This window comes from Saccostrea echinata, unplaced genomic scaffold (assembly GCF_033153115.1).
Source record: "Saccostrea echinata isolate AGI-Se365-2 ecotype Australia unplaced genomic scaffold, CSIRO_AGI_Sech_v1 ptg000054l, whole genome shotgun sequence".
NCBI classification, from domain to species: Eukaryota; Metazoa; Mollusca; class Bivalvia; order Ostreida; family Ostreidae; genus Saccostrea; species Saccostrea echinata.
Window position 1 is genome coordinate 51,679,467 of NW_026889803.1, and position 72,089 is coordinate 51,751,555.

Below are 72,089 nucleotides of genomic sequence, written 5' to 3' on the forward strand. Positions count from 1 at the left end.
GATTTTAACATTGTTTCCCTATATAAAGCAAAATATCGTCTAAAAATGTATAAACAGATTATTTTCCATTACCAGAAATTGCATTGATAACGGCTTCTGTCTAACGTTTAATGTAAAACATTTTTTTTTTCAGAATTTTGAAATGTTAGGCAATTCGTTATTGGGGTTTCTAACATTCTTTTGTTCAGTCCACCTCATCAATACATTTATGACAACAAAGTGAATAAAACTAAATGCTGATGGATTGTAAAGAACACACAGAGCAGATTTCGATTTACGAACTTTTCCATCCTTAAATAATCTACAGTTTCTGTTTCTAGACACATATGCTGCTAAATTGCACGAGTTTTTTTTTAAATTCTTACAACTTATCCTCGACAAGTTCAATAATGAAGCGATATTTGAATTTGGCTATTTTGTTATGCTGCGTATGCAGTGTTTTTAATATTCATACCAAAGACATCGGTAAACTTGGAAACGCCGTGATCCCTTCATCTGATGCAATTCAAAAGAACAGCACTGGATTGGAAACAATGGAGTTTTTAACAGCAGAAAGGGAATCGAATTCCATGGACACAAATATGGATGATTGGAGTCAAAATGGTTCTTATCTATATGGTATTATTCGGAATCGCACAGCAGAGGCTTGTTCGATCCAGATTCTTAAAACTTTTCCTTTTACGGCTCACTTCGAAAACATATCAGGCGTTATGATTCGATGTTTCATTGATAAAAACAATATTTGGCGTTTTGAAGATTTCATTGGACTTGTCAATGAAGTTAATAAATTTGCAAATCTAGACTTTGGACTGGAGATCAAGTGCATAAAGGACGCAGTAATTGATTTGGCCTTGCCGCCAAGATGTAGAAATTTAAAGACTTTATCCATTCAGTCATGTGTTATCGTAAACTCGACAAAAAACATGTTTAACCCGGAAATCGATCGTATTCCGGACACGATAGAATATTTTAGAATGGTTGATATTATTGTACGTCACAGCTCTGTAGACATTAAAAATGAATTAAAGAAGTATACACGGAACACGACACGTGCTTATTTCTGTGGTCTGGAAAGTGTCCACACATACATCAATCAAAACAGAAGGTTTGACTTTGATGACAATGAGGATCTTGAAATATATTTCAAATATATAAATAAGAATTTTCAAAAGAATCGGAGCTCAGTACTTACGAAAACGTTTACTTGTCAGTATAGAAAATTAAAAGTGTACGACGTAAGCCATACCATGAATTTAGATGCATTCTTTTTTGAAAAGTTCGTACAACAAGAGTTTCCTGTCTTAGAGGTATTGAACTTTTCAGCATGTAATTTGACAACCTTTCCTAAAGAATTTCTGCGATGGAGATTTTATTTGACTGAAGTTAGAACATTGGATTTAAGTTCAAACCTCATTTTCGAATTACCACAGATTGTAGATTATGGGAATAAAAAATCTCAGAAAGGTCAAAAACTTGGTCTTATAGATCTCAGGTTTAATAAAATCTGTTTTATCTCTCCCCAGATCCTTGAAATATATGAGCGATCAATGAGCAAAGAGTTCTCATTTTCGATAGATATCCGTCATAACCCTTTTTCGTGTGATTGTGGAGCTAAAGGGTTCGCGCATAAATTGCAACAAATTGCACGCTCGAACTTATCGCAATGGCTAGAAAATTTCATTGGATTCAAAGACCTTCAATGTTCCTCTCCATTATATCTACTTAACAGAAATATCTACTCCTTAACAAGTCTGGAGATGGGATGTGAAGTTTTTATACCCGTTCATCATATAGAGGCTGTTGTTATTCCTTGTGTTACGGTGACTATGATATTTATTTTGATTCTAATAATTATTAAATATCGGACCGAAATACTCATCATTGCTTTTACTAGATTCCAAATAACTTTCCCATGTCAGCTTAACGAGGATGTCAGTAACAAGAAGTATGATGCCTTCGTGGCCTATAGTGAATTGGATACGGACTGGGTCATGCAAACCTTAGTCAAACAACTGGAAAATGAGAACACTTCTATTGGAATAACCTTTAGCCTTTGTCTTCACCATCGAGACTTCGGAGTGGGAGTCCCAATTGCTACAAATATTATTAATAGTGTGGAGAGCAGTAGGCACACAATACTCGTAATCTCCGACCACTTCCTGAGCAGTGAATGGTGTTTAATGGAGTTTAGAACAGCATTTCATCAGACTCTACTCGAAAGAAAAAAGCACTTGATCCTTATTCTATTAGGAGACATTACTTGGTCGGAAATAGATAACGATCTGAACAAATGCATGAAAATTCTAACGTACTTGAAGACAGATGACGTGTTATTTTGGGATAAACTTATTTATGCCTTGTCCAATAAAAGCGTATTATCACGTCAAAAAGAAAATAAAAACAAAAATAAAAATGCTAACCATCCTGTATAATATCATTACGAATTATAGCTGATATAAGAAGTTCCCCATTTCCATACATGTATCATATTGTAAACAACTGTAACAGCGGCAAACATTATTACTTTGCAGTCAAACAATGGGGTGTTTTATACTCTTTCCAATACCATACACACATAGGATGCCAGTAAAAAGAACAAATATTGTGAAAACCGTCTTAATGAGACAAACTGCCCACCCGGTGTGCTGCCTTGCGAAATTATAGCAGAATGGAAAATATTAACGTTCTCTGTTTGAACATTACATCTTCTATGATACTTCGGCTGTCTGAGTCCAACTCTTAAAGCAGCATCTGAATTTTTACTTAGAAATGATATAGAGATATGACAGCTGTAAATTGGAATTTTAGTTTTCGCAAGATTTGGATTATGATTTTTTTTTTCAATTTCAAATTGTTCTTTGATTTCTACAAACAGCATCGATTTTTTTCTTTTCTGCATTAAACTTGCTCAACAATTTAGAATGTATTAATTGTTTAATAAAAATGTATCTGTATATATCTTTTCCATGGTTAAACAGCTCAAGAGAGTAAATTGCATTATTGTATTCTTATCCCCTCTAATGCATATTTAGGGTTCAATATTGTCAATGTACTCTAGTGCTATGTTTAGGACATTCAAATGTTATTTGAATAAATTAATTAAATAAATCTCGTTCGCACGACTTATTATCTCAATCACAAGTTTTATTATCTCGTTTGCTCAACTTATCTTGATCGAAAAACATAGTATTGTATCATGTGATTCATTTTTTCTGATCTTTTTTTAATGCAGATTCTAAAATCAACTACCAATACCCATACTTTTGTTAATTAGTTTAGTGCACTATCGTTAAAAGAAGTACAGAAAAACTATCTAGACGTGTGAACGACATGATACGTCGTGTGAACATAAAAAGAAATATATTTTTGCTTATTCTAATATACCACAATGACATTGTACTTTCATTTATTTTTATAAATTTATTTAACTGTTATTTTGAATAGATATTAAATTTGACGAGTTTCTTTTCAGAACATTCACATTTTATTTTTAAATATTAATAATTAGTCAAACAAACTTGAATGCAACTTATATATTAGTACACAACACCTCTGAAATTAGATTCAACTTATGAAACCGATTCCTATGTCTTATTTAGCTTCATGCCATAACTCAAAAAGCACGGGAGAGTTTCTCAGACGATATGTAGCTTTTTTACACTGTCGTTACCCAGGAACAGTCCTGCTTCAAACACAAAAAACATCTGAGGACAAATAAAAAAAAGATCAAGCCTTACTCAACACATGCAACAACTTATAAATTAAAAGATATGTGAACGACACTCTGGCTAAAACGGTGCTAATTCCAAAATAAATCTCTAAGAGGACATATTTTATAACATGCTTTATTGTATTTAAGCTGTTTTTCGTGCAAAAATTGATAATTAAAAAAAGAACGACAAAGTTAATTATCAATTATGAATATAAAAAAATTAAGAAAATTGCATAATTTATCATATGTTTTGCATTGCGCCATTGTCAAGTATAAAAACAATATATTTATTTTCAAAATGTTCATTTAATTAGTTCACAAAATCATTTCACGTTAAAAAGTTTTTGCTCTATATATGGATGATACTTTATTTTCCAGTACATAGTATAGCTCCCTTTCTTACATTCCACATATGTTTCAAGCTGTTGGTATTGTTTGAGAGTGGGTCGAACCCCAAATGATTTCAGCAGCTTTTGATCAAGACTATTTTCCAGCATTTAAATTGTACAACTATTATTACGTTTTGGAAGAAAAACCTCTCTTGTGTTCTTTGAGTTATGACAGGGTGCTATTACAAATAGCATTAAATTTTACGAAAAATACAAATCGTTTTGTAAGAAATACTTAACAAGCATACGCTTTACTAAGAGCTTTCAGTATCTTCCTCTCAAAACAAGATATTTTCTCGATCTAGTTTCTACACTTCTGTGACTAGGAAATATGTGGAGTTAACGAACAGTATTCAAGCTCAAAAGTCCATTCAAACAATTCAAACCGGGAGCAGAGCAAACACGAACCTCTAAAAAAAATCAGAGGTGGGATCAGGTGCCATGGAGGAGTAAGCATCCCCTGTGTACTCATTTTCATGACCGGGCAAACGGAAAAATCCGTAGAAAATTCAGTGTTTAAATAGTGATTTAACAATTAGTAGGAAAAACGTCAGTCAGCATTCGTCTTAATGATAGATTGTATTTGCTGGCAAAGTCATTGTATCGACAATAGAAGTTGCCAAATGATGACTTTAAAAAGACTGTTGATATTCTTCTTTCGTCAACATGTTGGTTAATAGCTTGCAACTTTTTCAAAAATTAAGCGTAAGCATGCGTATTGAATCAACTGGGAGACATAAACTCCATATGCAGGTGATAAGGGAATATTGCTACATAAGTAAGGGAAGTTGACGAGTCAAAAGTTGAAATCATCACGCTTATCATCAAGTTTTGTTATTAAGTTTCCATTAACGTCTTTTCCTACTAAAATATACAAATATGAAGCAGATGTTTCAGACTCTGTGGTGTCTTCTATTTCAAGTTCACTGGGATATATTGAATCGACATATGAATGGAAGTAACTTATATATTGTTAATTGATAATACGTCGTCGATATATCTAAATATCGAGTTGAAGGCCACAGCAAGTGTTTTCTTCTTATGTAGAAGTTTCTGAATACATTCTGCTTCATATGAATACAAAATACGTCTGCTTATATCGAGGCGCAATTTGAACCCATGGGAATTCCAACAGTTTTTGGAAGACCTGATCTCCGAAAACGGCATAGATATTGTCAATCAGATTGTAATACAACTTCAGAGTAGTCGTGCGTACAATCTGAATGTTTTTAACAAAAGAATTTTGCGAATGGCCTATGACAAGGTAAGTATATTTACGAGTTCCATTTTTATTGAAAAAGTAGTTGTCTATGATGTCAAAAAGCCTGGACTTTAATTTATCGTTGGGAATAGTTGTAAAAGATGTTACTGATTTTGGTAATTTTTTGTTATTTCAAATTTTCTTTAATATGTTCCTTGGAGTGTTTAGGAATCCACATTTAATTTAAACCACTTCTCCAATATACTGTTGTACAATACTCTTGAAGTTTCTCCTTCACTGCTGTAAATAATTTAGTGAGGAGTAAAGAAATAGGCTTCGTAGAACATTTACTGTAACCCGCTATGTATCTTTGTTTGTAAGAATTCTTGTAAGGCGTGTTGAAAAGTCGTAAGCTTTGATGTTACTGATTTTGGTAAAATTCTGTGATTTCAAATTTTCTAAAAGTTCCTTCGAGTTTTAGGCATAAACATCTTATTTACACCATTTCTCGAAAATACTGTTGTACTGTACTCCTGAACAATCTTCTTTCTATCTGTAAATAATTTTGTGAGGAGTAAAGAAAGAGGTTTAAATTTGGTAGAACATTTACTGGAACCTGCTAAGTATCTTTATTTGTAAGGATTTTAATGAAGTTTAGGAATCCCAGTACAGGTACCGGTGTGGTAATTCAAATTCATTTTGACTAAAAATATTTAAAACTGACATATGATTTTGAAGAACTTCCTTCATAGAAAGCTAAAGGGAGCTATGGGTCTAAGTTGATTTAAACTTTAAAACATTCTGATACAAGTAAATGCGATATCAGGTCACAGCATACCAACCACCAAAAACAAGATTTGTGAAAGACATGTATGGTACTTACTTGAAAAAAAAAAGTTCTGTGAAAACTTAATTCAAACCATACTTAGTCGCACTTAAGGTATAGGACCCATGATAGCCTCCGATTCAATGAAATTGAATGCATAACATGTATATATGTATCGACTGTATGCTTAGTATATTTAGACATAATTTTCATGTTTTAGTAGGTGTATGTAACAGCTGAACGTGCCCTTATTTATGACCTTGTCCTGTCCTTGAAGAGTAATCCCCCTTTGCTTTTAATCAATAAAAATCAATTTTAAAAAATTTCTTTGGTTAAAAAAAAAAGTTTTCAATCTTTTTACTAAGAAGGTAAAATATCAATTATGAACGTAAAAATTATTATGAAATTGCAAAATTTATCAAATTTTCTGTTTGCGTCTCTTTTAGAGGCAAAACATTTTTCCAAGATGAATACATGTAAACTATATAGTTTGTTCTCAAAGCATATTAGGTTTAAAGTTTTTCGAGCTGTATACATGACTATTGACTGTTTTTGGAAAACAAAACCAAAGGGGAAAAAAAAGATGAAAAAAGTTAATAAGGTGTAAATGCTTTAAAAAGTAAGTATACAACTGGTGAATGTACGAGTATTTGATACAGTGTATATTTTCTTAACATTGATAGATACTTTTGACATACAAAAAAATCTCTTAAGAAATGAAAATGACTGCGCGTTAAATAGCTTCACAGTTTGCTTTTCAAGCCTGACTATGTTTTCAGTTTTGTATCTCAAAAGGCCTTATTATTGTATTAGCAAAGCATCTGTTACTTAGTCAAGTGATTCACTTCTTGCAAAAACCGGATATAATTTGTAAAATTGTTCATAATGTTAAAAGAGAAGTCCTTCAAGTCTCCATGATTCACTTGTGTTTCATCCATTTCCTGTCAAAGATGTTCTCTGCGAATGGGTCTTCCGAATCCGAGTCACAACTGGTGCCATCTGGTGGGGCTCGATATGGAACTGGATCTGTAGGCTGAGGTTCAAAAAAGTCCGCAACAGTCGCTAAATGTCGTAACTATAAAGGAATAGAAATGTCCGATTTAATTTGGTGCTGCATCATATATGAATATAGCCCTTTCATAAGGTCGATCCATAGATATATAGATATATATAGAAAAGCATATCGACCGAGGACGAAGTGGGAGGTTGATATGCTTTTCTATGAAGTCGATATATCTATGGATTGACCGAATTAAAGGGCTTCATTTGTTATATTATTTTTCAAAGAGATTGACAAAACAAAATCTGAAAATAATGGGAACAAGTTTTCTCTCTTGTCTTTTTCAACACTTGGGGACTAGAGATAAAATAAATTAAGCTGTTTAATGTAATTGTCTTTCCTTTATATTGAATAGTGTAATTTAGGGAATTAACTAATTTAAAAGGCTGCATTTGTTTTATTATGGTTTGTATCAATTTAAAAAAAAGCATATCTAATATGTTTTAATATAAAGTAGATCCTTATTCAAGGCATTGTTACGTCTTACCATTTATTACAGAACATCACAGTTATAATTAGGAGTTGAAGTATTTTTTTTTTTCAGAAACATCAAGTCATACACTGTATTACCTATTGTGAAATCAGCACTATTGTTGGTTTATAGAAGATTATTTCCATTTTTAGAAACATCAAGTCTTTATGCATTTCAGAATCTTTTAATAGTAACACAAGTCTATATGCTGTTATATACTTGATCATGTAATCACGATTGAGTCAATCAGAGAGTTTGGAATAAAAAGAAATATATATATATTTTTCACGGTCTGATTTTGCTGTAACTGATAATCCTTGCATAATTCTTGTGCAGATACAGTTTAAAAAATATAGTTCTTGTACAGATAACAAACATTATGAATATTTTTTCATAAGCTAAAGACGAGAAGAATTTTGTTTTCTTTCTAAATATCCACCCAGCGTTTTTGGTAATTTTTTTCTCTACAGGCTAATGCGACTGTGTGTATGTATAGTGAGTGTGGCTATATTAAGTATTACCCTTGCATCTCCTTTTAGAATGAAGGACACAAATTTTTGTAGTTCTTCTTCTCGCTCTTCCGCCAGTTTCCTATCGTATCGGCGAAATATTCTGTAGCCTAGAAAGACATATGTATATATATACAGGCTTGATCCAAATTTTGGACAGTATTAATTCTTTTGATCGTCCACAAAAATTCGCAATTTAAAACAAAAACACTTTAAACATCCACAGAATTAAACAAAAACTATGAACTGTAAAAAAAAAAAAAAAAAAGATTAGAAGTAAAATTCAGTTACTTTATGCCATGTGAGCTCTGATAACACATTTTCACATCGATGTCAAATATTATATTTTAGTCTTGTGTCCTATCTCCTCCAGCTAAGATATTTTGTGAAGCAAACATCCTTATTCAATTTTAATTTGTTTCTTTTTCATCTATATGATCCAATTATATGCATGTGCAATCGGCGTTAACAGAGAACATATGCAGAATAAATGTTTGTTTGTTTTTTTTAAATAATTATAATAGAAGAAAATGTTTGAATCAAGAGTTTGTGACAATTTTTAGAAAAGGGGAAAAAGAAAAGTGCCCGAGTACTGTCCGCCAGCAGCCAGTAAAGTATTAGATAGAAAAGTAATCATCAAAGCTTGAATGAACTACACAGTGATAAATAGTATGAAAGAAGAGCTTAATCTCACGAGATATGTCAAAAGATTGCCATAATTCTTATGTTAATTACCTAGCACTGATTTAGTGAATGAACATTTTAATCTTTATCAATGTGTTCGAACCAGAGCGTTGTAATTATCCTCTTCCTTGTACTCACTTAATCACAGAAGAAATCTGAATTGGAGGGCATGTTGGCATAACAATTCATTTATATTTTTTTTTTTTGAAACTGATACAATCAGAATACGTGTATTCATTACTTCATATAATAATTTACCATCTAAATTCTTCATCAGAATGGTTTTGTTTCATGTTTTGGATGCATTTCGTAAGAACTTTTTCATAAGAGTTATCAAAAGGACTTCAGCAAAAATTCTGAGATTCTTTAGGATTGGCAAGTTATGATTCATATTAGATAGAGTTTCAGATTTATTGCTGGACAGTAATTCCATCGATTATATCCATATCGATTTCAAATTAAAAGTATTTTTACTATTTGATTAACATAAAATGAAACTGATGAAACAAAAATTTCCAATTTGATTTGCATGTATAGTGATGAATTATTCCATTACAATGAGAGAAGAATTTGAAGCCAAATAATATTTTTTTCATTGCTAAGTCAAACTATATTCGAAATAATGGAAGAAAGAAAAAAGAAAATTATCCTTTTTTCAAAACATATATACTTTTTAACAACGGAAATGGGCGAACATAGCGTGCAGAAAGCCTATAGCTTCAGAAATATAAAAATCATGTTCAGTTTGTGAATTTGATATTTAGAGTAAAGTTCTCATTATTGAAATTTATGAAATTGTAATAAACAAAACTTTTCTGAGGAAAATTTTCTCAACAAAATTTATTCTTTTATTAAAAAAATTAATGTGGTATTCGTGAGGTTCGAACCCTAAGCAATAAAAATCCTGAGTATCATTTTCTTTCGAGACTAGCACGCTAAGCACTAGCCTACACAAGTCCTGACGACTAGTGGCATTTAAATCATGTTTGTGATATGACCCTTGACTTAATGGTATTTCTCGAAAAGATGCGAATTTTATGTCATAAAAGTATATTTTTAAGGTATATCGGGTCATGAATTGCTATATATTTTTGGTAACCAAAAAATGTGAATTTTTATGCAAACTTTGAGGATTAACTTTCAAAAAGGTGGAGCGACGACCCACTCATATCGAAAAATAGTGTTATAGTATGAGAAAATGACTCTTTTTGCCCGCTTTAGTGTGTGTCTAATATTTCACAGGCAATTGATTTCAATCTTTGAGGGATTTTTGCAAATTGCAGAGATTTTACATAAAGTATATTTCAATGTTAGACGAAATATCAAGGAAAATTTTGATATAATTGAAATTTAATTTTTCATCACCATGTTTGTCACACTATAGGCTTATCGCTCGTCATGTTCACCCATCTCCTTTCTTTTTTATTGAAATTTTCGATTCTATATTTATTCATGTGAACATCCACCAAATGCATTACTGAATATATATGGCATATTGACATATTATATATCAATTATATAAATAGATAGGTGTTATCAAGTTAGACAGATAATGTGTGTATTACCTTGTAAGGCAGGTATGGTGACCTCATATTTCACATGCTTGACTGCATTCACCAAATTCGATCGAAAATTCAAAAAATCTCTGTAGGTCCTTTTCACACTTGAAGTTCGATTGTCCGACCATGTGACGTCAATTACAAAAATATACTCCTTTCCAGAAGGACCCGAGATTTCCACAAACCCAGACACAACAACTGACGTCACAAAGAGATTGTTACACGTGGTAAAATCTTCCTCCATACTGACATACTCCTTAAATTAGTTCCTAAAGCCTTCGATGATATGAACAGGTGACAGCAAGATCATTTTTGATCTATTTAGGCGATATTAAAAAAAAAGAAACTACTTCCTCGACACACCTGAAATCTGCACTGGCGTTCTAGATTGGTGATATTTACATTATCTACACATGAATAAACATTTGAAAACATGCGAGACAATAAGTACAAAGTTGAATTATCTTGTGATGTTATTACAACCAACTGTCAGCAGTTACTATGGCCATGTCCGTGTGTAAAATCGCATATTGTCAATGAGGCACAACGCTGCCATGTTTGGACTTTGATTTAACCATCATATTCTTGTAGAACGATTGATGAACATCTCTCGGATAAGAAGGTGAAAGAGTTTGAAAACTTGTATGACTTATCAAGCAGATAATAAGCCTAACTCTTTCTTTAACAGTAGTTACAAAACAGACTGAATTGAAATGTGACAGATCAATTCAACATTTTCACAATATAAGCCCAATTTTCATAAAAACTTCTTCTGAGGCCAATTTTAGCCCAATTTCCATGATTTTTTCACTGAATCATGTAAAATTGTGCAATTTTTCTTGTCTTAAAATGTTAAACAAAATGATATTCCAATCATTGAGAATAATTTATGAAATCATTAATACAAAAATTTCTAACCTCAAATTACTGATTTGTAAAAAAATTTGAGTCTTAAAATTTTTATGTCGCATTTGATTTGTGCGCAATACCTACAGATAAAATTATTTTGAAATGATGTGCACAAAGTGCAAAGAATTTTAGACTTTATGGTGTTTTAGTCATAAAAAATGAGCAACAAATATCACTGTAATAATATTTTTGAAAAATGCATTTTTCAATGAAATATATAGTGGAAAAATAAAATTATGACTCACTTATGACCAGGAACTGTACCTTAAAAGTACACTAAAATGTTTCTTTTTCACTAAATATGCGACAACTTATAATTAGCCACTCCTTGCGGGTATTATTACTGTAGCCAGGAAACACTAGTATGAATTTGATAATTTTTAGTAGAGGTCTAGCTGCTCATCGTAATCAAGCAAATAGTGCTCATGTTAGATGGTCATGATAGAAGAAATTTTTCAAGACTTGTAATATATTTTCAGTATATGACCATCTAAAGCCAATACTTGAAACTTTGATCCTGTGGAAATAAATTTCACAGTTGTTGTAGCAAGTTAGGTAGGAGACCATTATAACCATGCAAACATTTTACCTACTTAGATGACCATCAGTCAAAGATTCTTAAAGATTTGATGTATTTTCAATATACATTGTAGTAGAGCTAACTTTGGCTTATTTTAACGATTTGTAGTAGCCCGCTAAAATTTAAATACAGTAGCTAAATTTTCACCCTTAAGCTTGCGAATATAATTACTCAATCTGAATGGGAAAAAAATATCAGTCTGTTGTTAAACATACATGTATCTTTTATCATTTCTTTTATTCAAACTCTTGCGTAAATCGACTAAAGGTACAGAAGACGCATCTGGAAAATGGACATCCTCTCTTTTGCACGTTTTGGAACCCCGTGTCCGCCAAAGGTATTGGACATATCTCTTTGAGTAAGCCAAAAAGCCAAATTTTTACACCTCTTAAGAAATCCGCTATACGACGAATAATTCTTTTTTTGTCTCTGATGTAGCATTAATACGATCTGCAATGAACCATAGAGCAAGGAAACATGAACAAGAATATCAACAGTCTCTTTAAAAGTCATCATTTCGCAAGTTCTATGGTCGATACGATGATTTTGTCAGCAAATACAATCTATCATTAAGTCAAATGCTGACTGACATTTTTCATGCTAATTGTTCAGCCATTATTTACACACTGAATTGTCTACGGATTTTTCCCGTTTTCCCCGATCATGACAAGGAGCACACGGTGGGTGTGACCGATCGGCAGGGGATGCTCACTTTTCCATGGCACCTAATCCCATCTCTGATGTTTTAGAGGTCTGTGTTTGCTCTGTTCCTGATTTGTATTGTTTAAATGGACTTTTGAGCTTAAATACTCTTCATTATCTCCATATTTCATTTCACAATCAAGTTAAGGGCTTGTTGATCATTTCAATTGGTAGATGTACATGACATTGTATTGTGAAATTGTAAATTGTACAGGGCATTGTATTGTGAAATTGCGAATTGTACATGTGTTTTCATTTTATGACAAGTTTCTCCTGAAACCAGATGTCATGAACTTCATAGTTACTATAAATGCTCATAACAAGAGGTCTCTGATGAGACTGTAGCTCTACTGTTTTTTTACTTAACAAAAGTAGTACCAAGTTATATTGAAATCGGACTGAAACTGTAGGAGGACTAGCATTTTGAAAGAATTTCCCAAAAAATTTTATTTTTAGTAACCATGGCAACAGTTCAACGTCAAAACCAATTCACAGAATTATGTATCTTAATGTAGTCTACTTGTGTCCAAATTATTCAGAAATCGGACTGAAACTGTAGGAGGAGTAGCATTATAAAAGAATTTCTATTTACAGTAACCATGGCAACACTGTTCATTGAAATCAAAATTCAATAAATAGAATTATGTATCTTAATGTAGTCTACTTGTGTACCAAGTTATATTGAAATTGAACTAAAATTGTAGGAGGAGTAGCATTTTAAAAAAAATTCACAGAAATTTCTGTTTTTAGTAATCATGGCAACACTGTTCACTGAAATAAAAAAATGAAAAATAGAATTATATATTATAGTGTAGTCTACTTGTGTACCATGTTATATTGAAATTGGACTGAAAATGTAGGAAGAGTGGCACTTTGAAAGAATTTCACAGAAATTTCTATTTTTACTAACCATGGCAGCACTTTTCCTCCAAATCAAAAGCCGAAATAGAATTATGCAACTTAGTGTAGTTTACTTGTGTACCAAGTTATGTTAAAATGGGACAAACTGTAGAAGAAGTAGTGTTTTGAAAGATCTATTTTTAGTAACCATGACAACACTTTTCATTGAAATCAAAAACCTGATATACAGAATTATATAGTCTACTTGTGTGCCAAGCTATATTGAAATCGAACAAAAAACTGGGGGAGGAGTAGCATTTTGAAAAATTGTTTACAGACAACAGACAGTAAGACAGATGGACACCTTACTATTGCAAAAGCTCTTCTGGTCTCTGACCAGAAGAGCTAAAAGTCACACAAACAGTTTGCCTGCTAGATCCCCAGGAGTAAAAATAAGACATACGTAGATTGAATGATCAATGGACCCATCTCTCAGGTCCAATGGTAGCTGGCATTATGTTAAATAAAAATTATTCATAAATGATCATACACATCAAAAATGGTGAAAAACTGCTGCTGCATTTAAAAAAAGCAATTTTTTTTTAAATATGGACAACTCACAATGCAAGGTGATAAATTGCAGATAAGTAATTGGGGAGAGGAAGATGTTTCTACACGGTAAGTTGTTTGATGTCATGTTTGGTTTAAAATGGTCAGAAAAAATGCGATAAAATTACAGAATACAAGTTGAAAAAAAAAACATTGATGACAAACTGAATGTCTTGCTTCTAAATCTTAAACAATATGAACTTCAGTATCTCGAATATCTATATTTCAAACACCACGGATATGATGAAATGAGTTGGGAGTCCCAATCACTTTTTATTTATGTAATTTTGTCACAATATCTAGAACTTTCAGATATTTCAAAGCATTTTGTCATTCTTGGTCCCACTGAGTTCAAGATAATGAGGTTTGACTGTAATTTGATCATTAATCTACATAGCAGAAATGTCGCCATTGTCATAGCACTGTAGTTAAAAGGTTACAGCATATATTTCTTGAATTATTTGTTTAATCATACATGTCCCTAAAATAACAGATTCATGTTTCTATAAATGTTTCAATAAAATAGCAAAATTAATAATTGTCAATAAATAATATGACAAAAACTGAATAATTAAAATAACATTTAACTCTCTTCGACAATGGGACATGTATGTATACATGTATTTTGGCCAGCATTCCTTTGACTTCTCCTACCTGCAAAATGCAGTATTTCTCTATGTGTCAATTATTTTCTAAATTGCAACAATTCTACTTCAATCACTATACTTTTTTTGTTTAGAATCTCTCTTTCTTTTAAATGCATATACATGAAGCACAGCAATCACAAACTATGGATAGGGTATCAAAATTGGTAATATCAAGGGACAAGATTGTAAATGCTCAGAGAATAGAGCTAATGCACAGCAGCTAAGTCTTGAATTTCCTCAGGTGATTTGTCTGTTAGCTTTGGTTGTTGTGACACTGTGGTAGCACTGAGTTTCATCTTTGAAATCTTGATCTTATAATTATTGTCAAAGCGTGGATCTTTAATCAGTCCAAACATTTGTTCAAATATACCAAGGCACTGGTTTTCTCTATGGATAGTTCCACATACAAGCACCACTACTAATCCATGTGGATTAGTATCCACCATTATACCACCATGTTCACAATTAGGATTAAACAGTAAATTCTCTCCCTTTACAAATCCCAAGAATCGGTCAGACACAGCCTGGTGGCCAGAACACTTTTCCCTGTTCTCCACAGCCCCAAGCTTGAGAAGGAAAAGCTCTGCATCATCAAGGAAATGCTGGGGACCAAAATCCTGAACAGGTACCCCTCTACTAGGGTTATGAGAGTTCAATGCGTCAAAGAACCAGCGGGCAAATGTTTCTCCCAGAGTCTGAAGTTCATGATTAGACTGAGCTGGTGGACCAGCACTGCTGGAGCTGTTGACGTTCACCATATTATACTGGTTGTGTACGACATAATTAATTGTAGGGCTGTATGTGGTGTTTGCATGTGATTCAATCTTCACTGCATTGAGAACTTGACTAGTACCGGGTTGAACACTGGAAGACTGGGTTGGTAGAAGGGAAGATTGTGGAGCATATGTCTGAACCTGTAAAAATTTAATTCAAGGAAAGAATAAGAAATGTCTTTTTTATAATTCATACTTAACACTATATCATATATAACATCATATTACAAAATGAACATTGATACAACTATACTGGTTAAGTATGTAAAAATATGATGAGGCTGTTCAATTCATTCAATCCCAAGCATATAAAGGATGATGTGACATAACTGCTATCTGGGGCCCCTTTTTCTACGACGAATTATATTTAATCTACAACGATTTTGATAGTTTTCATACAGGAGTGAATAAATACAACGCCTTTTAAATAGTTTCAATAGTTCCTACAAATTTTAATTATAAGGATTACTGCATTATCTACGTTTTTTTTTACCCTATGACAGCAAAATTTGGCCTGGTTTGTGACAATACGTTCTTTTATGAAAAGAGAATAGGTGGGTCTTAGTACAATAGACGGGTATGCATGTTTGAGGAATCTACCTTATATGGCTATTGTTATTTCACACATGGTCGCTTACCGAGAACAATTGTCCAATCCGATGACAGAACAACAAAACATGCTGGTTTACTACATGTTTACATTTTATCATGGGCACGTGGTTTAGGTCAATTTACACAATATCTCTACTACATTTCAAACTTTGAATGGTCAACCAAGGCTATTTATCATGTTTATACATAATAATACGCATGGAACCACAGTGTTTACCGTTTAGGAGTCAAGAAATGCACATGAAACTTCTATTCACTGATTCTCGGGAATACGTGCAGACCTAGCGAATTGCCCACCGAACGCTTTACAAAACTTTTAACTATAGTATGTATATTTATAAATCAATTGTTTGTAAATGTGTCTAATCTGTGACTCAAATGCATAAAAATGTTTATCGGAAAGCAGGTTAAAAAAACAATCTTTTTTCCAAGCATAAAATGTCCTTCATCATTTTTGTGGTACTCACTAGTTATGCAACTCATTTAGCTGATTGGTCAGTTAGAAAGTATCGCCAGTGCCGTGATTAGCATATGAATTTATTCTTATGTCAGAAAAAATAGTTTCGTCGATCTGTTGATAATGGGAAAGGCCAGCTAGATTTTACATTTTTTTTAAAACAACATGCGAGCACAGTTAGGTACATTTTTCTCCTTTCACGTTTAGGTAGATTTCAATAAAAGACAGTGACCAGCCAAAGGAGAAAAATGTACCTACTTGCGCTCTTATATTTTAAGGGCTTCAAAGAGTGGGGCAGGGCCAAAGTTCAATGGGAATTGGATGTAAACATGATACCCCTACTCAAAATATCTTCCAAATTATGTTTCTATTTTCGGTAAAAGTTGTATTTTATGAGGGTATACATATCAGTGATTAAGTGCATGCAAAAATTAGAGTAAAATTTAGATATTTAATTTTTTGTCAATTTACCGGGGGCCATATGTCACATCATCCTTTATTTACATGTAGATAATTTTTCATAATGTAGAATTACACCAGATCTTTTCTATGTCATTCCTTTAAAATAAGGGATGAAATGGGTTTTCTTGGTTAAATGTTTGTAAATTTTGGCACAAATACTGTATACAGGGTTATTTTCACCCTGTATTATTTTTGCCCTTTCACACTTTCAGTTTCTTGCACCCTGTTTCAAATTTGTTCAGGCAGAGTTTTTAGTTAAAAAAAATATGCTGTTTACTTTGAATTCAATCCGTTTTAAATTTGCCCATTTGTAACAAGGGTGAAAGGGGCGAAATAAAATGGGGGTGAAAATTTTCCTGTATACAGTATACACTACATTAACAGAGTTACCCCTTTATTGTGACATGTACAGTCATACCTCTTTATCTCAAACTCAACAGGACAAAGAAAAAACTTTGAGCTATCTGATCAATATTCAGGATAAAACACATATATAGGAAAAGTGGTTGAGACTTCCAAATGACTGTGACAAATCCATGGGGTATATGAGATATTGATGTTTGAGATACTGAAGTTCAACTGTATAATATTGCAATTTTAAATCATTATCATTCCTGCTCTACTTGCTATGTGTGTTTTTATACATGGACGATGTAATTATACTCTTTATGATTGGCATCTATTGCCTAGCATAAGCTCTTGTAATATAGTTTTAAAACAACTACAATACAGTTATTCATTTGAAAGATTTTTTTCATAAAACATACTATATAACATCTGTAATTTGTCCCACTCTCTACTTTTTCAAGAGTAGTAAGCATAAAGAACACTGGAATCCCATACAGACATACCTGTAAATCTTTTCTCCACAGCTTCAGTACCTCAGCAATAAGTTCTGGTTTTCTTATATTGACTGAAGGGTTGATATTGTTTGTCACCAAATGCTTAAAGAGCACATCTCTGGTGATTTTTTGTCTATTTAGAAGCTCCTCTGCAGACGTGGAGAAAGATATAATAGCTTTGACAGCCTCTACAAAAAAAGGTGAAGAATTAACATACACGTAAAGGGGTTTTCCTGGTTTGTCTTGGGGTCTGGTAACTATAAATTCAAGTCTTATTCATAGAAGTCTGAAGAGAACATAGAACAACATACAATACTGGGGCCCGTTTCACAAAAGAACTTATGACTATAAGAGCAAGATATAATTTTGCGAATAAATATCTTCTCTACAATAATTTGAAAAATGATATTACTATTTTATAAAAGAATTCTGAAAAATATATTTATGCAAACAATTTTTAATAAAATGATAGATCTGAAACAATTTTACAGTCATCTAAAGTTTTGGTCTTAGTCGTAAGTTCTTTTGTAAGATGGGACCCTGGATACTTCTTGGATTTTACATAGTACTCTACCAAAGAAAAGAAAAAGTATATTATTTTTTATATGCTTCCTATGAATAGTACGAAAATAAAAAGAATTACCTCAACTATCCATGATCCATATCTAAATGTATTTATTTTACAAACACATTCTATGATGTACAGTTCTATAAAATATATGTTTGTTGCAAGTAATATTACATGTACTTGCCTGCCTTCCTGAGAATATATATATATAAAGGAATATTTTTTATGTTTAGTGAGATAATGTTAGAATATTACATAATTTTTTTGGTCCATCCAAATAAAAATTTTGACCGGTTACTAAAGGAAAATTTGTTGTCGAGATTTCCATGGTAAACAGTCCCAAAATATATTTGTATTTAACATACATGGACGTACATGTAGGTCATATATTGCAAAAGAAATTTATAATTAATATTTCTGTGAAAAAATATCTAAATTCTGAAACTCCTATTGAATTATGTTTTATCTGCAATGCCAAACCTTTTTTTTTTTTTTTTTTTTATCAAAAGTTACCAGAAGTAAATTAATAAATTTGTACCATAGGACTGGTGGTAAATTAAGATTTACTTTGATGTTGCTGTGGTGTATTTACCAGAAGAATCATGCTTACAGTTTTTTAAAGTCACACCCACTTTTTGGCATAAAGCCATACTTTGTAAAGATCATGACTAATTAACAAATGATGTTAATTTCCAGACGTTGGCTGATGTTTTAAGTCAACATTTTCATTTTCAAGAACACTAACATTTGCCTGACTCTGTCGATATTCGCATTTTCTGTATTTTTACTCTGCATATCCTTAATCAGTTCACATGTTCTCTTCTGCTTTCCTGTCCCCAAACAGTAATTTCACTCAAAAGATCCTGGTTTTTACTTCCAGTATTGCTGTAACTTTCATTAAAATATGAGAAATTTGACCGTTATCATTTCATGGTTTCTAGACATCGAAAGCTGTATTGAAAATTTCAATGACAATGTATTCAATTGACATCCTCCCCCCCCCCCCCCCCCCTAAAAAAAAAAAAAATTTAAAAATTAAAGAAACCTATCTCAGTGGATGAACTTTTTTTCTGAGTTGAATTGACGGCCTCAAAAAAATAGTCTATGATGGCTTAACCTGCTGACAAAAAGTCACGCCCTCTATGATTCAACATTCTGAAAACATATCTTCACATATGTACCCATCAATTACACACTGACTGATTATTCAGATTATTTGATATCATCAATATGCAGTAGTAGGGCAGCATCATCGTAAAATACAATCCATTCAGATGGAGAACTGGAGACCTCAATCAATTGTTTTCATCTCTTCCTGAATGGACAGGAGTCATACCCCACTCAACATAGCACTGATTGGTAATTTGGTGCTATATATGCAGACTCAGGACCGTGGCTTGACGCAATGGAAGGAACTACTAAGTATCAACATATGATCTACTTGCTTTTCTCATTTGTCCTCTGATAAGTCATTTACACAATTAGCTATTGGTAATTACACTCACAATTTTTATTCACTCTGGGCTCTCCTCCTCCTGAATTAAAAATCATTAGTGTATCTACTAATAATCAATTAAAATTAAATATCTAATGTGTAACTATAACACAGCCTAATTTTATTTAATAAGAGAATTTATTCAGGCTGGCCATACAATGGACCTATATATGCTATACATATGTCCCTGGTCATATGTATAAGGGTATATATATATTGTTATATTTAATTTATCAACTTCATTTTTATTCTTATGAGCAATTCTTTTTTTAGTTCAACTGATTTTGATCTGCCAAAGTGGATGAAAATATCATGGGCACCGTGTAATATTTTTTTAAAAAAAAAATTAACCTAACAGTGTTATTAATTATACATTAATTCACATGCATTTTTATCAGATCCAAAAACTAAACTGTTTGCCTGAGGCCATTAAACAAAACTGGCAAACAGTTTGGTTCAAGGGGACAGAAAAATGCATTTTGGCCAAGAACGCAGTCAATAAATGTTTTGTTAATCCTTCTTGTGCTGGCTTTGATCCGCAATGTAAATTTTCTTAACACAATACCCATACTACAGATTTAACTCAATCAATTCCCTAACTGTTCAAATACCAACAAGTGCAAATAAGATATGACTGATCCTACCTACAGTCTGACATAAAATCCTACCTACAGTCTGACATAAAAAAGTGTCATTTAACAGTCCAATATATTATCTCAATCAACAAGTCAACATCTCACCCTCCATTTTCCCCCGCTAAGTTAAACATTGGAAATGTTAGACTTAAATTTTTAATTGTAGATTTAAATGAGAAACGATTTTTACAGGTAAAACAAAATAATATACCAAGGGGTAAAACATAATTATATATGACATAAGTGTCTGAGGAAAAATATGACAAAAAGTTTCTGATAAAAAAGCTATTTTTTTCAATCACAAATAAAATAATTATGTCCATGTTAATAAATATCGTGAAGTCAACTCAGGGGCTTGCACTCATGCCCTTGATAACCATACCCAATACTTTTGATTTTTTTTCTTTCAAACAATCCTATTTAGAATACCTGTTTTACTCCTTGCAGTATCGATTTGCTTCTTTGTAACAGTATCTGCTAGTGAAAATATTTCCCAATCTTTCAAAAGCTGCAAAAGATTTAAGCAACCTGATCTTTCAGTCCCAGAAATAGGCATTTTCAATCTACGTCAGTACATGCTGGAAAACATCTACTTTCGATTTCGCCAAAATAATTTGAAGACTTGAAATCGGACAGAAAATTAGATTCCGATTTCTCTGAAGTTTCCACTATTTGTTTTTTTTTTCTTTTTTATGCCCCTGTAATCGAAGATTCGGGGGCATATAAGTTTTTTCCCAGCCCGTCCGTCTGTCTAGCTGTCTGTTTATCCACAAAAACTTAAACCTTGCCCATAACTTTTGATTGGTTGGAGCTATGGCTTTCATATTTTCACATGTGTAATCCTTGTGACAAGTCCTTTATTTGTGTACCATTATATTTGACCTTTTGACCTTGGATTTTGACCCAGTTTTGCAAAATTTTACCCAACTTTAACCAGGGATATATATAGGTCCCTGCTTTAACCTTGTCCATAACTTTTGAACAGTTGGTGCTAGCTGTAGGGGCTTTCATACTTCACATGTGTAATCCTTGTGATAAGACCTTCCTTTGGATACAAACAACTTCGACCATTTGACCTAGACCTAGGAGTTTGATCTACCTTTTAAATACTTTAATCTTGGCCATAACTTTTGAACGGTTTGTGCATGGGCTTTCATTCTTCACATATGTAATCCTTGTGACAAGACGTACCTTCTTTTGGATACCAACAACTTTGACCCTTTGACCTTGGAGTTTGATCTAGTACTTTTTGAAAACTTTAACCTTAGCCATAACTTTTGAACAGTTAGTGCTACGGCTTTCATACTTCACATGTGTATTCCTTGTAACAAGACCTTACTGTGGATACCAACAATTATAGCCCATTGACCTTGACCTAGAGTTTGACCAACTTTTGGAAAACTTTAATCTTGGCCATTAATTTTGAACATTGGGTGCTAGGCCTTTCATACTTTACGTATGCAATCCTTGTGACAAGACCTTATTTTGGGTACCAACATATTTGATTTGCGTCTGAGAAAGTTCAACCTTCGCTATAAGTTGTCATCGGGGGCATCAGTGTTTCACGACCACATCTCGTTTATACTTGTGTTTTGTTTGCTTTTATGTATTTATTGATGTATGTATACCACGGTCATGTGTGAAAGATATCTTGAATGATCCCGGCTTTCCCTTGCATAATCTTAAAATCTAGCAAATCTAGCTGTCAATAGCATAAAGATTAATTTAAAAAAAAACTGCAAGCTGGTAGCAATGCTTTTTTTTTAAAGAAGGGGCAAAAACAGGCTGGTTAATTGGTTGTAAACTTCTTAAAAATTCTACTGGTGGGGTGGGGAGTGGAGATCTTGGACTATAGCAATGGGGATCGGTTTAAACCGCAAGATGTTCCGACCGATTAACCGTTTACATGTAATCGTATCAAAATACACACTTTGTTGATATAGTTAAAAGCATACACGTAGTATATGAGTGGGAGAAAGGGGCAACTAGGAAACCTGGCTGCCCCACCATTTTCGAAACATTATCTTTTGCTATTAATTTAACATATGAAAATGTTCATTGAAAACCAAGCCCCCTTATTTTTTTGGTTTGTAACGGGTCAGATCTTCCTATGTTAATGTACCCCAATTTTTTCTTGCTGAGAAAAAAGTGGAAACCCCTCCCTCCCATTTAGCAGGATTTTAGAATTTTGACATCCCCCCCCCCTTTTTTTGGGTCGTCAAAGATTTTTTCAGGAACGTTGTCAGTTATTCGATACTATTTTTACCTACGAATTATTACTAACTGGATATTTCTTTTTTGTATTACGCTAAAATTGGCTCTCGATCTTTGAGGTCCACAGTCTGATTAAAACCACCCACTTCTCCTTTCACTCGTCAGTCTGATCCCCCCCCCCCCCTTTCTCCTTTCACTCCTCAGAAGAGAAAGGAGAAAGGGGCCTGGTTTTAATCAGACTGTGAGGTCCACTGGCATATAGTAAATATTTTTGCAGGAGTAAGGATAGGAGCTTGACTGAACATTAATTCTATTCACAGCTGTTCACTGGAATCTGCAATATATATTTTTATTTGTAAGGATTTTTATGAACTTTTGGAACGGTAAATCAAACTCACTTTCACTGACTGGAATGTTAAACGTAACTGTACTTAAAACTGAAAAGTTATTTAAAAAAATTTCATTCTTTAAAAGGGAAGTGTAAGTAAAGGCTGGATTACAAGATGCAGTTGTAACAAATATTCTGAGAATAAATGCATTAGCAATACTAGTCCATAATTCCGTCAAAAATCAATGAAGCGCAACGATATGCAAACCACTAGTCCCCTCCGGTTTCACCAGTAGGGGACTAATAATGAACCTTAAAAAGACTACATTGTTGCAAGTAGTCTTATTCTTTAATATTTACATGCAATGAATATTATCTTTTGTTTAATCCCCTACCGGTGAAACCGGAGGGGACTGTAGGTTTCCTTTGAGTCAGTCCGTCCGTCTGTCTGTCTGTCAGTCAGTCCCACTTGGTTTTCCGCACTTTTTTCTAAACGCTTGCAGATATTGATTTTTGGTATGTGAGTGTATCTTGATGAGATACAGATCAAGTTTGCATTTCGTTCCGCTTCATTGATTTTTGACGGAATTCCGACCTCTTCAATTTAAGGGCTTTCCGCAATTTTCTTCTTAACTCTTGCAGATATTGAGCTGATTTTTGGTATGTGACTTTACCTTGATGAGTTATGGTTCAAGTTTGCATTTCGTTGCGCTTCATTGATTTTTGACGAAATTATGGCATTTTCAATTTTACGGGAACCAGATTACACTTGCCGGTAGGGGACTAGTATTGCTAATACTAGCTAATGCTTGTTTCTTATGAAAACCACGGTCATTAATCAGTACGTTAACGCTGCTGAGCCATCCACCTACAGCTAGGTATAGATTTTTGAGCAGTGGCTCAACCATCAATGAAATATACAATGACGAACATGTACAAGTATGTATATTTGACGTACAGTGTACTTAATCCTACTTTATTTGATTTATAGTCACCGACCGGTGAAACCGGAGGGGACTATAGGTTTCCTTTGAGTCTGTCCGTCTGTCTGTCTACCTGTCTGTCCGCCTGTCTAGCTGTCCCTCTGTTTGTCAGTCTGTCCCACTTGGTTTTCCGCATTTTTTTTCTAAACGCTTGCAGATATTGAGCTGATTTTTGGTATGTGTATCTTGACGAGTAAAAGATCAAATTTGAATTTCGTTCCGCTTCATTGATTTTTTAGGAAATTGCGGCCTTTTCAATTTTTAAGGGTTTTCCGCAATTTTCTTCTAAACGCTTTCAGATATTGAGCTGATTTTTGGTATGTGACTTCACCTTGATTAATTATAGGTCAAGTTTGCATTTCGTTCCAATTCATTGATTTTTGACGGAATTATTTTCAATTCTTAACGGGAACCAGATTACACTTGCCCGTAGGGGACTAGTATTGCTAATGCAATACTCTCAGAATGCTTGTTAGACCCCTACCGGTGAAACCATAGGTTTCCTCTGAGTCTGTCCGTCCGTCTGTCTGTCTGTCCCACTTGGTTTTCCGCACTTTTTTTCTAAACGCTTGCAGATTTTAGGCTGATTATTTGGTGTGTGAGTGTATCTTGATGAGCTACAGATCAAGTTTGCATTTCGTTCCGCTTCAATGACGGAATTATGACCTTTTCAATTTTTCAGGGTTTTCCGCAATTTTTTTTCTAAACGCTTGCAGATATTGAGCTAATTTTTGGTATGTGACTTTACCTTGATGAGATACGGATCAAGTTTGCATATCGTTCCACTTCATTGATTTTTTACGAAATTATGGCATTTTCAATTTTTAACGGGAACCAGATTACACTTGCCGGTAGGGGACTAGTATTGCTAATGCAATACTCTCAGAATGCTTAAACAATAAATTTCATTTGTGACTGCTGATCACGTTCAACTCCCTGGACCCACCCCTTATTTCTGTATTAAAACTCTATTATGTTCTATTCAAACTTACTTTTTTAATGAAACATATATTTTACCATTCTAAATAGAGTGTATTTTATTTTTCAATCTGGTCCCAGACACATGGATATCGTGATATACAGCTTTACTGATATGTACAGCAACGAGACCCCCCGGCACTATGATCCAAAAAACTCTGCATGAAGTTTCCTGTTTTATGCAGTTTATTATTATTTTTTTTTTACAGTATTCGATTCCTATAAGTAACTTTGCAAATTAGAAATAATTCATTAATTAAGGATTGGGAAACAGGCAACGCCTATGCATACCCTCTCCTTATAATATATATCACCTATATATTATAAATCGATTGCTGAATAATACAAATTCTAATATCAAAATATTCTAATGAAATGTTAATTTCAGGTATTAATTAGCGAAAGTTTCGTTTATTCGTGAAAGTTTCGCGTTATAAGGCGAAAATTACGCGTTTCTTAGTGAAAGTTACGCGTTTATTTTTAAAATGTTCAAATACACTCCCTGGGGATGGGGTTGGGTGGGGGGTTGGGTAGGGGCATGGTTTGTTCACACTTTACACTGAGTATACTTCCATATTTCTTTGACTAAACATGGCTTTAAAGATTGTTTTTCTTCTTTTGTGGCCCCATCCTACCCCGGGTAATATAATTTGAACAAACTTGAATCTACACTACTTGAGGATGCTTCTGATTAATATGGCTAATCACAGATTTGTTGTTCTTGGGAAGAAGATTTTTAAAGATATTTCCTATATATTTCAATGTAAAAGTTCGATCGCCCTTTATGGCCCTACCCTACCCCAGGGGTCATGCTTTGATAAAAAAAATGAATCAACTTTACCTGAGGATGCTTCCATATTAATATAATTAATCATGGCTTTGCTGTTCTAGAGAAGAGGATTTCTCCAATTATGTTTTCCTATGTAAAACTTTGATCCATTTCAAACAAAGGAATTCACTTTTCTTTGATTAATATGTTTTATAGATAGAAGAAACAATTTAAAGTATAATGCAATATATTTTATGTAATGAAAATAACAATGCATAAGCACATAGACTGAACAAAATGATTTTGACAACCTATTCTGAAAACCAACTACAAATACTGTCAAGGAAAATTGAAGTACATGTACTGTCAAGGAAAATTGTAAAAAATAAATCAGACTAGCTGGTATTCTTGTGTAAAAGTAAAAATATACATCCTAAATACAACCACAAAATAAATAAACATATGACTTAAGATGACTAGCTAATATTACTTCCTCAGGAAAATTTTCCAGTTCGTCTTTGGTTTACAAGTAATATTACGTATAAATGATACAAAATTAACAACCACCATCATACCCAACAAATACAGTTCAGTACTCGTCAGTAATGTTCAATGAATACATTTACTGCCTTATTGCATATTACATACCGTACAAATACTGTATATAAAAAAGTAAAGAATACAATTTCCTGATTATATGCTAGCCTACTCTCTGATGCTCTATGCTGCCAAAATAACATCACAGACATCTAAATTGCAGTAAAAAAAAGTACATCCTATATGATTTAATGATAATTTAAAAATCAAAGAAAAATAAATCAAAAATCAATACTATTGCCAGACAGACTATAATTGTGTATGAAGCAAAATGACCTGTTTGGTATTGTAATTTCCAGTCCATTCAAACCTATCTTTATCTTTTCTAAATTTTGATTGCCCTATGATTTCATTTCAAGCTATTGCTATATTTATAATGTTTAACATGTATTAATTGACCATGTTTATGAACACTTGTTCTTTGTTCTTATTTTCGTTTCAGTATACTGTATGCCACAGCAACCCCTATCCCAGCAGCAATAATTCCAACTACAAAAGGAGATGCTTTCTTCAGTTTTCGGAGGATAAACATGCGAGGGGTAGCTAGGACAAGAGATCTGACTTGCTGGACACTCTTTCTGGTCCCCAGTCTCTGATAGTACTGGTAAAGGTGAGGTCGTTTCTCCTGGGTGAAGTACCGAGCAGCCAGCCCAAGGAAGGAGATCCTGTCCAGCAAAGTGGCCAAGGCTATATCTGCTGCAGTGAAGCGAGGCCCAACTAACCAACAGTCACTGATACCCTGTTCTGTAAAGCAAATGTATTTTCATGCATTTTGCACACACACATAATAAGTATTTTTTTTTAAGCTTGAAATATCTCATATTGAGTTATTTGAAATAGGTGAATTTAGCAAACAGCGATCTATCTCAAAAAGCCTTTAAAAATTACAAATCTGTGAACAGCTAGGACTTAAAAAGATGGATCCCCTGGAAATTGAAAGTTGTAAAAGAACATCATTATATACATGCATGAAGGTCATTCTCATTACCTTGTGTGTAAAGTTCAATGACTACTATAACATGGAAAAAATATCACACTCACAGGGCTTTCAAGCAGGGGTGGCAAGAGTTGATTTATCCTCATTTCAATGACCAAAAATTGCATAATTGGCAAATTAAATATTAAAAATAATTCTAAAACTGGATAAATTCACCCCTTCACTTCAGAATTATTGAAAGCCCTGCACTCAACAGAGCTATAAGCACAACAGTGTAACTGATTGTGATACAGACTCTGAGACGGATAGGTGGACCAATAGAAGCACTTTATAAATTCAAGAACTTGATTTTGCTTTTCATTCTGGCTATATGTATAATAACTGTAATTTTACCTTCTTTCACTTTTTTCAGAACATTTTCTATTTCATCCAATGTTTTTTCCACATCATTCAAGACTTTAACAACTAGCTCTCTATTCTGGAAATTTTTAGGGAAGTTTGTGGAAAATTCAATCTTGGTATTGTATGCATCTCGTAAATCAGGGTACTTCTCAGCTAGTGCAGCCAGTGTTTTCTTCAAACCTTCATATCTTTTCCCTTGATCTAAAAGTATAATTATAGCAATATATATATTTATTAATGAAACTACTAAATAACATAGTGCTTAAATGGAAATTTTTTTATTAATTTTTTTTTTCAAATGTAAAAAGCAAAGAGAATTTCTCCATTTAGAGAAGACAGCATGTTACATCTTAGGAGAGAATGTAAAACAGACTACATGTATAAACAAGAGGCCCAAGGGCCTTAATGGTCACCTGAGTATAATACAACACTGTACAAGATCCATAGAAGTATTAAACAAAATCAGCTGATAATTGAAGCTATTTTGCCCATGAATTTCAATAATCTGGTAAAATTACCCTAACTTATAGTAACAAATGAGACCAGAGTGATCTCCTTGGGATCGTACTTGGTTTTCCCAACCTCTTACAGGGATGATAATGAATGCAAAATACACAATGGACACTTGCCTAGTGTGTAAGGTATTCAATATATACAGATATTCATTTTGTCACTTGCCTAGAGCTACAATTAAGTACAGAGAGAGAAATCTGTATATTTACTCAAGGTGATGCCTCTTGGCTTCACAAACAACTTAAGACCGCCGAACATTAACTGGCAAAATTGGAAATATACAGTTTATGTCTTTTCCATCTGTTACAATCAAAACATTTAATGATAGACAATGAAATGGGCGGGTACAATTCTGCCTAGGGCTGGGACGATACAACTTTTTCTATATCGATACGTATCACGATATTTGAGCCACGATACAATACATATCACGATATGTTGAATTGGTTATAAAATCTATTTTTTGTATTGAAATGAACAAAACATTTCTTCACAAATAAGAATAGTTAATTGAAAGAAGTTGTTTATCTGTTTTAAAACAAAATTATTTTACACAAGTGGTGTTAATCATTATGTATTTCATATTTATATTTATATTTAGCATATTTCTTTTATATATTAAACCCAAAATTTTAAATAAACAAAGAAAAACATAAGTCAGATATTTTTTGCGATATTTCGATATTTCTTCATATGTATCGATATGAGTATCGTCTTCACACAGAATCGATATTATCGATATCTCGATATATCGTCCCAGCCCTAATTCTGCCCAGACGTCCGAGAAAACATTGGATTGAAATTCTAGTTTGAAATTCATTTTCAATCCACCTGAGATGTTTTCAATCGCAAAGTGTAAATGTATGATCAAAAAAGACAAATAATTTCAATTCCCAATACATGTTGTTTGAAATTCATATTTATCATTGTTTATATGAGTTTTTAGCTTATAATTTTAAATTAAGGACACGTAAAAGTCATAGAAGACAGGGATTATTTTTTCAGGGAATGGCTATTTGATACTAGAAAGGGGAGGGGGGGGTTAAAATTGTTGAGTCAGATCATGCCTTCACATGACAAAATATATTTATTTCTACAATGACAAAAGGTATTTTCTTTAGTTTTGTCTTCACTGAAAAATGTTTGACAATCAAAAACAGGGAGGGTTTGTCAAAAAGAAAAAAAAAATTCTTTTTAATTTCTTAGATCGTTCACCCTCCCCCCCCCCCCCCCCCTCAATACATGCATGCACATACCTAACAGAAATCAAATATTTGTCCCTTTACATTTCTTTAAAAACACTGGACAGAAATTCTTATTTGTATATTTAACTTCAAAATATTTCGAAATTGAAATTATTTGTTTTCTGGGTCAGTCAGTAACACATTGCCTTCTAGCGTAGCTGAGGTGTATTGAAAATGAATTTCAAACTAGAATTTCAATCCAATGTTTTCTCTGACGTCCATGTCCAATTGTATCCGCCCATTCCATTGTCTATCACTAAATGTTTTGATTGTAACAGATGGAAATGACGTAAGCTGCATATTTCCAATTTTGCCAGTTAATGTTCCGTGGTCTTAGCTGCTTGGTAACACTTGGTACCAACACTTGCCTCTTGGCTACACAATAAAATTGGTAATACTTGCTACATGTACCAGCACTAGCAACTTCTAGCAATCTTAACTACGATCTCCATGAAGTTACCTGACCATAACTCTTTCTATCATCAAACAGGACACCCCAGTGTAGACATACTTAGTACAACTAGCCCTTTGCTAGATAAATAATCTTTATGTCAATCCTTTATATCGCTTGCTAAGCAAGAATTCGATTCTGAGCAGGCTTTGTTCGTTTAAACCAAACATTCATTTTTATTTTGTTTCTATATACCAGGTATATAAAATTCTTTCTTGTATTCTCATTCAATCAAATAACCTGTTAATTAAATTAAACAGAAGAATTTCTTGATTAAACACAATTTAGCAAAGGGAAGTAATTCTCATTTGCTTCACTTATTACAATTTTGTACTCTGCCTCCTAGATACCCAGGAACAGAGAAAAGGCACATTTACTTACATGTATATTTATATTTAAACATTTACACTATATATTATTGCATTTTTTCTGTTTGCTTTATACTCAGGGGCAGAGGAGAAGATTTTCAAAGTATTAAATGCATTTCTGCTGTTTACTCAATAGAGCCCTGTCAAAATACCAGAACCCCTGGCTCAGGGGCCATGAAACATTTATTTATTTTCAGTATGTATCAACACCCCCCCCCCCCCCCCCCCCCAACCAACACCCCTTCCACGGAACCCCGACTAAGGGCCATGAAATTCACAATTCATAACTATGAATTTAATTTGTTTCCTTAATACCCAGGAGCAGAGGAGAAGATTTTTAAAAGAAATAATGCATTTTCACTATATGTTCAACAGAGCCCCACCCTAGCACCAGAAACCCTGATCCAGGGGCCGGGCCATGAATTTCACAATTTTGGTAAAGGGCTCAATGCTTATTACAATCATGCTAATAGTTTGACTGCTTGATGTCCAGGAGTAAAGAAGAAGATTTTTAAAGATTGCATTAATTTTTATGGTTTTAGCCCCACCCCTCAGGCCCCGAAGGGGGGGGGGGGGCAGGGGCCATGAATTTCACAATTTATTGTTCCCCTTCACCAATAGATGCTATATGCCAAAATTGGTTGAAATTGGTTCAGTGGTTCTAGAGCAGAAGCTGAAAATGTTCAAATATTAACACACAACGGACGATTCACAACAACAGATGAAAAGAGATAGCAATGGGTCACCTGAGTAAACTCAGGTGACCTAATGATTGACGGTGCTAACAAATATCATTTGCAATCAAAAAAAAAAAAAAAATAGTTACCCATATTTGCCATTGGTTTTGCTATTGGGTGGAGACCAGTTGTGGATAGATCTTGAAAAGAGAGCACCCCAAAAGTCATTATCTCCACCCTTACAGAATTTATAAGCTTCCATAAGCGAGTCACCTCTTTTCCAACTGATGACGTCTCATCAGGAATCAATGTAGACCCTGTAATTGTATATATTTATCACTGTATTGTGCTCTTAACTGATCACTTTATTTAACATGTGTAGATTTATCATAACTTTTCAAATTGTTTGAGGAGTCACACACAAACCCATAATTATATATACAGTACATGTATCATCACTTAATTATGGAATATGTTTACTGAAATACAAATCTTCAGATAGTGATACAATTTTTGGGCAAACAAGGTTTTTTTTTTATCATTTTTTAAAAAGGAAGATAGCCCATGCACCGGGTTGTCCCTAAGAATTGAAAAAGAAAGGTACATTAAAAAAGTAGAAGGGGGTCTAGAGTTTCTCCCCTAATGGGGATTTCAGAGGGAATACCAAAATAACCGGGGGATTACATCTTTCTAGGCAGGGAAATTCCCTGGCGCCAGATCTTAGGGACAACCCTGCATGCAACAAGATAGAAATAAGGAAATTACACCAAAGCTAGAACTATGTATTTTCTTGTCTATAGGGAACTCAAGTTTGATAAAAGCTACACTGTTGATGTGTCAGTATAGCATTAATGACCCTGCTGACATGCAAGTTTATATAAAAGTCCAAATGTGTGAACTTACTAATAGGTGGAAATATGACACAAAGTCGAAGGGCCATATTTGGGGGGGGGGGGGGGGGAATGGGTATATAAATCAATATTCATAACCATTCTGTAAGTCATCAATACAAAGAAACAAAACAAAACAAAATAAAAATACTGAAAAAACAATGAATTAGAAATTTTCAAAGTCTAAGGGCAATAACCTTCTTGAAATAAAGTGCCCCGCCACAGCATGACACGCCCGTCAAATACTGTTCAATTATCACGAACAGTTTAGAGTGCAAGAAAATCAAGTCAACCTTTATACAAGGATTTCCAACATTTTTCCATTTCTTATAATTTTTGTTTATACATTTCATGTGGTGTAGGCATTATAACAAATATTACATTATAGATCCTCAACTGGTAGTGTTAGAGCTTGACAAATGCCCATCTGCAGCCCCCCCCCCCCCCCCCCCCCCCCCCCCACACACACACACAGTGACACACACACACATCTTTCATATTTGTGAGACATGATGCTCTGAAATTTACTAGTTGATATTTTCAAAAAATTAAATAAAAATATCATATTAAACAATATCAATTTTGTCTTAACAACTTAATCTATACCAATTAATTTAATTTTAAAATAAAAGACTGGCCATCAAATGACATATGCTATAAACTGACCAGCAGTTCTTCTGTCTAATTCCCAAAGGATACAGATAAGAACTGCTTGATCAGAGATGCTCTAACAGAAATGATTGAGACAGCTAGCCTTCCTACACTGAACTCATTAATTAATCTTTAACTGGATGCATGTCCACTCATTACTCCCAAGGGATGAATGGATCTGCGCTATCTGCTTGGTAGTGCAATTTATGTCATTCTGAAATTAAATTTGAAAACAAAGATTTTTTTTTTAATTTGTTACAAAGATTTATAAAAAGAAAAAAAATTGTAATCTTGATGCAACATTTTTAATAAGGTTTCTGCTTGACTCTTAGATTTGTAGGGACTATCTACCATAATTAAAATTTTTTTTTTAAATACTTGTTGTTGTTTTTTTTTTTTAGATTCAATGTCACACTGGTTTTAAGCTGCAATTCATATGGACAATGGGCATGCTAATTCCAATTCCAATATCATACCCCCCCCCCCCCCCCCCCCCCGAGTATAATTAGTTTAAATTAATTAGTTTATTATACGATATAAAATTAGTTTATTATACAATATCAAATTAGTTTTAATTACTTTTCACCAAATTCATTTTAAAAGTTAGGCTAGCCCACAAAACCTATTTAACCCAACATGGCTGACTCCTCTGCCCAATTCCCAAGAGATATAGATAACACCTGCTTGATCAGAGATGCTCTACCAGTTAGCTCCTCACACTAAACTCATTAATTTCTCTCTAATTTGACATGCAATTTTCTGTTATCAAAATTCTCCTTGACCAGTGCTTGATAATTACACCCATGGGAGAGGTGGAATTTCTCTTGTAACATTATATTTGTTATAGATTGCTGTATAGTATATAATGAAAAAAATAAGTATTTCTTGATTTTAACATCTTTTTAATAAGGATACTGCAACACTTTTACATTTTTTGGGATTGTGTAATTTAATAGTACAAAGACAGTTTTTTTTTTAAATTTCACTTAAATTAAAGGTCACAGTGACCTTGAAATAGGTCACAACACACCTTCTACCTAAGATGCATAAACTGGCCAAGTTTGATGATTCTAAGTCTAATAGTTTTCTAGTTATGAGCCGGACAGGATTTTTCCATATTTGGCCATAGCATCTTAATTAAAGGTCAGAACGACCTACTTTTAGTGCGCGACACACCTTCTACCCAAGAAGTATCAGCTGACAAACTTTATGAGCCGGACACGAGAAAAGCTAACAGACAGACAGACGGACGGACATGAACGCCATAACATAATACGTCCCGTCTAAAGACGGGCGTATAAAAATAAGTCAATCATCATAAAATTTGAACTTGATCTGTAAGTCATCACAATCAAGAGATACAACAAAAATCAATCTAATCTAAATCAGATCCTTTAATAGGCTCACATATGATCACTACACAAAGCCTGAATGGTAGGGATTATACATTATGTAAGCCAATCAAATGATCTAATTTTGATACATTTCAATTGACCTCTAAATTGAAATGGCGAAGTAAAGTAAATTACAGTGCAGGAGAACTATTCACAGTCAGAAAAAATTAATACACAATCACAATGAATTCACGCTCAAGACATAGGTATTGCAGAGCTTTCCTCAACGAATGTTGTCTTTAAATGTAGTAGTGTGCATCCCTAAATGCAACATTTATGCAATTTCGGTCTGAAAGGGCTTGCAGTTTCTTGGGAATGGACTGATCTAAAAACTTTAAACAGTCACTCATCCAGAAAAGATAAGTCAAATCCAGCATCTGAAGCAAGTTTGAGAGTGCACGTTCATCCCTTGATGCATCATCCATGCAAGTTTGGTTTAGATAAGCCTTATAGTTTCTTGGCAATGGACTTGCTCCAAAAACTTTAACCTGGTCACTCATCTAGAAAATGTAGGTCAGATCCAGCATTCAAAGCATGTCCAGTAATGTGCATCCTTAGATGTATCATCCATGCAAGTTTGGTAAACATAGGACTTACATTTACTTGGAAATGAGATCTGCTCCAAAAACTTTAACCTGGTCACTCATCCAGAAAATGTAGGTCAGATCCAGCATCTGAAGCAAGTCCAGTAGAGTGCATCCGTAGATATCATCCATGCAAGTTTGGTCAACATAGGACTTATAGTTACTTGGAAATGAGATCTGCTCCAAATACTTTAACCTGGTCATCATCCAAAATTTGTAGGTCAGATCCAGCATCAAAACCAAGTCAAATAGTGTGCATTCTTTGATGTATCATCCGTGCAAGTTTTGTCAATATAAGGCTTATAGTTACTTGGAAATGAGATCTTCTCTAAAAACTTTAGCCTGGTCACTTATCCCAAAAATGTAGGTCAGATCCAGCATCCAAAGCAAGCCTGGTAGTGTGCATACTTAGGTGTGTCATTCATGCAAGTTTGGTCAATATAGGGCTTATAGTTACTTGGAAATGAGATCTGCTCCAAATACTTTAACCTGCTCCAAAAACTTTAACATGCTCGAAAAACATTAACCTGACCATTCTTTAGCTGAAATTGCAGCATCTGAAACCTTGACTTGTAAAATGAAACATACTAGAAGCATCCTCCATGCATCTCTGATTAATATAGGGCATAGAAGTACTTGAAAAGAAATCTGCTCCAAAAACTTTAACACCATTATTAAAGGGTATTACATAAGCTCCCCCAGATTCGTTGAGGTGAGCTAAAAAGGGCTACCTTACTGCATCTAGTGCTCTCTTTACCTGTGTGGACATTTTCATCTACATATTTAATTATTGCATCTGACTCTGTAATGATTTTCCTTCCATCAGCTAACACAGGAACTTGACCAGCAGGATTCATTCTCATGTAACTTGGGGTAATGTTGTCTCCATCATGAATAAACACCACCTGGTGCTTGAACTTTGCATCTTTTTCATACAGTGCCAACAAAGCCTTTAAAGTAAAACAAATTAAAAAGGTCATTGCTCAATGAGGCCCATAATGTCTGTGAATATCTTTATCAATCTTACCAACAAAATTCCATTATGTTTGTGAATATCTTTATCAATCTTACCAACAAAATTACACTCAATAAATAATATTTTTTTGTGCAAAGCGTTCAATGAATCTTCTGTCTTTAAATGTGACCAACAAAATTACATCCCACTGGCCAACACAATTTTATATGTTCTTGCATATTGAACCCCCTACTGCCTACCCCCATCCCATCTGAGTTTTGATAAAAATAGCATGCCCCTATGAGTCAAAGCTTAATTCTTAAATACATGTACTGGTATGTTTTTATTTTTAAAAAGATATACAGTTATAACTACCAGTAGAAAGCCAGAATATGAAGGTATACATGTACCATATTGGTCGCATGAAAACAGCCCTAGCATTTAATGACAAATTGGGGTAAAAACACCCATGTATCATCTACATATAAATCTCCTTTCTCTTTCATGAAGACAAAGATATATATTTTACATTTGCTATATTTTTCTATTAAAATAAAATTATATAAGAATTGATTTGAATGCCATTTTTGTCTATAGTCATGCATGGAAATATATAGAGAAACTCGCATAAGTGTTGTCACAATATTTAGTTGAATCAACACTTTTTAAAAGATATTTCCCTTTGCCGCCATATATCTTTAAGGGGGTGGGAACCACCATCCATTGTGGCCTTTGTAACTTTGTCATTTGACTTCAAAATAACCTTAATGTTCATCTTGTATTTTGATTTCCCCCAGATGGGTTACCCACACACTGAAAGAAAAAATAATAATAAATGCAGTTTACGCGGTAAATTTGTAGTAGTATGCCTTACTTTTTGGAAGTGTTAACAAGAGAAACACTCTGTTTTCCCCCATTAACTTTTTGGTTGACCCCACAAAGGGAAAGAACTTTTGCAAAGTGTAGATTGGACTATGAGACTAACGAAAATGAAACGAAAATATAACGATCAATAAGGGCAAAAAAAATTTAAAAACTTCAGTATATTTTTTTCCATTATAATCATTTTAATTGTATACATGGATGTTTTTCATATAAATATACATGTATAACACAATACATATATTATTTTATATTTTGAGCAATTTATGAACTTAATAAAATAACATCTTCTTCCTACTTGCATCTACATTGCAATAGAAAGTTTCTTAAGGGCATACATATGAAAGGTGAAATATCATGATACATATCATGTATCATGATATATAAAGATACTCTCATACACTCTAAATGCTCTAGCCCATTCTTACAACCCTAGACCTAGTCATTTCTAATATTCAGATATGGTGTTCTTATATCACTATGATAATCACCCATAAATAATGCAAACGAACATGTACCATTCTTTTTTTGAAAAAAAAAAATTGAGCTCATTAATTTATGAATAATCAAAATCACACAAGTGCGATGTACTGATGTAGATACTTGTCTGCATGAAGCAACAGCTCAGTCAGCTGAGCATGGTGCACATGCCCTTATCATTGCGCAACGTGAAACCATGACCATGAAGCACGGAATAAAAGATTTAGATCAGAGAATTATTAATGATTTTCCTGTTAAACTTTTCTCCTACCCTTTGAGAATAATACGATCCTGGAAAATAGTACAATGTAAGGTCACTCATAGTCATGATAGTGTCGTTAGTCAACTTAGTGTTGGTTTTGTTGGCCAGCTCGAATTATCGCCCTTTGAAGAACCTCGGAACCTCTCGGGTAGTTTCCACATTCTATTTGCCGATTGTAGTAAAACGTCAAAGTTATAAACTACATTGCTAGGGAAACGATGTCTATAAAGTTTAGATCTGTCTATGAGAGAGAAGAATATTGTTGATTTGTGACTTTCTAGTTGTGTATGGAATTGAAACGTCAATGACATGCATTATATTTAAAGGAGGTCGTTTATTGTCTGAGTATTAGAAAGTGAAAGTAGAATAGAAGTCGATATTCTGAGAAATGATCATTGGTGGAGTAACACAAGCAGGCTCTAGTAATAATATTATAAGTAAGTTTTTGCATATATTAGGAGACACAAATTTAGATTGAGCAGGAAAGGAGAAAGAACCGCATAAATATAACCCCTCCCAACTATTTCCAGACCCCAAACTCCGGGAAGGGGGGGGGGGGGGCAACGCTAATTGATTTATAATGTGGAAAAAATATTTCTACCTCTTACAGCCAGAAAATTTTAGACCAGTGTGGTAACAACCCCTCCCGCCTAAATGGATACATTTGTGTAAAATTGTAGTAGACCAGTATATATGTATGTGTTATTTATTTGTCTGCAAATATATTGCATTCGAATTTTTAGCCCTTCTTTTAAATTATTTGCTGTGTGCATTATTCATGTAATTTTTTGAGTTTTCCCAATTTTCCAAAAAGTTTTCCAAAAAGCATTCATATTTTAGAAGTAGAATGTTTCTATTTTTTGAAGTCATTTCAATTTAAAAGCATTCTAGTGATCATTGAAGTAAAAAAAAAAAAAGGTAGAAATAATATTTACCTATCTTATTCTACAGTTCACTTATGTATCATGTTTTATTGAAATCGGATCAAAATTAATTGTAGGATGAGTAAATGTTTTGAAAGAATTTTACAAAAATTTCTATGTTTAGTAACTGTGTCAACACCATTCTTTGAAATCAAAAACTGACATCTAATTCTTAATTATTGTCTTCTTGTGCATCAGATTTTATAATATTGTATTGTTTTTTTTTTTAATGAATCGGACCAAAACTATGAGAAGTGGACTTTGAAAATTTGTTTACAACACAGATAGACAGACTGAAGGACGCACAAGGGACACCTTACTATAGTTGAATAATCTAACTGGGTCTCTGGACAAGCCCTAATACTGGGTCTGTATATAAATTCAAATCGAAGCAAGCTGACTTCCCACAAATTTTTATTAAATAGAAAATTTGGTAAAAGAAATCATTATCCCCACATTAAACTATATTATACAAGTTCACGTTAAAACAGTGAAGAAAATCAACGTGACAAAGCCTTCAACTTTGTAATTGATTTAAAAAATTTTAAGACCTTTTTTTATTAAGACAAGATTGATTTGAAATTTGAAATATTATCTCTGACCGGTCCACAGAGGGTACTAGTACATGTATATACTCATCCTAGGCATTGCTGTTGTTTCCAGAGGTCCTTGATTTTGGTGCTCGATCCATGATTTGTATTGTTTATGGCTGGTTTCATTTCCGGATTTTTAAAAAATATTCAACTTTGCCTTTCCGACATTTTACAGTTTTCTTCTCTGACATTTATCATAATGTACTTTCCCGGCAATGAAAACAGAATTGAAGACTTTATTTTAAAGAATAAATCATTGATATCCAACGTAAATCTGGTACAGTCACTGATATATAATTCAGTGGACATTATTAAAGTTAGTGAACAATTTAATTGCATGCTCATTCAACTCATACAATATATATCTGCTACTCAACATAACTAAGTTGCATGTCAGCATATCTATCTCGCATGCCAACATAACTAAGTTGCATGTTGATATAAACAAATTGCATGTTGACATAACTAAGTTGCATGTTGACATAAATAACTTGCATGCCAACATTTTTATTTCGCATGTCAACATAAATAACTTGCATGTCGACATAAATAAGTAGCATCTAGCATATTGGATGTCACATGTGGGCAATTTTTGAGATATCTTAAAGATGTTTTATAATTCTTATTTGATTGCAATTTTCTTGCATGTCAACATAGTTATGTTGCGTGTTGGCATAACTATCTTGCATGTCGACATATTTATCTTGCATGTCGACATATTTGACAGAAAAATAACTTGCACACAAGGGGCAGAAATATGCCACCATACATACAAAACTTTTATCTAGACTTAGACTTAGTGCTGCAGTGCATTGTAATATTTTTATTCGAAAAATGTGGTTTGAAATAAGTGTAATATCTTATTAAAAATTTATTTCCACTACTTGGTTTACATTAAATTGTCGAAAAGGTACCTCTAAAAATTTTGGAAATGTAAATAAATAAATAAATAAATAAATGTCGGAAATGAAAATAAAAAGTGTTGGAAATGAAAATAGAAATTGTCGGAAATCCAGTGCAAAATTCCGGAAATGATATGCAGCGATTATTTGTAGAATTTATGAGTTTGATTACTGTTTGTTACAATTGTACTCTTCACCTTTTTAACTCCTGATATAGGCTATAACTTACTGCAGTTTCGGAGAGCTCACACAGAATCGCCTTCGTTTTTTTTTGTTAGTAAGATAATATATCACATGGATTAGGCCCTTTGTGATCCATATGCACGGAGGCTTATTCCTCCTATATTTTTAATTATTTCAATCTTCTGCATAATTGGTTAAATATCCTAAAATCGTTCGTATATTTTAATTAGTTTTACCAAGCCAAAAATATTTTTTTAAAAAGTCATTTGTATGTAAAGGTGTGTTACTGTATATGTTAAGAAAATTATTTAATTATGACGTTTTACCTGTTGACTAAATTGAGAGTATATACAAGTTAAACAGAATTTACCAAAGCAGAAAAAAAGCAAACCACCGGGCGTGTGTGTGTGTGTGGGGGGGGGGGGGCTACATCTTTCTGACCTTTGATGAGATTTTTAAAGATTTTCTGTATATATTCCTATGTAAAACTTTGATCACCCATTGTAGCCCCACCCTATCTTTGGGGTCATGATTTGAACAAAATTGATTTTGCGTTTATTTGTTTGTTGTTATAATGTCCATTTCGAGAATTTTTCATTCGTATGTAGACGTCATCAGTTGCCGATGGAGGGCTGCAAATTTATATCTATACATGGCACTTAGGATCATTGAGTAGTGAGGGATCTTTTTCGTGCCAGCACCTCAAAATTGATCTTACGATATGTAAAGAAGCTTTCACATAAGTATCATCTCTTCTGACCCTTCACTTCTTGAAAAAAAAATGAAAGATTTATTTTCTAAATATTCTATAAAAAGCTTTGATCACCTATTGTAGCCACACCCTTCCCACGAGGGACATGGTCTGAATAAAACTGAAACTACACTTCATAATGAATCTTACACATAAGTTTCATTTTTTCTGACACAGTGGTGCATGCTTGAGAAGATTTTTAAAAGATGCCACTAAATTTTCACTATTTCTTAACTACATGTACTTCCCTTGAAAGAGGGCATGACCCTTCACTTGAACAAACTTGAATCCCCTTTATCCACGGATTCTTTGTGGCCAGTTTGTTTGAAATTGACATTGTAGTTCTTGAGAAGAAACTGAAATTGTGAAAAGTTTACAGACAGAGGGACGGTCAGACAAAATGTGATCAGAAAAGCTCACTTGAACTTCCAGTTCAGGTGATCTAAAAATGTCAACCCAAACACCAATTGTATCTGCACATGACTGTATATAAGAATAACGCAAAAAAAAAAAAAATAAAAAAAAAAAAAATAAAAAAAAAAATAAAAAATCATTACAACTAAGCAAAAAACTAATACATGTATTCAGTCTCCGAGTATATAAAACAAGAAAGAAGAATAGGCTGATTTATCAGATATCTCAAGAATTACGGTATCTTGAAAAATCATAGTGATGTACATCAATCCTGGCCACAATTTTCTGAAGAAAAAGTTTTCATCAAATGACTGAATTCCTTTGCCCCCCCCCCCCTTCTCCCTAAAACAATATATATCACTGGCATGTCTTAGATGTTGAACTAAAAAAAGGCGCAATAACGCCTTTAGGAAAAAGGCGTAATAACGCAAATAAAGGCGTAATTACGCCTTTCCAAAAGGCGTTATAACGCGAAAAAAAGCCTAAATACGCCTTTCCATAAGGCGTTATTACGCCTTTCAAAAAGGCGTTATTACGCCTTTCCAAAAGGCGTTATTACGCCTTTCCAAAAGGCGTTATTACGCCTTTCTTAAAGGCGTTATTGCGCCTTTCAAAAAGGCGTTGTTACGCCTTTTCTAAAGGCGTAATTACCCCTTTCCAAAAGGCGTTATTACGCCTTTCTATAAGACGTTATTACGCCTTTCGTAAAGGCGTTATTACGCCTTTCTGAAAGGCGTTATTACGCCTTTTAAAAAGGCGTTATTATGCCTTTCTTAAAGCACACTGGGGACTGATTATAATTAGTTTTCCAGGAAAAAAGATTTTTGAATGTGTAAAATATTTCAGTGTTAAACCAACTTAGTCCTTCTCTGATGCCAGACACCTCTACCAAGGTGCAAGGATTTCAGAAATTTGGTTGAAGGCTAATTGCTCACTATACCTGTGCAAATAGTTTGCCTGTTTTTTTTTTTCAAGAGGAGAGAAAAATATTTCAAATTTGACATGAATTTTTAATACATGACTAGCAAATCCCAAAGCTGGCTCTGCCTATATCCTGGATTTTCAAAAGTAGAGTGTTGACTTCTCTTAATACGCATGCAAACAGCTGTCTGTGAGATGTGCAGGAATATAGAAAGTACTATAATTTAAAATATGATTTATAATATTAAAACTATATTCTAAATATTGCATAAATAGAAAGGCTTTGGTTCAATCTTTCATATATTTATTATTTTAAAATAACGCCTTTCCATTTTTGGATATACATGTAACTCCTTTTCAAACAGGCCGGTAGTACGAATGCGGGGGGGGGGGGGCTCCCCCTCCCCACTTTTTGGGAGAATAGTCTTGCTATAGTTTAAATATAAAAAATCATTTATTGATTGCTTGGTCCCTTAACATTTTGTTGCAGTATGGTTAAACTCGGGCAGGTCATTGCATTTAAAAAAGTTTTACCGAAAAGTTAGAAAAAGATTCCCCTCAAGTTTAGACTTTATTATTTTTTCGGATGGGGGGGGGGTTCTTGGTTTTTTTTGTTTGCTTGTCAATTTTTATGGGAGCCCCCTCCCCCCCCCCCCCTTCAAAAGCACGGATCTGTCAAAGACATAATAATGGCTCTTCAAAAGGCATAATAATGCCTTTTGGAAAGGCGTATTAATGCCTTTTAGAAAGGCGTAATAACGCCATTTAAAAAGGCAAAATAACGCCTTTTGGAAAGGCGTAATAACGCCTTTTGGAAAGGCGTAATTACGCCTTTTTCCGCGTTATAACGCCTTTCGAAAAGGCGTTATAATGCCTTTTAAATTTTTTATGCCCCCGGATCGAAAGATCCCGGGGTTATATTGTTTTTGTCCTGTTTATCTTGTTTGTCTGTTTATCTGTTTGTCTGTCTGTTTGTTGTCAACTTTAACCTTGCCCATAACTTTTGATTGGTTGGAGCTATGACTTTAATATTTCACATGTGTATTCCTCGTGACAAGACCTTTCTTTGTGTACCATCATATTTGACCTTTGACCTTGGAGTTTGACCCACATTTGCAAAAAAATTATGAGACTTTAACCTTGGCCATAACTTCTGAACAGTTGGTGCTTGGGGTTCCAAACTTCACATGTATATTGTTTGTGACAAGGCCTTCCTTTGGATACCAACAACTTTAACCTTTTGACCTTGACCTTGGAGTTTGACCTACTGTTGAAAAACATTAACCTTGGCAATAACTTTTGAACAGTTGGAGCTTGGTGTCTCAAACTTCACATGTGTATTCCTTGTGACAAGACCTTCCTTTGGATATCAACCTCTTTGACCCTTTGACCTTGACCTAGAAGTGTGACCTACTTTTGAAAAACTTTAACCTTGGCCATAACTTTTGAACGGTTAGAGTTAGGGCTTTCATACTTCACATATGTAATCCTTGTGACAAGACCTTCCTTTGGATACCAACCACTTTGACCTTTTGACCTTGACCTAGGTGTTTGACCTACTTTTGAAAAACTTTAACCTTGGCCATAACGTTTGAATGGTTGATGCTAGGGCTTTCATACTTCACATATGTAATCCTTGTGACAATACCTTCCTTTGGATACCAACCACTCTGACCTTTTGACCTTGACCTAGGTGTTTGACCTACTTTTGAAAAACTTTAACCTTGGCCATAACTTTTGAATGGTTGATGCTAGGGCTTTCATACTTCACATATGTAATCCTTGTGACATCACCTTCCTTTGGATACCAACCACTTTGACCCTTTGACCTTGACATAGGGGTTTGATTTACTTTTGAAAAACTTTAACCTTGGCCATAATTTTTGAATGGTTGGTGCTAGGGCTTTCGTACTTCACATACATAGTCCTTGTGACAAGAACTTCCTTTGGATACCAACCACTTTGACCTTCTGACATTGACATAGGAGTTTGACCTACTTTAATCTTGGCCATAACATTTGAATGGTTGGTGCTAGGGCTTTCATACTTTACATATGTAATCCTTGTGACAAGACCTTCCCTTGGATACCAACAACTTTGACCTTGACCTTGATGTTTTACTTACTTTTAAAAAACTTTAACCTTCGCCATTACTCTTGAACAGTTGCAGCAAGGGCTTTCAAATTTAACATTTTTTTTATCTTTTGGCCTGGATTTTGACTTCCATTTGAGAAACTTTAACCTTCGCCATAAGCTGCCATACGGGGGCATCAGTGTTTCACAAACACATCTTGTTTTACCGTAGTTTGATCCTAATAGGCTTTCGTACTTGGCAGGTAAGTCTTTAATTAAAAAAATGCATCATTTATAACCAAAATAAATCGAAAAATATACATCCGTTTTTTATTTCTTGCAAGTATCCTTAAATGTACCTTTTCTACATTAGAACATCTGCGAAAACTCCAGTTTTCCTACTTTCTGAGGTGCATGTCAGTGATGTACATGGAGACATGGTTTTCATACTGGAGTATTTAAAAAGCTTGGACGAAGCTCGTTGCAATTAAAAAGAAAATAAAGATAGACGAGCTCGCACTTTTACCACCATTATTATACACAGAAGTAAATTTCTGAACCATTGATTTATTTTGCCGTTTAACTATTAATAGCTGGAAGTGTTTGACTTGAGGGGTGATCTCAATTCAGCGTGGCATCAAATACTAATAATAGAATCATTGTGCATATAAGTACGTACTTTGTGTATTTCATGAACACCTACAAACATGATCAGTGGATCAGGTGCCATGGAGGAGAAAGTATCCCTATCGACCAACCATACCCGTCGTGTGCTCCTTTTTGTGATTGGGCAAGCGGAAAAATACGTTGACAATTCAGTGTGAAAATAACTTTGCTACAAGTATATACTTTTCAAGATGTTTGTTCAGGTGTTAAAAAAATCATGCAATTCAGGAAACCAAAAGTATCTCACCTAACCGACTTTGCATGGATAATGCGTACCGACACTATGCATGTGACTTCCTGTATGAAAAATCCAGTTTGAGAGATTTTTTTTTCAAAAATTAAATTTTAACTGTAGTAGTTATGATAATTTGATGATAATAATAATAGAAAAATAAAATCACTGAATGCATTAATATATTTTAAATTAATGAATGTTTCTCTATTCCAACAGAAATTCGTTAGGTTAAACAATGGATGACGAAGATGAAGAGAGGAAGATGGAAGAGATAAGGAAGTGGTCATCTTTTGTATTGGATGATGTAATCGACAGCAACGAAAAGACAAAGAAAAAGCTGCATCTTTTACAGAAAGACTTGGATGCTGGGTTTGATTTAAAAGAAGAAAAGGCCAGAGCAATAAATTTAATATCTTATCTCCACTGGAGGTTGGGTGAAAGAGAGAAAGCCTTTGAAGCAATAAAAAAAGCACAAGAAGTTAACGAAAGCCGTAGCTTAATTACTCTGTGTAATGAAATTCTATTTCACCAAGAAGTCGGTGAGTATTGCCAGTTTCGTAAATTATCGGACAACTTTGAAACACACTTAAAAGAAAAAGGAACCCAAACCCGGGCAGTTGCAGAGATTGCATACTTTTACTCAAGATTTGGTCCACGACATCACGATCAAGCTGTCCAATTATTCCGAAAAGCAATAGAAGATATGAAACCAAATAGAAATATTCTCTGGGAATTTGGACTTGCTCTAACTTTACAAAGACAGTCTCATATGTTTCAGATGACAGATCCTGAAAAATTCAATCCTGGCGACAAAAAGAAAGAATCAGCTAGTATGTTGTATGCAATTGTAAAGTGTACACAGTCGGGCTGTTTACTCGAATATTGCCAGATAATAGGAAAAGCATGGTGTCGGCTAGGCTCTATCTTAACGAAAAATGAAAATTTATTTGATATAGTTAACATCGACAAAACAGACACAATGAAAATTAACCAGAACTTGTGTTTTGAGAAAGCATTGCAATTGTGTCCCAATCACTATTTTGTTCTTCAGTCCTATGGACAACAACTTAGATATTGGTGGGAGTTGGAAAAATCGAGAGAGATGTTAGAGAAAGCAATACATATGCAAGATATGCCTTTCTCGAGACATCATTTAGCAATAACACTAAAAAAGATTGTTGAAAGAGACATATCAAAGCAAAAATGCAGAAGAAATTTGAATCATTCCTTCTCTACCGAAGATAGGCAACAAGTTTCGGGGAGAGAACATTATGACAGTGGTATTTCTAGCATGTCAAATCAGCTTTCGTTGTCAATGAGTCATCAATCAATAGAGAATAGGCAATACAATTCGGCGAGAGAACAATATGACAATGGTATTTCCAGCATGACAAATCAGCTCTCATCATTGTCCATTAGTCATCCAGCAGTCGAGAAAAGCTCAATGTACTGGAAAGACCACACTTCCCACAGATATCAGAGATCCAGACCATTTGTAAGAAGATCAGCAGGGACTAGGAGACCTGAAGGAAATGCACAGTGGGATATAGGTAATGCTCCTAGATATCAGCAAAGAACGAATACACCATTTTTTCGATCCCAGTCAGATCCTGTACATCAAACACGTGCTTTTAATGCAATGAGGAAATCGCCCAATTCTGTCTGTCATTCTCCTGGCAATCCACTATTAATAAAAGCTGTGGAACATCTTGAAAAAGCTCTAGAAATGGATAAAGATTTTAACGTTGCTCGTTATGAATTAGGACTAATATACCGAATGTTGGACAAGACCAAAGATGCAATGAACTGTTTTTCTTTTATTACATCTGATAATTGTGGAAAACCATCTGAATACAAAATGACTCTTATAAATGCATTTGAACAACAGGGATTTTGCAAGTTAGAAATGAAATCAAAAGAAACTGACCCGGGGAAACAGGAAGAACTTCAATACGATGCAGAACAAAGCATGTGGAAGGCAGTCTCAGTGATGTCAGGCGTAATTAGAGCGATACCAAAGATACAAACATCGAACCAGTGTTTCCCAACACTGAAAAGCTTGTTGCTGGAAAGAAGCGAATCTCCAAAAAATCTTAAAGAATTAGCAAAATTACACGAACTTCTTCAATTTCCTGTAGAGTCCATTAAATTCATCAAGAGGTTGATTGAAATAGGACCTTACGATAAAGCAACCGTGAAAAAACTTATACAAAATTATATAGAAATAAAAGACTTCGAAAACGCTATTTGCACTTTGTCGTTGTTGCAGTGTACTGGTGATCTGGATGTTTTTGAAAGATCAATTTATGTGGATACATATATTAAAGGGGCAAAAGATTCAATGGAGAAACACGATTTTGAAATGGGAAAAATAAGACTTCTGAAGGCCTATCAAACCATATTTCCTAATCTGTCTTCGTCCTCAAGCTGTCTGGAAGACGATGCAAAATCATCGGATATATTCATACTACACAGCTGTGGTGAGAGCAATGGTTGTCAGCAGCTAAAACTGATCACGTCCACTCTACAATCATTTGTTCAGTTACGTGTAGCTGTAAACAGCAACGACTGTCTTCCATTTCGTCCCGAAATGACTTACGTGAAGAAAGCAATGTCAGACTGTCGTTGCATTTTAGTGCTATTTCATGAAACCGGAAGTATAAACAATCCTGATAATATGTCAGACTTTGTAGATTTGGCGATTGAGATGATACTTCGTAAATATCGCACAAAAACACTGGTAATTAATACAGAAGGAAATGAACATGATTTACAGATTTGCAAAGAGTTGATTCTTCCCACCGAGTCTTGTGGCAACACAGAAGATTCTGACGTACAAACTCTAAAGGAAGGTACTCTTTTCTCTAACATACTGACGAAAATGTCAGAATTGTTCTAAGGAAAGTTTCAAATCGAAATGAAAGACACAATATGACTTGAATGAAGGTCATTAAAAGATAAGCAATATTTTTTTTTTTTTTGAATTTCCTATGTATTGATGAATGTCTATTTATTTTATTTATTATGCATGTATTTTTATTAATCTTCATTGTCGTTTTTTGAGATACTTGAACGTGTACACAACTAACATGAAAACGAGCCATATTTAGACATGCATCACTTGATTTCCGTCCATTATGTGATATTTAATTTTTGTTAATGGTGGTAAAATTGTGTTTTTACTCAGAATCCTAAAGTGATTAGTACGTCTGTTCCTGTTCCCTCCGATTTTATTTGTCTGGAGTATATAATTATTCCATCCCCCTGTCCCTTTGAAACGTTATTTACCCACAGAGTGCCCATCACGAGCAGAGGGCGTCCTGTGACTTTGATTTAAGTTTCTTGATAAACGTTTTAAATCAAAATAAGTCTTATGTAAAATCTTGTCCATAGCAAATTTTCTCCTATGATCAAATATGTCTGGCCCATCTCTACTTAAGGTCAAGATCCAGTAAATGAAAGGTGCCTACATGTTTCTCAAATCTGAGAAATAAATTCCTTTAATGATGCTTTGTAACTTTAGCTTGGTCAAATAAGGTGATTCGTGGCATAATTTGTAGGTAAACAAGACAAAAAAATCATATTTTAAACTGTCATTTTCAATGAAAAATTAAGAAAACCAGTCATGAATACGGGAGTTTTTTCCATATCAGACAACGGAAATGTATCCAGATTGCCTAGAGTCTCTCAGAAAGTTTATTTGTATATTCTTGGTCTCTTCTATAAAATAATATTAAATTGAATATAGGTATCGGGATTACTTTTCACATGATTTCAAATTGAATTCCTCGAAAATACTTTATTTTCTACCTTATCCTATATTAAAGCCGTAAAGTACGGGAAAAAGAAAGTTGAAATTGATTATGACGTCATAATGGATCTTGCACCAAAATATTAGTCTAAAGCCATTTACTATATTTTGACCTTAAAATAAAAAGCGTCATTGTGTAAAGATTGTGCACTGACCATGAGTCATAGTTTAAGGTATTCCATACCTAATAGCCTCAGATTCAAAATACATTACAGATGTGTACGGGTGGAAAACTCAGTATATTTAGACATAATTCCCATTTATTACTATAAGCATATAAGAATGGAACGTGTCCTAATTTATGACCTTGACCTTTGATGAAGAGTTACCTCCCTCCTTTTTTTAAGTATTAAAAATCAATTTTAAAAAAATCTATACGGTAATTTTTTTTTCAATTGTCATTCTATTTCTAATGATTTAATGCATCTTTCCACCACAGTATTTATTTATATCTTATTATTTTAATTTTTAGTTTTAAAAAATCGCTTGTCTCCATAGACTTCAATGCAATTTCTGTTAATTAATTACTGCTTAGTTAATTACATTTTTGAAACTTTCTCTTGGTAAATCCTTTTCTACTGTAAAATGCTTTGAATTAATATCAGAGTATTAATGTAGCAATTATACTGTCTAAAAGGATTATCTATACTTTAATTTTGTTATATTAAAAGATAAGATAGCTCTTTGGCTAAATTAAAATATTATTGTTTGATAATAGATTTATGGTATATTTAGTTTTAAAATGAACAAACATACTGAACATAAAAACAGAAGTAGGAAAAATTTGAAAACTAAAAAGAAAAGTAACTGAATTTGAAAACTAAAAAAAGTAACTGAATATGAAAACTAGAATTTATGATCTGCAGGAGCCACACTTGTAGGGAATCTCCACTCCAGTTATTTATAAGAATTTTGAATTGATTTATTGTTGATACATTTCTAATATCTTCTGGAAGTTCATTCCACAGTTTGGCTCCTGCATTTATAAAAAAGAGTGTAATCCATGTTTATAGTTATTCTTACCTAGATACCTGTACTGTACATGTTGATTTTTCTATAATTATATGATGTTTCTTTGAAAGTGAATAAATCAAGCAGATAAACTGGGCTTTCTTTTTTTTTAAATTTAAAAAGATTTCCTAGACATTGTTCTTAATCTTCTAATTTTTAAGGTTGGTAGACCTGACTTCATTAATAAATCTTCTTAAGTACTGTTTTCATCATCATGAATAAATATGATAGCCCTTTCTTGAATTTTTTCATTTGTTCTTGTTATTTTCTCCACAAAAATGCCACATTACAGGACAGTAATTAAAATTACTCATAATAAAAGAATAACAAATGGTTAATTTCCCCCGTTTGGCTAGGTGTTTACCTATGGGTTTAGTACATTAAGCTGTGTTGCTGTCTTTTTGCATATTTTTGAAATATGAGAATACAATTTTAGTTGGCTATCAATTGTCACACCCATCAGCTTAACTTCTTTCTTTTCATTTTATATCAATTCCATCCAAGTTGATTGTAATATTTTCTATACAGGTTTTATTTTCTGTTCAAAGTGTCTGAATTTTTTCTAGATTTGCTTTCATTTTGTTGTTTGTCACAGATTTTTCACAACGATTACTGCCTCTGGGTTCTGGATTTGGATCATATGGCCTTCCTGCGTCATTAACTTCACAAATGATGAGGTAAAATACTAGACTGCCCATGCACCAGACTTCATATTAATGACCTGTCAGGTATGGAGAATCGATATCTATGTTTACAACAGGAACAACTCTTTTGGTACTATCAGCAAGAACACAAGTACATGACGTGCTCTCCGGTAAACTGGCCATCTAAACTCTTTCTTACCACAATGTCCTTACAACCTGCGTCCATTAACATATCCTGCTGACAAGGGTAACTGCTGACTTTTGCTGTGGCAAACTGAACTAAGAATCATAGTCTCATCAGCATTTCAAGTGATGTACTACAATTGACTATACCTGATTTCTTGTCGTCGTCGTCTGAACTTTCGAGAACAGCTCCAGAAAACTTGCCTTTTCCTTTCGTTGGACAATTAGGTGCTATGTGTCTTTTCTTATCAAATATGTAACACTTACGCTCCGATATTGGTTCGAACACCTTCGATTTTTCTGGATGCTGGGGTTTATAAGTATCCTTACCTTTTGTAACTTCAACAGTCGGTTGCTTCCTCAAAAGTTTTTCGCACAGATGTAACGCATTTGTTATGCCCCGCCATGAATATGGCCGGGGCATATAGTGTTTGTCATGTCCGTCTTCCGTCCTTCCGTCACACTTTGCGTTTAGCTCTATTCAAAGCTCCGTTTCTCAGAAACTATACAACATATTTTTATCAAATTTCATATGCTGATAGATATTTGACCTTGACCTTTCCTTTGACCTTGACCTCATTTTTCTTAAATTAGTGTTTAGCTCAGGTTTAAAGATACCATTCAAGATAGTGTAATCAAACTTCATATGTTTATACATACTGATGTAAGCTATTCAACTGCATCAACATTTTTGACCTTGACCTTTCCTTTTTACCTTGACATCACTTTTCAGAAATTAGTGTTTAGCTAAGTTTTAATGAAATCGTTCAAGATATTTTTTGTCAAACTTCATATGCTGATACGTACTGATAAGAGTATTCAACTGCCTCAATATTTTTGACCTTAACCTTTCCTTTGAACTTGACCTCACTTTTCTTAAATTAGTGTTTAGCTCAGTTTTAAAGAAAACCATTCAATATAGTGTTATTAAACTTCATATGCTGATACATACTGATGAGAGCTATTCAACAGCATCAACATTTTTTTGACATTGAACTCTCCTTTGACCTTGACCTCACTTTTCTTTAATTAGTGTCAAACGTCATATGCTGATACATACTGATGTAAGCTATTCAACTGCATCAATATTTTTTGACCATGACCTTTCCTTTGACCTGACCCCACTTTTCTCAATTTGTGTTTTATTCAGTTTTAAAGAAACCATTCATAATATTTTTATCAAACTTCATATGCTAATACACACTGATGTAACCTTTTCAACTGCATCAACATTTTTTTGGCCTGACCTTTCCTTTGACTTTAACTTCATTTATTTTAAATTAGTATTTAGCTCAGTTTTAAATAAACCATTCAAAATATTTTTATCAAACTTAATATGCTGATACGCATTTGTGAGAACTATTCAACTGCATCAAAAACGTTTGACCTTGAAGTTTCATGTGACCTTGACCTCACTTTTCTTAAATTTGCATTTTGCTTAATTTTAAAGAAACCATTTAAGATATATTTATATAAGCTTATGCACTTATACATAATTTGGTGAGAATTTATCATTTATATCCAACTTTTTAGATTTCAATTTCAATTTTAAAGAAACTATTCAAGATATTCTCATCAAATTTCATACACTAATACAAATTTTCATGTTGCATTACTAATATATCCTTGGCGGGGAATTCATGTCCTATGGACATATTTCTAGTTTTCCTAGACTCTAAAAACTGATCTGCAAGTTTACACATCTCGTCTGCTGTTTTTTTTTTTTTTTTTTTTTTCGTTTTGTCTCAAAAAGGTTTTTAATTCTAGATTGCAAACGTGTAGGATTTGGTCGCGTGAAGTCAGATCAAATAAGCAATCTACTGTCCTAGGTATCTTGGACATCTCAATCCATTTGTCAAATATGACCCTAATCTTGCCGTAAATTGCGTGAACATTTCACCTGGTTCAGGTTTGCTGGATCTTAACTTCCTCTGAAACCCATCTTCCGTCATATCGTATCTACGAAGAAGAGCTGACTTCAGTTCATCGTAGTCTTGGGCTTTTGCTGGAGACATCAATGCGTACACATCTAAAGCTCTCCCGCGTAAGAAAGCACTAAGACTTGTAGCCCACGTTTTCTTGTCCCAATTTTGACTAGTCGCATACCTTTCAAATCGACGAAGATAACTTGTTAATTTCATCATGCCTTTCATCAAACGGTGGAATTTTGGGCATTTTCGCTCTTACATTGAAATATATATCTACGCTCTTACCAGAATCATTTTTATCATCATTTCAAGTTCATGCTTAAGTTCTAATTCTTTCAATTTCAACTGTCAACCTTTCCATTTCTAATTTATATGGTCTATCTTGTTTCTCTTTCTCTCTCAAAGCCATTCTTTCATCTCTCAACCTGTCTTGTTGCTCTTTCACATAATCTTTTAAATCTTGTCGACGTCAGCCAGTATTCGATTTAATGATAGATTGTATTTGCTGACAAGGTCATTGTATCGACCAAATACCTTGCGAAATGATGACTTTAAACGAGACTTTTGATACCCTTAACTTATTTGGTAACAGCTTGCCTCAGTTTAGGAATTTTTCGTACGTGTTGCTACTGGGAGATATTAACCCCATATGCATGTGGTAAGGGTATATTTATACATAAGTAAGGAAAGTTGACGTTGGAAATGTTGAAGTCATTTGAAGTCATCTTTTATCATACATTTTTGTTAGGTAACCATTAACGTCTTTTTCTTGTAAAATTTCCAAATATGAAACAGAGTGTCAGACTCTGTGGTATCTTTTATATCAAGTTCACTTAGATATATTTAGTTGACATATGAATGAAAGTAACTATTGTTAATTGATAATATATCGTCGTAATATCTAAATGTCGAGTTGAAGGCCACAGCTAGTGTGTTCTTCTTCTCATGTATAAGTTTTTGAATAAATTCTGCTTTATATGAATATAAAACTAGGTCTGCTAAAAACGAGGCGCAATTTCAACTCGCGGGAATTCTGACAGATTTTTGGAAGACCTGATCCCTAAAACTACATAGATATTCTCTATCAGAAACTCAAGCTTAAGCATCTTTTTAATATCTACTTCAGAGTACTTGTGGGTACAATCAGAATGTTTTTTAAGAAAATAATTTTGGAAATGTTCAATTGTCGATGTCAAAAAGCCTATAAAGTGTTGAAAAGTCGTACGTTTAGACGTTATTGATTTTGGTAGAATTTTGTGATTTCAATTTTTCTAAAAGTTTCTTGGCGTTTTTAAGTATCCACATCTAATTTACACCACTTCTCAAATATATTGTTTTACAATACTCTTGAAATTTCTCCTTCACTGCTGTTAATATTTTAGTGAGGAATAAAGAGATATGCTTGGTAGAACATTTACTGGAACCTGCTATGTATCTTTGTAAGGATTTTTTAAATATAATTTAGGAATCCAGTTTTGGCTGTTAATTAAAATCCAGATTGATTGTTAGGAATATCTAACAATATTCAAAACTGACATATGATTTTAAAGAATTTCCTCCTGAAAAAGCTTAAAAAGGGAACTAAAAGCAGGATTACCACTAGCAAAATCAAATCCAAGCTCCTATGAAATACTATCAAACTTATGAGTCTTACAAACAAAGACTATATGTTGTTACCTGCTTTGTCAAACGTGACTACATATTGATCGAGTAATCTATCTAATTCTTTTTTCACTTCTGAATTATTAAAGTTAGAAGGGTTTTTAAATTGCCCTTTAATGCGAGATTTCAACATCCATCTGATGGTTTTAATCCATTCTGACAGAGTGTCAAGGTCTTCTTTTTCATGTTTGGCCCATCGCCTGGCGTAATCTTGCACAGAATCTATAATACGGGTATTTATGAAATCATGACGCCAGTTGAAAGATCAGGGTTCCGTAAATTTTTGCCATTTTAAAATAAGGGATTTAAGGTTCTCATTATTAACTTCATTTACGTCACCAGTAATGACGTTCCCAGCAGGACTATAGTTATAGGGTAAAAAAGAACATGAACACATAGGATTTTGTATCAGATATTCGATATCTAGGCATTGTAGAATTTTTTGTAATTAAAAAGTTTGAAAGCAATATATAGTCGATGTACTAGTATATTTGTAAAAAATACAAGGTATGGACTTATTAATATTTACTATGTCAATTCCTTTGAAGGCAAATTGAAGTTGCTCCTGAAGTTAAGACACAAACGGGTTTCTTGAGCAGTATAATCTTCCGTAAAGTGTTATCTATTTGAATATTTTCCTTAATATTGTTATACAACACTGCAAAACATATTTAATAAATGGTCAAAGTTTCATTTGATTTTTACCGATGAATTTTTTTTATCCTCTATCCTCTACAAGTAGCCGGGGATGTTCTTATGTCGAAGAACTAGCAGCCTTGAGCTAGCTGGAGCTAACAGATCCAGCAGACAAAACCCGTGCAATCGGTTTCTTGAAGTTTAGGGTGATTGTGACGATTTTTATAACCTGTTTTACCAATAGAAATTTTACTGGCAGTAATGTGGCAGTTACGCAGGTGGAAAGATGATTAGCACTGTCATAAAGCTGAAACGACTCGTAAATAGGCATATGCCATTTTAGTTCATATCAGAAGTGGGGTAAATTAAACCTTTCATTCGTTACACCTGTTTGTTTTGACCTGGTCGCTGTGATGTTGTACATGTATATCTTAAAACATTGTCCATTTTGTTTACGTTTATTTCATTGAACGTGCATTCATTGAACGTGCATTTGTGTTTATTTCACTTTGTAACATTGACATGTGCAACTGATATCTATCTTTGGTAACCTTTTTTTCCTGATGTGACATTACAGTAGTACAGTATAGTAGTTTATCACAATGACAATGAAGGAGACATCCTTTCCGGTGGAGTCCATGAAGTGAAATAAAATGAACTGTGAACAAAGCTGGGGCTTATATGGGGGCTGGAGAAAGAGCATCTTGAGAAGACTAATACGCATATGGCGGACAAAGATAACTCTCTTCAACGATACTTGTTCAGCTTTACCTGGTTGTCTTTACACATGGGCGTCCTCGTTGTGGTCGGTCTGCAATCCTTGCATTGCGTCTTAGACGATGGACAAAATGTTTTGTTGCGGAAACATTCACAGTGAACTGCCCAGAAACCTGTTGAAGCCTTTAGCTTTACATAAGAATGCAAAAGATAGACCACTCTGAACTTATATTGATTACTAAAAATTTTGAGAATGCAATATCGATATTTTTATAATGCAAAACTGTGCCTGTATCAGCCCTACCGTTGTTAGAACAAGCTCACTGTTGATTAATTTTGGAGACCAATTTTACTGCTCGTTGACCAATATGTTCTGAACGTTGAGATCAGCATAGTAAGACTCCAGGAAGACTGGCTGTATTTTGAGCCTCCGCTGGAAGTTTAGCTGTATTGAAAACCTTCTCACGAGGAAGTCGCACTGTAGTCATTCTTCCAAGGGAAAGACGCACCCTTTAAGTCGAGGCTTCCTCGTTCATTGCTACCCCCCCCCCCTTCAGTTTTAAGTTAAATGTTCAAATGATAAAATTTTCATAATATTTAAGCCATCCTACCCTCGGAGGCCATGATTTGAATAATTTAGAATCTATGCTATCTCAGGAAGCTTCTGCATAAGTATCAGCTTTTCTGGCCAAGTGGTTCTTGAGAAGAAGATTTTAAAAGATTTTCCTATATTTCAATGTGAAACTTTGATTCCGTATTGTGGTCCCATCCTAACCCTGGGAGCCATGATTTGAACAATTTAGAATCTATGCTATCTCAGGAAGCTTCTACATAAGTTTCAGTTTTTCTGGCCCCTTGGTTCTTGAGAAGATTTTTTAACGACCCCACCCTATTTTTGTCTTTTCTTGATTATCTCGCCTTCACTTTAACAATTTAAACTCCCTTCACCTAAGGATGCTTTGTACCAAATTTGGTTAAAATTGACCCAGTGGTTCTTGAGAAGAAGTTGAAAATGTGAAAAGTTTACAAACGGACGGGCAGACGGACGAGGGACAACGGGTGGTCAGAAAAGCTCACTTGAGCTTTCACCTTAGGTGAGCTAAAAAGGTCTGAAAAGTTGGTGCACCATGTCTTGTCAGTTTAATAAATTACCATTTCAAACAAAGGAATTCACTTTTATATGCTTTATATGTTTTATAAATAAAAAAAAAAACATTTTAAAGTATAAAGCAATTAAATAGAGGATATTCAATGTTTTGTAGTTGAGACAGGATTTTATTTTTTATATTTTATATATGCTTCGCACTCGTGAAAATATATATAAAAAAAAAATCCTGTCCCACTCGTGAAATAAATTCCATATCCAACTACAAAACATTGAATTTTCTGTTTATTACATTTTCTTCGATTTTCCCTTTGCCTCTGTCTTTTCTTAACACTGTCATAGGCTGTGACGTCATAGTTGAGACGTCATAGCATTGAAAACATTGTAGCATGTATTTTAGCAACATATTTGGGAAGAAATTGGCAGTTTTAGCTCTATCTAGATGGTTTAGTTACTATCTCTATCTTATTACAGGCCAGAAATTATTTTTTATTTACTTTGATATCTTTTCACACTGCTAGAGAATATCATTTTGGTATCCTTTCACACTGTGAGAGAATATCACTTTTATTCAATAAATAAATCACAGTATTTCACTGTTGAAAATGTAATATATATTTTATATAATTAGAATAACAATTATGCATAAGCAAAGAGACTGAACAAAATAATTTTGATAATCTATTAAGGATGGATTCTTGTCAGCATTTTACGTCGTCAATGGGTCTCCATAAATTATGCAAGTCGTAAAATGCAAAATTCATATTTAATTATACTGAAGGAAAAACTATTAGTTAATTTGTCAGTTTAAGTAATGTGGAATCTATTTCTTTTGAAATTAATAAATTTTTCGTAATATTTTCTTTGATTTGCGACAATCTCCATAATATTCGCAGTTCGGTAGCGAATGTCAACATGTCCAGATCATTTCCCGTAGAAAACCCCGAGAGGGTTGTTTTGTAAAAACATTATCGAAGCATTGCAGAAGCCCAGGGACAGTTATGACAAATTAAATCATAGTTATTTATGCCCGGGAAATTCCGATCAGCCAAAAGGGAAGCTTGAACTTGAAGGTCACAAACATGTGCAAGATTGCAGATCCACGTTGCCTCGTCTGAAGTCATGTCGTGTGCAGTGAGCATGTAAGTTAGTTATATATGTCTGAAGATTTTCATAATTTTGAAATTGAATTCAATTACATGCTGATTTGTATTGATTTATGGGAATTCGCACGGAAATTATAGTCCTGTTATCAATATTTCGTCTGCTTATTCCCGCGACTTGTCAACATTTGAAGAGGATATATTTCGTGTGTTCGTCAGGTTTATGAATAATAATTCACAAAAATAGCATTTTTTGTATATGACTACAACAAATTTTATATTTTTAACTAGCCTACTTTGTTCAAGACACAACAATCATCAAGTTATTAGAAAAGTAAGGTGTACCGCTTGGGTACAAATCAAACGGAAAAAAAACTTGATATTGTATGTGGAAATATCAATAACATTGAAACACACAATTATCGAATAAATAGAGCAAAATGAAACATTATTGTTAAAAAACTATTTATATTATTGTTTTTTTTACTTTTCTGTACTTTTAGGATAAAAAATGTCTATTTATTTATATCCAATACATTATAAGACATTATGCATATGGTAGAATCTATTAAAATATCTTCATTCATTTAAATCAATAAATGAAATACAGATGAGATAAGTTGTTTAAACTTATAATCAATTTCAATTAATTTAAAAAAATAGTCTAAGGGATGTTCATGTTTAATTCTTAGGAGAAAATCAACCCTACTTTACCCTAGACTAGAAAAAAGACTGGAGGTCAGAATGCAGGATGATTGAGCAAGGAGTGCTGGCAGATGGACTATTGAGGTACATGTATAAGAAATATGGACACAACTTTATCTAACTATCATGTAATGCAGCATCTGTGTTGCTATGTAAAATATATTACTTTTTTTTTTAAATTATAGGTCAACAAAAAATTTGGACTTTCATCAGGTGGACACATGTTCAGCAAGAAATTCTCAAATCAAATGAATGATGGCTGTCTGTGGAAAAGAGATTTTCTCAGAATATATCACAGATTAGAAGCAGGAGTTACATATTTATCTGATCAAAGAAATGTTTTTGTGTGTAGAAATGTGGAAGTCAATGCATGTTATCATAGTTACTGCTGCTTGTTGCATGATTCCATTCTTGATTTTTTTCAGAAACTTTCAGTCAAAAATATTTTTATTTATAATTATATAATGTAAAATTATTTGATTCCCAAGTACCCGATACAGTGCACACTTTGTAGAATGTGATTACTTTACAAAATCTTTGATTCAGATTTGAAATCTTACTCCAAGAGTGAATTTTTCAAGCATTATCTTTCATTAGATTACAATGTGAAGATTTACATGTACTGGCATTACAACAACTTGTAAATGATATATACCTAGCTCTATGTATTCAGTTGCTTTACATTTTCAAATACAGTTAAAATCTTAAAATACAGTTCTGGAATACATAAAAATGTGCCTGCTTTAGATCATTTAGTTAAAGGGTGATTTTAAGCAAGAGCATGCTGAACAAAATTGCTGGTAGTGGCCGGGTTAAAATTTAGATTTTTACAAATGAACTACATACATGTACTTGCAGTAGAAACCCTCAAGAGGTAATTTTTAATTCATTTCAATATAAGTTATAGACACTGATCAATAAATGTTTGTGCTACAAATTCTTAAAAAGAAATTTCATCCTTGAATAAGTATTTTGCATCTAAATGTGAAATTAAGTTTGATAGCTGCATGCATATTATTGTTACAAAGTTCAAGGATGTCATTTTCAGGCAAAGATGTCAAAGGGCATTTGATTGTCATAGATGGCTTTTTTGTTATCTTAAAACTCCAGCAAATTTTACGCAATTTGTGATCACAATGAGGAGTTATATTTATTGGTGCTGAAAAAACTATATACTTATAAATGTGTGTAGGTATTTATTGTCCCTCGCTTTCGCGAAAGAGAGGGGACATTAAATCTCATTCATCTGTCGGGCTGTCTGTCACAAAAACTTTAACCTTGGCCATAACTTTTGAGTGAGAAGAGATTGGGCTTTTGTATTTCACATGTACATTACCTGTAACAAGACCTTTCCAAATATACTGTGAATTTTGACCCCGTGGCCTTGGCCTTGAAGTTTGATCTACTTTTCAAAAAAATTAACATTACCTTAAATTGGTCATAACTTTTGAATGAGAAAAGATAGGACTTTCATATTATGCCTGTTTATTACCTGTGACAAGACCTTTCGAATTTATACTATGACTTTTGACCCCGTGACCTTGACCTTGAAGTTTGACCTACTTTTCAGAAAATTGACATTTCTTTAAATTGGTCATTAAATTTAAATGAGAAAAGATAGGGCTTTCATATTAAATATGAACATTACCTGTAGGAATACCTTTCCAAGTGTACTATGATTTTTGACCCCATGACCATTACCTTGAAGTTTGACCTACTTTTCAAAATTTTTATCTTTGCTTATAACTTTTGATTTAGAATAGTTAGGGCTTTCATATTTAATATGCGCATTAGTAGTGACAAAGTGTTTCAAAGCATGCTATAATTTTTGACCCCTTTACTTTGACCTTCATGTTTGACCTAAATTTCAAAAATTTTATATTTGGTGATTACTTTTGAATGACATATGATAGGGCGTTCATATTTGACAAGTGCATTACATGTGTCAAACTGTTTCTGAATATGCTATGATATTTGACCCCGTGACCTTGACCTTCCAGTTTGACCTAATTTTCAAACATTTCATCAGTTTGCTAACTTTTGAAGGAGCAAAGATAGAGCATTCATATTTGACAAGTGCATTACCTGTGACAAGCATTTCCAAATGTACTATGATTTTTAATCCCATGACCTTAACCTTGAAGTTTGACCTAATTTTTAAAAAGTTTATCATTGCTAATAGCATTTGATTGAGAGAAGAGATGGTATTTACATTTGACATGTGCATTACCTGTTTCAAGACCTTTCTGATTGTATACTCTGGTATCTGATATTTTTTTTTACATGTGCATCACTTGTGAGAAGATCTTTTGGATTTTATGATAATTGACCTCATGACCTTGATCTTGAAGTTTGATGTAGTTTTGAGAAGCTATAGTCTTTGCCATAACTGTTATTAATTCAATAATTTATGTTTTTTTGTATGAAGCACAGATAAGACAGGACAAACAAACAAGACACTTAAAATATGCCATAAATAATGGCATTGGCATCCCATCCACTAAGACATCGAAAGCGGGGGACCACAATTCTTTGAATTTGCTTGTTGTTTTCAAAACTCAGTTTACAAATGTAAAATATCCAATAATAACATAATACCAGGGACCTATATGTATATAACTACATATACATGTATAGGCATATATATTAGTCCCTCTGATATTCATATATTAAGCTTTGAATGGCATGTTCACTATACATGTATATTGATTTCATGTTTATGTCATAAATAATGTATTGAAATCTTTTCTAGTATATGGAAATTTTATGTATGATTTTTCTCATAACTTTTTGGAAGGTTTATTATTTATTCCTGGTTATATTAAAGGTTAAGTTGCTTTGAATTAGTCCTGTGCATGTGAAGAATGTATGTGATAATTTTTCTGTAATTGCCAATAGAAAATTGATGTATTTTATAAAATTGTCAAACATAACATCCATAAGAATAAAATGACAGAGGAAATTCGAAATGAATATTTTGAATAGCATTAGTGTAAAATACCATAAAAATAGAATGTATAACTGGGAGAAATGAATGTATTTATGTCACAATTACACCAAATTAATATGGGGATTAAAAATCTTTTTTATAGACATTTAAAACACTCTGTAAAATGAAGATTTCAGAAAGTATAGAACAAATTCGGGCTAATTTTTTTCGATAATTTGCCTGATTACTATATCTTTTTTACCTTGTAAATTAATCTTGAACCTTTGAATATTCATCAGACAAAAATCTATATATTTGACATTATATGGTCAATTGTAAAAATTGAGATGAAATTTCATGTGAATTCATAAAAACTGAGAATTTTGAAAAAATATCGAGGAAATTCGGATTAAATATATTTATTGAATATAGAGGATTTCATGTTATCTTTTCACCAGCTCATTTCATATGAATTAGTCATCAAAAATAAGTAACAACTTTAATTTTATAGTGAAAGATATTTATTCAGTCAGCAAAATTTATTCATATGCATAAATTTCAAAACTTCTCTGTGTAAAAGTACTATTTTTAGGACTGACTTTCAAATGACCTTGACTGAAAATCAAGGCCGATGACACCAAAGTTTTTGGATGTTAAAAGAGTGTAAACAGTCTGAATATTGAGTATTCAGAAAATAAAGATTCTGCCATTATAAGAAATATGAGAAGAATCCATCCTTAAGAAAAGTGCCTACATGTACTTTCAAGGAAAATTGTAAATAATAAGATCAGCTGGTATTCTTGTGTAAAATTAAGAATATGTATTCTAAATACATGTACAAGCACAAAATAATTACACATGACTAGCTAGTTACTTTATCTGGAAAACTGAAGAAGTGTTTGCTAGATAAAACTTTGAATATTATGGACTTAAATTGACAGGAGTAGTCATTAATTCGAAAAGGAGAGTAAAAAGCATTCCAGTTTGTCTTTGGTCCTCAAGTTATACTGTATATACTAGTAATTGACAGACATATTAATTAACAACATACCCATAGACAAATACAGTTAAGTACTCGTCAGTAACGTTCATTGTATATATTTACTGCCCTGTTGCATATTATGTACAGTATAAATATATAAAAAAAAGAATACAATTTCCTGATTATATTTTATGTTGCAATAATAAATCACAGACATCTAAAGTAAAAAAAATCATCCTAAGTGATTTAATAATAATTGGAAAAATCGATGAAAAATAAACCAAAAATCTTTACAATTAACTAAGGATGTCAGTTCCGTCAATATTTGATAATAGGTTACTCGGATGATATTCCGATCTAGTCCCCGGGTACTCGGAAAAAGTATGTATATAGGTAAAAGTTTGTTGATTTTATTAAGACCTGTTTATCCCATTGATGTTTTCTTTCGTTTATAATGCATGTACATAAACATCGAGCCAAACGAAATTCTTGATTCTATGTTACTCAGTTTATGTATCAAACAAACACAAAAGACATGACCAGTTAAAACACCAATAATTACAATGCTTTACAATTCTTGTTTAGGAAGACAATCTGATCAACGGAAGAGAAGGACGCAATTTGTGATGACCACACTAGCAAAAGAGAATATCTTTGGGAGTCGTACATAATTTACATTTCCAAATGTTTCCTCTGTGATAACTCTGGAAGTAAACTTTACTTTAAGGATGTTGATTTCTTGATATTTACAATTTCACCCGTTATGCATAAATTATCCCACGATAAGGCGATAACAGGTACTAACCCGGCGTAGGTGACGCTAATTACTGTATAGACATGGACAATGAATATTTAAATCACATTTTGGGATAAGTTTTAATAAAAATATGCACTTTGAAATACGAACAATATACATCCGAGTACCGATTTTAGTATTCAGTACACTCGGACGTTCGATCCCTGTTAATGGGGTACTTGTTGACATCCCTACAATTAACACACACACACACACACACCCTCACTATATATAGACATACAGAATATATATAATTGCATTGTGGACAGATTATAACTGTGTATGCAGCATTTGGTATTGTAATTTCCAGTCCATACATACATATCTTTATCTTTTCTAAATTTTGATTGCCCAATGATTTCACTTCAAGCTATTGCTATATTTATAATGTTGATGTTTATGAACACTTACTCTTTCTTCTTATTTTCGTTTCAGTATACTGTATGCCACAGCAACCCCTATCCCAGCAGCAATAATTCCAGCTACAAAAGGAGATGCTTTCTTCAGTTTTCGGAGGATAAACATGCGAGGGGTAGCTAGGACAAGAGATCTGACTTGCTGGACACTCTTTCTGGTCCCCAATCTCTGATAGTACTGGTAAAGGTGAGGTCGTTTCTCTGGGGTGAAGTACCGAGCAGTCAGCCCAAGAAAGGAAATCCTGTCCAACAAAGTGGCCAAGGCTATATCTGCTGCAGTGAAGCGAGGCCCAACTAACCAACAGTCACTGATGCCCTGCTCTGTAAAGCAAATGTATTTGCATTTTTCACAACATGATATAGAAATTTCTTTTACCTTTGAACTACCAGAATTTATTGATCAAGTCTTCGTTGTGCATAAAAATTAGCATTTCCATTACTGATACTAGTATTATTTTCATATTTTAAATTTATATGCTCTTTTACAATTAAACATGATTTAATCATATTAACAAGAGGCTCAGGAGCCTTGAATCACTCTTGTTATAAATTGCACAATGTTGTCACTGTGACCTACTTTTAGGGAAAATATCTTAAGACTCCAAGACATATCAACTGACAAGGTATGATGATTCTAGGTCTTTTATCACTCAAACTTAAGCAGCTGACAATGAATAATTATAAAAATTTAAAATGCAGGTCACTGTGATGTACTTTTGGGTTGATACATGCATATGCCCCAATTGCATCAAATTTCAAGATTTTGTCACCCTACATGTCATAGTGTTCATAAATGCCATGTTAACACTAGCAGAGAAATTTGAAACATATCTCGACATACTAAAAGATATAATTTTTTCCACATAGGATTAATCGTTGTTTTGTAAGCAGTCAGAAATTTTTCGCAGAGATTTGTCACAGCATAATGTAAAGTGCATTGAAGACATACAATAACAATGCGAGAAATCCATAATTTTCTACTTTCAAATTAAACAGAGATTCTGATTATGCGTAATTGACTCTGTGGAAAAAAGTACTTTTCAAGTATTTGCCTGTGAAGTTGTAAAAGAGAATCATAATACATGCATGTAGATCATTTTCACTCTGAATACCTTGTGTCTGAAGTTCAAAGACTACTGTAACTTGAATAAAAGATCTCAATCAGCAGACCTAAACACATCAGATTAACTGATTGTTCATACAGACAGACAGGTGGACAAACAAAAACACTTTATTGATTTTGCTTTTCACTCTGGCCATATGTGTAATACATGTATTACCATCTTTCACTCTTTTCAGAATATTTTCTATTTCATCCAATGTTTTTTCCACATCATTCAAGACTTTAACAACCAGCTCTCTATTCTGGAATTCTTTTGGGAAGTTTGTGGCAAATTCAATCTTGGCATTGTATGCATCTCGTAAATCAGGGTACTTCTCAGCTAGTACAGCCAGTGTTTTCCTCAGTTCTGCAAATCTTTTCCCTTGATCTAAAAGTATAGTTATAGCTGTAAATATAGTAAATTCAGCTGCTAAATAACATAGTGCTCAAATGGGAATGTGATCTTAACACAATTCAAAGAAAACTATATATACTAGCAAATGAAGAATTCAAAGACGAAACAACCTGGTACATGCATATTAAATATTTAATGGTCATCAATCAAATGGTAAGAATACATGGAATAATAATACATGTATCAATTACAACTGTACTTAATTAATAAATTTTTACAAATGTTGAAATCAAAAAGAATTTCTTCATTTAGAGTTAGAGAAGACAACATGTCACATGTACATCCTATAAATGAAAAACAGTATATATATATATATATATATATATATATATATATATATATATATATATATATATATATATATATATATATATATATATATATGTTAGGGATGGCAGTTTGTAACCGGTTAACCGATTAATCGGTCGCAACGATGGTAATCGGTTAGGAAATCTGCAATCGGTTAGTCGGAAAAAAATAAAAACATGTGTAAATATCCTTAAAATTAAATTTGCAAGTTAAAAAAAATGAATGTTGATAAGTTATACCGTTTTTACATGCATGTATTTAGATATAATTTATTAGAACTCTTCGGATGGAGGTGTTGGGGTAATTGGTCAATTTATGAAGTGTTAATTGCTGTTTAAATATCACGCCGTTACCCAGCTTGTCCTTTAATGATAATAATTAAATCACCGTTGAGTATTGTGAACTGATTACATTGTGTATCTTAATTTTGCAGTTATCTGCCAATTTATATTTTTATGCAAACATTGTAAATCAAGTAATAGTTTAAAAAGGTTTGTTCTGAGCTTTTGAGCAGATTTTTGTCTTGACCTCTTCAAAAAAATCGGCGTAATGTTTTAGTTCTTATAATAAATTTGGATTGTACAATGCAATATAATCTATATTCAATTAAATCCCCATGATTTAATTGAGCTATATGTGTAGATTCTAAAAATATACTTTGATAGCAGGATCCAATCTCCTTAAACTTTGTTTCTGTTTATGGTGACAATGCAGAATGACCGTATGTAATGCTTGGGGTCGTCAGAAAGTTATCAATGTCCTTGATAAAAGTATCTCTTGGATGTTTTATGGTTTTCCTTTCGAAATTGAATTAAAATACGTAAAATATACAGATCAAGCATAAACAGAACATTAATTACTTATGCCTTTTTTCTTTTCTTTTCTTTATTCATATATTAAGGACAGACGATACGTTCCTCAATAATATATAATTTTTTCTAAGATTTTGTCATTGAAGTATTGCTACTTTAACATGTTAACTCGCAAAAAATTGAGGTACCTTACCAGGCATTTGTGCAAGATACCAGAGCATGGTTTTCCTATAAAATCCGTTTGGAAGAAACTTAATTAGCCAATAACACATTTTTTGGTGTTTCATTTTTTAAAAGACAATTAGAAATCAGTTTAGAAATCAGAAAGTAATTAAAATTTTTAATATTTTCCACATAATTCGAAGGTATACAAAACAGATATTCGAGGAACGTATCATCTGACCTTAATTTATTGGGAGGGGGGTATGAATAGAAGTAATTTTTAAAAACGATGTCCAGAAAAGAGTATTTTGCTACGATTAACCGATTAATCGGTCGGAACACCTTACGGTTAACCGATTGGCAATTCTGTATTCGATTGCCATCACTAATATATATATATATATATATATATATATATATATATATATATATATATATATATATATATATATATATATATATATATATATATATTTATATAAACCAATGATAGTGCAGATAAATATCGTTTGGAATCCCCCCCCCAAAAAAAAAAAAAATTACCTTTTTTCATGATATCTGCCATTGGTTTTGCAATTGGATGGAGACCAGTTATGGATAGATCTTGAAAACGAAGCACCCCATAAGTCATTATCTCCACTCTTACAGAACTTATGAGTTTCCGTAAGCGAGCCACCTCCTTTCCAACTGATGATATCTCATCAGGGACCAGTGTAGACCCTGTAATGTATAAATGTATCCCTGTCATTTGCACTTTCAACTGATCATTTATCTACATTTATTATATCATTGCAAATTGATTGAGGAGTCACCATTTACAAATAACACTCCTATAGATGGTTTTAAGAAAACCCATGATTATACATGTATATACATGTACATGTACCATCACTTATGAAATATATTTACTGAAATACAAATCTTCATGTCACAGGTGGTAAAAAAATCAAGTCTCAATCAGGACTCAAACTTAGGGCCTCTGGCGTACTGTGCCAGTGCTTTAACCACTGAGCTATTGAGACCTGAGATATTGACTGACTTTCACACACCTGTGTACCTGGTGACAATCAGATAGTGATACTTTTTTGCCAGCAAGCATTTTTAAAATATTTTTTTGGAAAGATAGCCCATGCGAGAATATAGAAATAAGGAAATCCCCCTCCACTAGAACAAAGCATAATCTTTTCTGTTATAGGGATAATCATACTGAACTGATAAAGAAAACAGTCAGGCCTCTGGGTTATATTTCAAAAGAAAAAGCAGTGATAAATACATAAAATTCCATAATAGTAAACAGTTCTGCAAATATGAGCTTTCAATGTCTCTCATTTGTAAAGATATAGCCCGGACAAGATTGCATAGACAGACGGATGTATCCTCAGATATCTCAAAGTTTTTTTCTCCGTCCCATCAAGTTCAAGATAATAAGGTTTGGTTTTCTTGTGGTATCCACAATGATATTCTTCATAACTTGACATCAAACACCTGTTCTTGTAAACATGGGTCCAAGCTCTAGCTCTTACTACTTTTGTTTATGTTTTATGGGATGTATTCGATATGCAACACTGCCTACACTACTATACACATGCAGGAATCACTTGTTTGTTGGTTTTGCTTTCATTCTTTCATTTCTATTCTGACTTTTCTTGATTTAATATAGTTTTAATATCTTTTATTGATAAACCACACATTTTTTGTTTTTTTTTCACATTAATGATAAATTTAGTTTGTGAAAGTGCACAATTGTATGTATGTCATACATGTAAAAAATAGTACTGTCAAATAAAAGACGTTTCTAATAATGTTTAATAAAATAATTGGTCTGACACACTCTAGCATCAAGTATAAACAAATTACTGTTTTAAAACTAATTTGAACCCTATGTTTCTACTGATGAATACATAAGGTTCACGGCGAGTGTGACAGGTCAACAGGGAATGCTTACTCCTCCTAGGCACCTGATCCCACCTCTGGTATTTCTGGGGGTCCATGATTATGCCCTGTTCACAGATTTGTATTGTTTACTGATTTTTTGAGATCGATCACTGTTTGATATCTTCACCTTTTCTTGGAAATCTACTGAAGCTGTTGAGGAATAAAATCTTCAAAACTGTATCCATGCCCCTTTAAAGGAATTAGATTTCCCACTTGGTTTTCTGCTTTTTTCCCCCCTAACTACTTGCAGATATTGAGCTAAGTTTTGGTATGTTGATCTATTTTGATGAGTTAAAAGATGAAGAAAGGTTTAATACTGTTCTGCTTCAATGCTTTTTGATAGAATTATGGCCTTCTTAATTTGTAAGAGGATCCAGATCACACTTGCCAGTAGGGGACAAGTACATGTATTAATGCTTCAGCAATAATCTCAGAATGCTAGTTAATTTTATTTTAAATTTCTTAAAATTCATTTTCATAACTTTTTTCATAAATTTATTGTTATTTCGGAGTATTATTTTCTTTAGAAAGGAAATAAGCCAGATCTTAATATATAAACTGTGTAAAAATCTGGCAATTTGGCTATATATATTTAAACTAAGAAAGAAATTCTAATCAAATGGGAATATGTGAATTTTTATAACCAAGCTAAGAAGAAAATATAAATCAGAAAAACTATAATTATTCAAAGACATTCTTATTCATACATATTTTGATAAATTTCTCAATAGAATGTATGTATAGAGAGAACCGACTAGTAAATAAAAATGATAAAAATATCTTTTGTTCTCTTATCTTCAATAATCTTGCCCTCTGTAATTTTTTTTCTTGAGAAACAATCACATAAAAAATCTGACAGGGTAACATAATTGCAGCTACCTAGCTAGTGCTCTCTTTACCTGTGTGGACATTTTCATCTACATATTTAATTATTGCATCTGACTCTGTAATGATTTTCTTCCCATCAGCTAACACAGGAACTTGACCAGCAGGATTCATTCTCATGTAACTTGGGGTAATCTGGTCTCCATCATGGATAAATACCACCTGATGCTTGAACTTTGCATCTTTTTCATACAGTGCCAACAAAGCCTATAAAGTAAAAGAAATTTAAAAGATTACAGTAACTGTAGAATCATCATTGCTCAAGGAGGACCTGAAAGTTCAAGAATGTTTTGGGTCACTCTCAACACCCACAAATTTACACCCAATAAATAATAATCAATTTTTTAATGCCTGTTCAATGAATTTTCTGTATATAAAACTTATCCCCAAAATTACATCCCAAAAACCCATGAAATTTTATTTGCCCCACCTTGTACACAGAACCAGCCCCCCTCCCCCTCCCAACAATGAAATATTATTCCACAGTACCTGAATTTTGATAAAAATAACATGCTCCTATGAGGCACAGTTTTTAGTTACATGTAGCTGTGCATTTTAAAAAAAAATATTAAACATGAGACCCAGGGGCCACATCGCTCACCTGAGCACTTTGGCTAGAAAAAAGCAGAAATCAGTTCAGTCTTGAAAAGTTTAAATATAAAAATGGTTCAGGGTAGGGGTGGGTGGGTTATGATTTGAACTAATTTGAATCTACACTTCCTAAGGATGCTTTTGAATCAATATGACACAAAATGGCCATTGTGGCTCCACCCTACCCCAAGGGGTCATTATTTGAACAAAATTGAATCTATATTACCTGTGACTGCTTCCATTTAAATACTTAAATATGACTAATCATGACTTTGCTGTTCTTGAGAAGAAGATTTTTCAAGATTTTCCAATGTATTCCTATGTAAAACATTGATCACCCATTGTGGCCCCACACTACCCCCGGGGGTCATGATTTGAACAAACTTTAATCTATTCTACCTGAGGGTGCTTGCCTATAGACATGACCAATCATGGCTTTGCTGTTCTTGAAAAGAAGATTTTTAAAGATTCTTTCCTATGTGTTCCTATGTAAAACTTTGATCGCCCATTGTGGCCCCACCCTACCCCCGGGGGTCATGATTTGAACAAAATTGAATCTACACTACCTGAGGATGCTTGCATATAGATATGACCAATCTTGGCTTTGCTGTTCTTGAGAAGAAGATTTTTTCCTATGTATTCCTATGTACCATTTTGATCACCCAATGTGGCCCCACCCTGCCCCCGGGGATCATGATTTGAAAAAACTTGAATCTACACTACCTCACAATGATTTCACATAAGTTTCATATTTTCAAGCACAGTGGTTCTTGAGAAGAAGATTTTTAAATGATGCCATTAATTTTTCACGAATTCATAATTATCTCCCCTTGGAAGAAGGCATGGCCCTTCATTTGAAAAAAAAATGAATCCCCTTTACCCAAGGATACTTTGTGGCAAGTTTGGTTGAAATTGGCCCAGTGGTTCTTGAGAAGGAGATGAAAATGTGAAAAGTTTACAATGATGCCAACAATAACGACGACAGACAACGGACAAATTTTGATCAGAAAAGCTCACTTGAGCCTTCAGCTCAGCTGAGCTAAAAAGCTTTACACTATTGCATGTATAACTAATGAGCCAGAAAATGAGGCGTACTATTGTGTCTTATTCAAGGAATTTTGCATGGTCCCCAGCTTTTGGTGTCTTCAATATCAAAGTCATAAGTCAAATACCCTATAATTGGAAATTTTAACAAGATGAAAATTTAGCAATTTATTCCCAAAACTTGGTTTATATTTTTAGCAAGAAGTAATTTTAGTGAATTTATAATGTCAAGAGAAATAGCTATAACAACTATACAGAATAATTTGTTACCAATATTCAATGATCTTAGAACCCTCCCTAATAATGCCAAAATTAAATCCTTGCTAAAAATTCTACTTATACAGTATCATAAAACAATCTGAAAGGACTTGTCCCAAGTAACACTCATGTGAAAAAAGATGTGAAAGCCCTGTCTCTTCTAGAGCAAAAGTACTGGTCAAAGTTAAAACTATAATTCAGGGTAGGTTAAACTTATAGGTCAATTCATAAAGTCAAAAATTATTTTTTTTTTCTGAAAGATGTTGTCACAGGTAATGTACAAGTAAAATAAGAAAGCCTTATCTTCTTTCATAAGAGAGTTATGACCAATATTAAAAAATTGAAAGTACTGTTGGTCAAGCTTCAAGGTCTCAGGGTCAAAAAATCACAGTAAATATGGAAATGTCTTGTCACATATATATAGTATATTTGGAAAGGTCTTGTCAAAGGTAATGTACAAGTCAAATATGAACACCCTATTTTCTCCCCTTCAAAAGTTATCACTTAATTATGTTTTTTTTTTTTTTTTTTATAGGTCAAACTTCAAAGGGTCTCATCAGAGGTCATGTACATGTGAAAGCTTTATCTTTTCTCATTCAAATGTTATGACCAAGGTTAAAGTTTTTGTAACAGACTGACAGACAAATGAGATTTAACATCCCCTTGATTTCGGGAAAGCTGGGGACAATAAGTCCAAATGTTAAGTTCCTTTTATTTTTTATATACACTGAATCATCAATGCAGTCATTACTTGGCTAAAAACTGCTTTAGTTATTATCCCCCATCAATATTCAAACCAAGAAGTGTTACATCTGTGTCTTCTTAAACAAAAAAACAGCTTTGAGCTTATCATTTTATGTTTTTTAGAAGTCACACAGTATCATTACCTCACAATCTACTATTCAAAATCAAAATCAATAATATGGTGGAAAAACTCTCTTTGCCAGTCAATAGTTAATATTAAATGACAGTCAATATTTTTTGAGGGAGCTAATACAAATATATTGACTGGGTTCAAAAGCAACATGCATTTTGTCGGATCCAAGAACAAACTGTATGCCCTAGTCTGTTTAGACGAAGGCAAACAGTTGGTATGAGGGGTGGAAAAACACATTTTGTCCGCGAACACAGTCAATAAATGTTTTATTATACCTTTTATTTTTTTTTTAAAAAACATTCCATGAT

The 72,089-nt window shown here is 33.3% G+C and overlaps 5 protein-coding genes and 1 long non-coding RNA gene across 6 annotated transcripts in view; 2 read left to right on the plus strand and 4 right to left on the minus strand.

Annotated features, from left to right (window-relative positions):
* Positions 1–6,725: 6,725 nt before the first annotated feature.
* On the minus strand, positions 6,726–10,880 carry LOC133205822 (SH3 and PX domain-containing protein 2A-like). Its single transcript, XM_061341706.1, has 3 exons — positions 10,419–10,880; positions 8,182–8,279; positions 6,726–7,203 (listed from the first exon to the last, which is right to left on the minus strand). The coding sequence occupies exons 1-3, from the start codon at positions 10,654–10,656 to the stop codon at positions 7,048–7,050; spliced, it is 492 nt and encodes a 163-aa protein (XP_061197690.1). The 5' UTR covers positions 10,657–10,880; the 3' UTR covers positions 6,726–7,047.
* Positions 10,881–14,291: 3,411 nt separating this feature from the next.
* Positions 14,292–21,118, minus strand: LOC133172276 (uncharacterized protein C3orf38 homolog). The gene is made up of 3 exons (XM_061307133.1): positions 20,973–21,118; positions 17,855–18,033; positions 14,292–15,613 (listed from the first exon to the last, which is right to left on the minus strand). The coding sequence occupies exons 1-3, from the start codon at positions 21,097–21,099 to the stop codon at positions 14,906–14,908; spliced, it is 1,014 nt and encodes a 337-aa protein (XP_061163117.1). The 5' UTR covers positions 21,100–21,118; the 3' UTR covers positions 14,292–14,905.
* A 4,933-nt stretch (positions 21,119–26,051) lies between these two features.
* Positions 26,052–37,194, minus strand: LOC133205477 (ganglioside-induced differentiation-associated protein 1-like). The gene is made up of 5 exons (XM_061341303.1): positions 37,112–37,194; positions 35,281–35,473; positions 31,154–31,321; positions 27,743–27,952; positions 26,052–27,156 (listed from the first exon to the last, which is right to left on the minus strand). Exons 1-5 carry the CDS (start codon positions 37,166–37,168, stop codon positions 26,840–26,842), a joined length of 945 nt encoding a protein of 314 aa, XP_061197287.1. The 5' UTR covers positions 37,169–37,194; the 3' UTR covers positions 26,052–26,839.
* Positions 37,195–44,985: 7,791 nt separating this feature from the next.
* Positions 44,986–47,721, plus strand: LOC133204545 (uncharacterized). The gene has a single exon (XM_061340296.1). The coding sequence runs from the start codon at positions 44,999–45,001 to the stop codon at positions 47,660–47,662; it is 2,664 nt and encodes an 887-aa protein (XP_061196280.1). The 5' UTR covers positions 44,986–44,998; the 3' UTR covers positions 47,663–47,721.
* Positions 47,722–57,422: 9,701 nt separating this feature from the next.
* Positions 57,423–58,632, plus strand: LOC133172388 (uncharacterized). Its single transcript, XR_009718936.1, has 3 exons — positions 57,423–57,602; positions 58,256–58,352; positions 58,454–58,632. It is a non-coding gene; the product is annotated as an uncharacterized LOC133172388 (long non-coding RNA).
* Positions 58,633–61,942: 3,310 nt separating this feature from the next.
* The window catches only part of LOC133205476 (ganglioside-induced differentiation-associated protein 1-like), a 12,543-nt gene continuing 2,396 nt past the window's right edge, over positions 61,943–72,089 (minus strand). Inside the window, exons 2-5 of the mRNA XM_061341302.1 lie at positions 69,026–69,218; positions 66,735–66,911; positions 64,672–64,881; positions 61,943–63,712 (exon numbers count right to left, since the gene is read on the minus strand). Coding sequence (XP_061197286.1) covers positions 63,396–63,712; positions 64,672–64,881; positions 66,735–66,911; positions 69,026–69,218 — 897 coding nt within the window. The 3' untranslated portion in view covers positions 61,943–63,395. The remainder of the gene's footprint in view (positions 63,713–64,671; positions 64,882–66,734; positions 66,912–69,025; positions 69,219–72,089) is intronic.

Coding starts and splice junctions, on each gene's coding strand:
- LOC133205822 (XM_061341706.1), bottom strand. CDS start 10,656: ATGGAGGAAGATTTTACCACGTGTAACAATCTCTTTGTGACGTCAGTT. Junction 8,280..10,418: donor CACCATACCTGCCTTACAAG/GTAATACACACA, acceptor ATGTCTTTCTAG/GCTACAGAATATTTCGCCGA. Junction 7,204..8,181: donor TTCTAAAAGGAGATGCAAGG/GTAATACTTAAT, acceptor ATTCCTTTATAG/TTACGACATTTAGCGACTGT.
- LOC133205477 (XM_061341303.1), bottom strand. CDS start 37,168: ATGACTATGAGTGACCTTACATTGTACTATTTTCCAGGATCGTATTAT. Junction 35,474..37,111: donor GATCGTATTATTCTCAAAGG/GTAGGAGAAAAG, acceptor TTTACTTTAAAG/GCTTTGTTGGCACTGTATGA. Junction 31,322..35,280: donor AGATGAAAATGTCCACACAG/GTAAAGAGAGCA, acceptor ATACAATTACAG/GGTCTACATTGATTCCTGAT.
- LOC133204545 (XM_061340296.1), top strand. CDS start 44,999: ATGGATGACGAAGATGAAGAGAGGAAGATGGAAGAGATAAGGAAGTGG.
- LOC133172276 (XM_061307133.1), bottom strand. CDS start 21,099: ATGCCTATTTCTGGGACTGAAAGATCAGGTTGCTTAAATCTTTTGCAG. Junction 18,034..20,972: donor TACTGCAAGGAGTAAAACAG/GTATTCTAAATA, acceptor CTTTTTTTGTAG/AGGCTGTCAAAGCTATTATA. Junction 15,614..17,854: donor TGTGGAGAAAAGATTTACAG/GTATGTCTGTAT, acceptor AAATTTTTACAG/GTTCAGACATATGCTCCACA.